At 42.7% G+C, this 60,948-nt stretch overlaps 2 protein-coding genes across 8 annotated transcripts in view; one reads left to right on the top strand and one right to left on the bottom strand.

Annotated features, from left to right (window-relative positions):
- Window positions 1–4,009: 4,009 nt before the first annotated feature.
- Window positions 4,010–23,360, bottom strand: LOC121553226 (annexin A11-like). 2 transcript variants are annotated; one of them, XM_041866248.2, is made up of 15 exons: window positions 23,163–23,360; window positions 19,764–20,089; window positions 17,068–17,156; window positions 16,183–16,527; window positions 15,824–15,911; window positions 11,584–11,678; window positions 8,685–8,798; window positions 8,383–8,473; window positions 8,172–8,251; window positions 8,007–8,063; window positions 7,712–7,805; window positions 7,417–7,512; window positions 5,147–5,205; window positions 4,788–4,910; window positions 4,010–4,665 (listed from the first exon to the last, which is right to left on the bottom strand). In XM_041866248.2, exons 2-15 carry the CDS (start codon window positions 20,077–20,079, stop codon window positions 4,606–4,608), a joined length of 1,707 nt encoding a protein of 568 aa, XP_041722182.2. In that variant the 5' UTR covers window positions 20,080–20,089; window positions 23,163–23,360; the 3' UTR covers window positions 4,010–4,605. The 2 variants fall into 2 exon arrangements, with proteins under 2 accessions (XP_041722182.2, XP_045067493.1); XM_045211558.1 differs by having other exon boundaries at window positions 16,183–16,404.
- Window positions 23,361–57,836: 34,476 nt separating this feature from the next.
- The window catches only part of LOC121553272 (WASH complex subunit 2C), a 22,449-nt gene continuing 19,337 nt past the window's right edge, over window positions 57,837–60,948 (top strand). For 5 of the 6 annotated variants that reach the window (XM_041866296.2, XM_041866294.2, XM_041866299.2 and 2 more), the window contains exons 1-9: window positions 57,837–57,958; window positions 58,298–58,387; window positions 58,734–58,898; window positions 59,390–59,461; window positions 59,546–59,740; window positions 60,064–60,157; window positions 60,338–60,399; window positions 60,548–60,601; window positions 60,917–60,948. The exon at window positions 60,917–60,948 is cut by the window's right edge and continues 55 nt beyond it. In XM_041866296.2, coding sequence (XP_041722230.2) covers window positions 58,301–58,387; window positions 58,734–58,898; window positions 59,390–59,461; window positions 59,546–59,740; window positions 60,064–60,157; window positions 60,338–60,399; window positions 60,548–60,601; window positions 60,917–60,948 — 761 coding nt within the window. In that variant the 5' untranslated portion in view covers window positions 57,837–57,958; window positions 58,298–58,300. The remainder of the gene's footprint in view (window positions 57,959–58,297; window positions 58,388–58,733; window positions 58,899–59,389; window positions 59,462–59,545; window positions 59,741–60,063; window positions 60,158–60,337; window positions 60,400–60,547; window positions 60,602–60,916) is intronic. The other variant, XM_041866295.2, reaches the window with a different exon arrangement.

The following is a 60,948-nucleotide window of genomic DNA, read 5'->3' as shown; positions in this document are numbered from 1 at the left end:
TGTCCTCCAGCCTTTTGTGTCCGCCGGCTGATCCACCTCCACCTGTTCGCCTCATTGACGACCATCCGGCCTACACCGTCAGTAGGCTCCTGGACTCTCGGAGGCGGGGTAGGGGTCTCCAATACCTAGTCGATTGGGAAGGTTATGGACCAGAGGAGAGGTCTTGGGTCCCTAAGCGTTTTGTGTTGGATCCTCAGCTGATCACGGACTTCCATCACGACAACCCTGACAGGCCTGGTGGGTCGCCAGGTGGCGACCATTGAGGGGGGTACTGTTATGTGGGCAGCTTGTCTCTCCCTTTTCTGTTTCCCTTCCTCCTTGTTTTGTCCCCTCTTTTTCTGTTGTATCTGTGTGTGTTTGTCCCCTTTATGTGGGTGTGTCTGGAGTGGATCAGGGGCGTGCTCAGGATCTGCCTCTCCTGTGCAGCTGCGGGTTGTTTCCAGTGATTCCTGCCTACGCAGCTGCATCCTATTCTCTCATCAACCTGCACTACTTATTCCTGGGCATGGCTCTCCACCGGCGCCAGATCGTTGTTCTTACCAGAGCGGTAACTTGGCTCACCAGTAAAGTTATTTTGTCTTTGTCTTCAGCCTGGCTCTCCACTCTCCTTAACCTGTCGTTTGTTTTGTCTTTAGTTTCGGACATATCTCCCAACCTGCCTGCCTTCCTGCCTGTCGGTCTGCCTGCCTGCCTGCCTGCCTGCCTGCCTGCCTCAGCCTCTCCTTCCTCCGGAGCCGACTAGCCCACTCTGTTCCTTTACTTCAGTTGTTTTTGGACTAAGACAATTTTAACTTTGATTAAATATTTTTGTTTCTTCCACTCCCTTTGTCGTGTTGTTTCTCTGAGTGCTGGGTTGAACCATAGCCTAACATCTGTATTGCTACATTTACATTTACGTCATTTAGCAGACGCTCTTATACAGAGCGACTTACAAATTGGTTACTTGACAATAGCTCACAGAGTAGAAAGATGGTTTATTTATTTACAGGGAGGGAGAGGTTCTCCCTACTGGCCCTCATGCTTCAATACAATTTAAATGTATGAATCACTAAGGCAGCGTTTAGACCAGCAGATCATTTCACATCAGATCATTTCACATCAGATCATTTCACATCAGATCATTTCAGATCATTTCACATCAGATCATTTCACATCAGATATTTTTCTGAGCTGATCTGATTGGTAGTGAAAAAAATATCAGAATTGAGCTGCCTGTCTAAAGGAACTATGGAGGCAATTAAATCTAGAAACAACCCCTAGTCCCTACCTACACTTGTGGAAATTTGAGAGGATTTGCTGCATTATGATAATAATTCCACCTTGTTCTCCAATTGGTTATGTGGGATTTTCACAATATTGCTTATACCTCCAAATCTTTCAGAACTACACAACTCACTCAACACAGTGCTTTAGAATTCAACCTATCATAAGGCAATCAGAGAACACTTCTTCTTCTTCTTTGTGTGGCTTTCCGGCAGACTAGACGCTATGTCGGGTTTTGCTGCCTTTCACAGTTTGGAAAGTGCATAGCGCATTTGTTCACAAAATAAAGGGAAATGGGAAATAGGACAAAAAGGAAATTGCACCGCCATCTAAATACACTGAGTGTACAAAACATTAAGGACATCTTTCTTAATATTGAGTTGCACGACCCACTTTTGCCCTCAGAACAGGCTCAATTCATCGGGGCATGGACTCTACAAGGTGTCGAAAGCATTCCACAGGGATGCTGGCCCATGTTGACTCCAATGCTTCCCACAGTTGTGTCAAGTTTGCTGGATGTCCTTTGGGTGGTGGACCATTCTTGATACACACGTGAAACTGTTGAGCGTGAAAAACCCAGCAGTGTTGCAGTTCTTGACACACTCAAACCGGTGTGTCTGGCACCTACTATCATACCCCGTTTAAAGGCACGTCAATATTTTGACTTGCCCATTCACCCTCTGAATGGCACACATACACAATCCATGTCTCAATTGTCTCAAGGCTTAAAAATCCTTCTTTAACCTGTCTCCTTCCCTTCATCTACACTGATTGAAGTGGATTTAACAAGTGACATCAATAAGGGATTATAGATTTCACCTGGAGTCACCTGGTCAGTCTATCATGGGAATGTTTTGTAAACTCAGTGTATATGCAGATGGTGTAATTACAATGTAGTTACACATTTTGCCTTTTTATCAACAGCCAATACAACCATGGTCTCTCAGTGAACACAATCTGTGAACTGTCCTGAGCTACAAGACATTACTGCCTTCTAGGGGCCAGAATGAAAATAACACGTATGGCAGTTGAGCTATTGCGGGATATTGTATCTCATTAACATTAATCTAATCATATATGCACCAAATTAATATTGATTAACTATATTGACTATTGGCCTCATGATTGTCTGAACTCCAGTCCTAGTGTCTTCTGTATTGGAGCAGGGTTTATAGACCAGTAATAAATAAAAAATAAATAAGAAAAGGGTCAAAGGGAAACTTCAAATTTGTTTTACTTAATATTTATCATCTCCAGCACCACCCCAACATATATGAAAACAGCACGTGTTTCCGAGGACAACATCTGGTGTGTATCATATGATTTTAATCAACTATGACCTTTGGTTATTTTTGCCTACTCATAGTTGGATAATAAAATCACGTGACCCACACCAGATGATGTCATCTTAAACACTTATCTTCCTCTATCTTTTTTACTGCAAAACATAGAAACACACCTTTTTCACATATGTTGTTGTTGGGGTGCTGCTGGAGATCATGAATATGAAGTTGAGAAATTTCGAAATTTTCCTTTAAAGCCTGGATCCACAGTTGCTTTTCACAACAGAAGCCGCCCCCCTGCTTGTGTTGTGAGAGTTTGAATGAAAACATGGGGGTGTGGCCCAGCCACAGCCGCTGGCCTTGGGGAAAGGTGTGTATTTCTGCTAAATCCCACCCACTCAAACGACCTTCCTTGTGCCTTTACACTGAATGTACAAAACATTAAGAACATCTTTCTAACATTGAGTTATTATTATTATAGGTGTCGAAAGCGTTCCACAGGGATGCTGGCCCATGTTGACTCCAATGCTTCCTACAGTTGTGTCAAGTCGGCTGGATGTCCTTTGGGTGGGGGACCATTCTTGATATACACGGGAAACTGTTGAGCGTGAAAAACCCAGCAGTGTTTCAATTCTTGAAACAAACTGGTGCACCTGGCACCTACTACCATACCCTGTTCAAAGACACTTCAATCTTTTGTCTTGCCCATTCACCCTCTGAAAGGCACACATACACAATCCATGTCTCAATTGTCTCAAGACTTAAAAATCCTTCTTTAACCTGTCTCCTCCCCTTCATCTACACTGATTGAAGTGAATTTAACAAGTGACATCAATAAGGGATACTAGCTTTCACCTGGATTCACCTGGTCAGTCTGTCATGGAAAAAGCAGGTGTTCTTAATGTTTTGTATACTCAGTGTATAATCAAGTTAGCATGCTAGCTACTTGCTAGCATTGGTTGAAAATGTCAGGGGGATGGGGTCATGACAGTCACAGAAACAGGAAATAGTACTCTTTCTTGCCTCAAGACTAAAACACAGTATCATGCAACACAACATTAGCATGGATGGAATCAGTAGGGGAAACAGACGTTTTTCTCAACATTTATTTTCAGATGTAGTAATCATCAGAGCACCGTTACTTTAATGTGATGCAATGAGGTTTACGTTTGGAGTTACATTGACAAATATTCTCAAAGAGAAAGCCATTTCACTGTACTTGTGCACCATTCAAAACTTGAAACTTGCGCTTGTAGCAAACAGCAGAAACACATGAGTGAGTGTAAAGGAAACAAGAAAGTAAACAACAATGATAGTGTACCACACCATATAAACACTTATATTCACTGCTCTAATTACGTTGGTAACCAGTTTATAATAGCAATAAGGCACCTCGGGGGTTTATGATATATGGCCAATATACCACGGCTAAGGGCTGTATCCAGGCGCTCCGCGTTGTGTCGTGCATAAGAACAGCCCTTAGCCGTGGTATATTGGCCATATTTCACACCCCCTCTGACCTTATTGCTTAAATATAATCTGACCACTTTGGTATTTTAGCTGCTAATTATTCTTATCAGAGTAATACATTTAACATTGCTCAGCTAAACCAATTAGTACTGAATTATCTTGTACAATTAGATACGCATAATATTGGCACAGGCTTGTTAAAATAAAATATAACCTTTAAAAAAATATATATTGATTTAAAATCAAAATCTAATCAATGCTGCACATTGTACCTTTAAGGGCATTTTCAGCTCGACTAAGTTATAATATCAATTATAGGAAAACGTATGGAAAAATATATACTTTCTTGCTCATAAAAATATAGAAAAGGAACAGCTTTTAGGATATGAGGTTCTCATATCATAACATGTGACAACAGTTGCACTGAAAAAATGGATGGCATGGCATGCAGAATTGCTGATTGTGGTGCATGCATAGACAGAGATAGGCAGAATGGCATATATTATTATAATTATTATATTATAGGCCAGTCAGTAAATGGGTATATTTGTGAGTGTTGGAGATCCTGTAGAGAGCTGACATGGTCCGTCTAGTCACTCCCTCCACACAGCTTTAACAGCAGTTTCTTATAGTCCCCTGAGGTGTCTCCCTGTCATAGACAACAACAACAACACAAACACATCAACAAACTAGTCCAGAACATCATACTGGAATACCTAACCTGCTCTGTAGCAGTAGCATTATTGGGTGGTGATGAGGAGAGATACTTACAGAGATGTCTGTGTAGAGCGACTTGCCGTAGTTCTTGGCGTATTCCTGACGGATATCCAGCATGTCCACCTCAGAACGCGTCACCATGATCCGAATCAGTGTTTTGTCCTTGGTCCCGGCCCCCTGAAAACACGAACACACACAGGTCAGGCTGGACCGAAGCACTTTTTTGAAGAGTACAGTTATCAGAAGCAATTACTGTAATAACTATGTAATTTCATTGGGACTGGGAAAGTAAAAATGTAATGAACTTAAACAGAGTGCACGTTTCAGTCATGGACAGTTCTGTTGGACTGTGCTCTATGTACAGTATGTTGTAATCAGCCCAGACAGACAGATCGTAACGGGGCGTGTTTTACCTTCATGGACTTGTAGAGTCTCTCCGCGAAGTAGGCAGGTGTGTTCTTAATACACTTGACTGGAACACGGAGAGAGCAGAGGGTTAGAACGCCCAGCGTGTACTATTCACCCTCCTGAACCTTAGACTAGTAATAGCTATATGGAGGGAGGGACTGATAACACCAGTCAGTTAGTGCTAGCATGCCAACTCCTTGTCAGTCATTGTCATGGCTAACGTTTGGGTTGACGATGAAAGCAATGGAGTTGGCAAGAGCACAAACAGATCCGAGACAAGGTGACTGATATCGTGAGGGGAGGGAAACTCTCAAACACAAGCAAAACTGTTTAAAACGATAGGAAGGGATTAAACTGAAAATATTGTATATAAAGTCCTATCTGAAACCTGAACATGAGAGTTGAAGAAAACAGAGAATATATGACTATAGTTTGAGGGGTGAAATACATTTTCAAAACATCACATCAACATGACTTCTGTATGGACAAACATCATGCGTAATGGAAGAAGCAAACAACACACCACACCACATCATCACAAGTGTGTATGGGTGAGATATTCTCTTGATACACAGTCAGATAACAATGTCATCCAGTCAAATGAAACTAAAAGCATGTTACTGTACCATTAACCTGAGCAATGATAGCCAAGTGGGGGAAAACACAACAACAATTACAAATTCAGGCAGCAACAGTGTGGCAACACATATTGTTAAAGGATCTTCTATAACATTTTTCAACAATAACAATGAGTAAGTTATGGGTGTTAACCAATGATGTATATAATCCCTGGATTGCTGATGCTATGTATTGACCATTGAGAGGCTTTGAAGCCACTGGTCGGCCATATTGACACTCCCCAGTAGGAGCAGTCCTCCATAGGAATTAATGGAATTATACAGTATTTCAGTTATATGTAAGTATTTCATATATTTAAGTATTTCATTCTTGTAGTGGGGACAGTAATGTTAATAATCTGTAGAAAATATACTTTAAGAAAACTGTTTTTATATATTATTATGTTTAACTCACATAATATAATTTTTAAGTATGTATTAAGGCAGGGGTAGGCAACTAGATTCAGCCGCAGGACGATTTTTGTCAGAGCGGATGGTCGGGGGGCCAGAACATAATTATTAGAATTTGTACACTACAAATTTACCACAACTAAGCCCAAAAATACATAATTTTCATATACAATAATTTCATACCTTGATTACATTGAGACACAATCACGTCTCTTATGTTTGGGAACAGATTTCAATTTTTTGCTGAATTCCTGGTGATTTTACAGTCTTTGAACCAAAAACAATTTTTGGAGGCCCAAAAAAATCATTTTCCTGTATGAGTGAAACGCACAAATATAATATCCCCAAGACATGCTAACCTCTCACCATTACAATAACAGGGGAGGTTAGCATTTTATATTATACCCCTAAGACATGCTAACCTCTCACCATTACAATAACAGGGGAGGTTAGCATTTTATATTATACCCCTAAGACATGCTAACCTCTCACCATTACAATAACAGGGGAGGTTAGCATTTTATATCATACCCCTAAGACATGCTAACCTCTCACCATTACAATAACAGGGGAGGTTAGCATTTGTGATATTTATGCCTCTAACTTTCTCACTCATCATTATTCACAATTACTTCAGGATTATCTGTAATCATGGTAGCATCCACATTCATCTAGAAGTGTTGAGAAACATATTATATTCTTATTTACAATAAAAGTGTCTCCAAAATGACACAATACATTATTTACCATTCATTTCTATTGGGCACAAAATAATCTGAAACACAACCAAAACAAACAGCAAATGCATCTAACAAGTTTGTAGAGTCACAAACTTGATGTAATCCTTGCGTGCTAGGAATATGGGACCAAATACTCAATTTTGGACTACTTTAATATGCATAAGTGAATTTGTCCCAATACTTTTGATCCCCTGAAAATGCCTTCAAATGAAAGCTGACAGTTTGTACTTTAACTTCATAGTCATTGTATCATTTCAAATCCAAAGTCCTGGAGTAGAGCCAAAACTATGATTTTGAATGGGAATCAATTTTTGGTCCCCCAAAAAGTCCTCACAAGTATAGTAAGACATAGCTGTGTATGTGTGTGTGTGAGTGGGTGGTGTGCGTTGTTATGGGTGTTACATAGTGTTAGTTTGTGCTTGTGTAGAAACGTGTAGGTGTGACACCGGATAGACCTGTATAGGTGTGGCAGTGCACGAGTGTGTTAACCAAAAGGTTTCCTCTTACCCACGGCCACCATTCCACTCTCCAGGTCTCCAGACATTTCTCTGTCGATGCTCTTCTCTAGGTCTCTGCCACACATCTGCTGGTACTCATGGAACACTACACACACACACACACACACACACACACACACACACACACACGGATAAGGTAGCGGCAAAAGATCTAGCTACGAGTCAAGGTGAGTGGAGAGCACCATAGGACTGATATTTCATATACATTAAATTGATATTTCAAATACATTTAATTGATATTTCACTTCTGTCGTCACAGTACCGTTCCTCTTCCCTGTAGTTACCTGCTCTGAGGTGGGCTTTGCTCCTGGAACACAGGATGGCGTTGAACTTGGACTCATCTGTTCCCACCTTGCTCTCCCCAGCAGCATACAGGGCCTGGACAGAGGGCACACAATACACACAGGCGTCTTTCATTGAGTAGGTAGAGATTTCTAGTATGCCGTGTAGGGTCCTGAGTTTTTCCTGCTCAAATCACGTGGTCATGAAAAACTCCTGGCCCGAAGTATGCTGAAGACATACTACAATATGTAGATTAGACGTCACAAGGTTCGTTATAGATAAGAAATGGCAATTTACCTGGGCATCTTGTTTGGCTACAGAGATGTCCACCGTCTCTCTTTCATCTCGATTACCCTGAGAGCACAAACAAAACACATAATGAATATGTACTGTATGTATTCCTATGTGTATATATATTTAGAATGTATACATTATTCTATATCTATGGGCCACAGGCTGTACCTGGGCCAGAGAGATGAGGAGTCTACGGAAATGTCCTGAGGTGTCCCCACTGATGGCATCTTCCAGAGACTTCTTATTCTCTGAAATAACACACACAGTCCACTTACACAACCAAGTCCAACCGAGGCATGGTGTGTTTCTAAAAGGAAATATACAAATCCCTCAGCATTGTTCACATTACATCCCTGAACAGTGTTTGTATGTAACTCACCTGTCTTGTAGATCTGGTTGATCTCTTTGATCTCTGCGTTGGAGCGAGAGGACAGGATCTCTATCAGACAGGCCTCGTCTGTCCCTGCGCCCTGTCAGAACATACAGCAGAGAATGGTTGGGAGGTTATGACATGGATATTATTATATACCAAGTATGATTTGTCTTTCTCTGTTCCTTAAGCTAGTTTAGCTAGATGATAGTGAAAAAAAACACACAAAACAAAACATTACTCTTGTTTTCATGCACACACACGTTAAGAAGAGGGAATATGTCAGTGATTATAAAAACCCATTCACAAACCTTAATGGCTTCTTTGAGTTCGTATGCATCAAGCTGGGCTGGAGTCTTCAACATGGCCAGCACCAGCTTCTCAAAGTTCCCTGAAAGCTCTGACTTCAGATCCTTAACCAGATCCTGGGAAGGTAAGTGGGTACAAGCTTGGTATAATTCAATGCTATCCAAGCAGTCCTTGAGTTGGGCCGGTGCTCAGCAATACAGCGAACAAGCACCTTGAATTATCTGACTTGAATACAGACACCGTCATTTTCTGTAGTGCTTGAGGACTGGCACCTCTTTTAGAATATTGGCTCTAAAATATGAGTAGTAGTAAGTCTATATAGTATAGTGCAGGGCTCTCCAACCCTGTTCCTAGAGAGCTACCGTCCTGTAGGTTTTCACTCCAACCCTGTTCCTAAAGAGCTACCGTCCTGTAGGTTTTCACTCCAACCCTGTTCCTAGAGAGCTACCGTCCTGTAGGTTTTCACTCCAACCCTGTTCCTAGAGAGCTACCGTCCTGTAGGTTCACACTCCAACCCTGTTCCTAGAGAGCTACCGTTCTGTAGGTTTTTACTCCAACCCTGTTCCTAGAGAGCTACCGTCCTGTAGGTTCACTCCAACCCTGTTCCTAGAGAGCTACCGTCCTGTAGGTTTTCACTCCAACCCTGTTCCTAGAGAGCTACCGTCCTGTAGGTTTTCACTCCAACCCTGTTCTTAGAGAGCTACCGTCCTGTAGGTTTTAACTCCAACCCTTATCTAGCACACCTGATTCTAATAATTAGCTGGTTGATAAGCTGGCTAGTTACAACTGGGGTGGGAGCGAAAACCTCCAGGAAGGTGGCTCTCCAGGAACAGGGTTAGAGAGGCCAAATGAGTAGCGGTACTTATTTCAGTCCACTTCAAGCACTGATGCCACGTGTGTTCAACTGCTGTGCCACGTGTGTTCAACTGCTGTGCCACGTGTGTTCAACTGCTGTGCCACGTGTGTTCAACTGCTGTGCCACGTGTGTTCTGGGTATGGCTGTAACTAATAAAGCCTGAGTGAATCAGATCCCCCAGGGATGTCGTTTATTGGCAGAACCAATAGCTGCTGTTTAGATATCACTGGCACACACTAGAGAATACACTCTGTCTCTCACTTCAGGGCAACATATTCAGACCATTTTATGATGCTGTAACACTTATTTTCATTGCTCCCTAAAAACTCAAATTAGATAAATAAGGTATCATGTTTTTAAATGATAAGACAAATGTACAGTTGAAGTCGGAAGTTTACATACACCTTAGCCAAATACATTTCAACTCAGTTTCTCACAATTCCTGACATTCCTGACATTAAACATTCCCTGTCTTACGTCAGTTAGGATCACCACTTTATTGTAAGAATGTGAAATGTCAGAATAATAGTAGAGAGAATAATTTATTTCAGCATTTATTTATTTTATCACATTCCCAGTGGGTCAGAAGTTTACATACACTCAATTAGTATTTGGTAGCGTTGCCTTTAAATTGTGTAACTTGGGTCAAACATTTCAGGTAGCCTTCCACAAGCTTCCCACAATAAGTTGGGTGAATTTTGGCCCATTCCTCCTGACAGAGCTGGTGTAACGGAGTCAGGTTTGTAGGCCTCCTTGCTCGCACACGCTTTTTCAGTTCTGCCCACAAATATAGGATTGAGGTCAGGGCTTTGTGATGGCCACTCCAATATCTTGACTTTGTTGTCCTTAAGCCATTTTGCCACAACTTTGGAAGTATGCTTGGGGTCATTGTCCATTTGGAAGACCCATTTGCGACCAAGCTTTAACTTCCTGACTGATGTCTTGAGATGTTGCTTCTATATATCCACATCAGTTTCCTTCCTCATGATGCCATCTATTTTGTGAAGTGCACCAGTCCTTCCTGCAGCAAAGCACCTCCACAGCATGATTCTGCCACCCCCGTGTTTCACGGTTGGGATGGTGTTCTTTGGCTTGCAACTACCGCCTTTTTCCTCCAAACAGTTCTAATTTTGTTTCATCAGACCAGAGGACATTTCTCCAAAAAGTACGATCTTTGTCCACATGTGCAGTTGTAAACTGTAGTCTGGCTTTTTTGGAGCAGTGGCTTCTTCCTTGCTGAGTGGCCTTTCAGGTTATGTCGATATAGGACTCGTTTTACCAGCATCTTCACAAGGTCCTTTGCTGTGGTTCTGGGATTGATTTGCACTTTTCGCACCAAAGTACGTTCATCTCTAGGAGACAGAACGCGTCTCCTTCCTGAGCGGTATGACGGCTGCGTGGTCCCATGGTGTTTATACTTGTGTACTATTGTTTGTACAGATGAGCGTGGTACCTTCAGGCATTTGGAAATTGCTCCCAAGGATGAACCAGACTTGTGGAGGTCTACAATTTTTTTTCTGAGGTCTTGGCTGATTTCTTTAGATTTTCCCATGATGTCAAGCAAAGAGGCACTGAGTTTGAAGGTAGGCCTTGAAATACATCCACAGGTACACCTCCAATTGACGCAAATTATGTCAATTAGCCTATCAGAAGCTTCTAAAGCCATGACATCATTTTCTGGAATTTTCCAAGCTATTTAAAGGCACAGTCAACTTAGTGTACGTAAACTTCTGACCCACTGGAATTGTGATACAGTGAATTATAAGTGAAATAATCTGTCTCTAAACAATTGTTGGAAAAATTACTTGTGTCATGGACAAAGTAGATGTCCTAACCGATTTGCCAAAACTATAGTTTGTTAACAAAACATTTGTGGGAGTGGTTGAAAAACAAGTTTTAATGACTCCAACCTAAGTGTATGTAAACCTCCGACTTCAACTGTATGGTCATAATCACTGTATTGTCTTTCTATAATAAAAAATAAGCTATAAGAAAATGTATATTGTACTAACGTAGTATAATGTAATTATGATTGTATTAGCTACCTTTCCGTAGGAGGTTTTGAAGGCCATGAGCATGGGAACACGCTGTCTGTTGGAGCGACTTCCTAGCAGGTCTATGATGGCCTGTTCATCAGTACCTGTAGGACAAGTCCACTGTCAGAACACATTATTCAAAACAGCCCATCCATTTCCCTTGGATTTATAACATCATTGTTTTAGTAGTATAGCTGAGCAAACATCACCAGGTTTTTATACATAATTAAGTAATTCAAAGATCGAGGATCAATGATAGAAGGCAACATAACTGCTAGTGTTGATTATACCTATGCAAACCATTCAGATGTCCAGTGTGTATTGTATAAGTGACTGGCAAGGGCTTGTTTCAGAACAGGGTCTATTCTCTCATGACAGCTGGCCATTACGCATGCAATATTTGTTTCTGGTTCCAATATTAGATTGGGTCTAACTCACTCACTAGACCCCTATATAAGGGGCTAGGGGTTGTTTCTGAACGGGGTCTAACTGGCCGTGTCCGAATACCCATACTTGCATCCTAAATAGTAGGCCGTTTGAGTATGCAAAAAAAAATTTTTATAGTATGTATTTAGAAAATTTTGTATACTTTAAATGCCCAGATGTCATACTCATTTTGGCTTTGACAACAGCTGATAATCAGATATGGATGTGCTACCGAAATCAACCAATAATGCAAAACAACACAATTGCGCATTCTCAGTATGCGAAAATACACTGCTCAAAAAAATAAAGGGAACACTAAAATAACACATCCTAGATCTGAATGAATGAAATAATATTATTAAATACTTTTTTCTTTACATAGTTGAATGTGCTGACAACAAAATCACACTAAGATTATCAATGGAAATCAAATTTATCAACCCATGGAGGTCTGGATTTGGAGTCACCCTCATAATTTAAGTGGAAAACCACACTACAGGCTGATCCAACTTTGATGTAATGTCCTTAAAACAAGTCAAAATGAGGCTCAGTAGTGTGTGGCCTCCACGTGCCTGTATGACCTCCCTACAACGCCTGGGCATGCTCTTGATGAGGTGGCGGATGGTCTCCTGAGGGATCTCCTCCCAGACCTGGACTAAAGCATCCGCCAACTCCTGGACAGTCTGTGGCGCAACGTGGCGTTGGTGGATGGAGCGAGACATGATGTCCCAGATGTGCTCAATTGGATTCAGGTCTGGGGAACGGGCGGGCCAGTCCATAGCATCAATGCCTTCCTCTTGCAGGAACTGCTGACACACTCCAGCCACATGAGGTCTAGCATTGTCTTGCATTAGGAGGAACCCAGGGCCAACCGCACCAGCATATGGTCTCACAAGGGGTCTGAGGATCTCATCTCGGTACCTAATGGCAGTCATGCTACCTCTGGCGAGCACATGGAGGGCTGTGCGGCCCCCCAAAGAAATGCCACCCCACACCATGACTGACCCACCGCCAAACCGATCATGCTGGAGGATGTTGCAGGCAGCAGAACGTTCTCCACGGCGTCTCCAGACTTTGTCACATGTGCTCAGTGTGAACCTGCTTTCATCTGTGAAGAGCACAGGGCGCCAGTGGCGAATTTGCCAATCTTGGTGTTCTCTGGCAAATGCCAAACGTCCTGCACGGTGTTGGGCTGTAAGCACAACCCCCACCTGTGGACGTCGGGCCCTCATACCACCCTCATGGAGTCTGTTTCTGACCGTTTGAGCAGACACATGCACATTTGTGGCCTGCTGGAGGTCATTTTGCAGGGCTCTGGCAGTGCTCCTCCTGCTCCTCCTTGCACAAAGGTGGAGGTAGCAGTCCTGCTGCTGGGTTGTTGCCCTCCTACGGCCTCCTCCACGTCTCCAGATGTACTGGCCTGTCTCCTGGTAGCGCCTCCAAGCTCTGGACACTAAGCTGACAGACACAGCAAACCTTCTTGCCACAGCTCGCATTGATGTGCCATCCTGGATGAGCTGCACTACCTGAGCCACTTGTGTGGGTTGTAGACTCCGTCTCATGCTACCACTAGAGTGAAAGCACCGCCACCATTCAAAAGTGACCAAAACATCAGCCAGGAAGCATAGGAACTGAGAAGTGGTCTGTGGTCACCACCTGCAAAACCAGTCCTTTATTGGGGGTGTCTTGCTAATTGCCTATAATTTCCACCTGTTGTCTATTCCATTTGCACAACAGCATGTGAAATGTATTGTCAATCAGTGTTGCTTCCTAAGTGGACAGTTTGATTTCACAGAAGTGTGATTGACTTGGAGTTACATTGTGTTGTTTAAGTGTTCCCTTTATTTTTTTGAGCAGTGTATAACATTTTAAAGTAAGTGAATTTTCGAAAATTGAGTATGGTTTAAATGCCAGGATGTTATACTCATTTCGGAGCTTCATCTAGTAGAATTTGATGCACACTATTCCACAATGCATTGGAAGAGGTGGGCTGCGAGTGATAGGCCCTAGTTCTCTTCAAGTAGCAAAACAACTAAACTAGGCTACTTAAAACCCGTTCCTGCAGTGGAATGAACAAATTGACCTTGTGGCCTCATGGGTGGAATGTTCAAAATATTTTTCATAAATTAATAATTAATAAACATTATTTTAAAAAACCTGCCAGAAATCCGGTGTTTCTATGTCAAACGGTTTTGTTATATTTCAGTCTTCTGTGATGTATATAAAGTGTAATATTGGGATGCAAACTCAAAATTGAATACATTTCAACTCTATATCAGACATGGTATAGCTGTTCGTTTTTTTTTTTAAAGCCAATAACCATGTGCGTGAGGTGTATACTTTTGTTTCAAAGTAGACTTGTTTAAGACTATCAAGAAACACTGAGTGACGCTGATTTAGACCACTGCAGTAAAAGGATAATTGGGAAGATGCCAAATAGCAAAACTTCTGAGGTGGTGTTCAAATGTAGGCTAAGTAGTTTTTGTTCTCCATAAAATGATCACGAGTATTGCATCGTAGGCTTCATCTTTGAAAACAGAAAAAAACAGAATTTTTTTTAAAAAGTGGATTTCTGTTTTCTCATTGGAAAGTGTTTCTTGTTCTCTTGGTTTTCGTCTGAGCTTTTAAACTAAATACTAAAACCATCTTTTGATTTTTTAATGTGTCGGCACCGGGGACTCGGGATGCGGCTGCGTTATTGATGTCATGTTAATCAGGCCTTCGGATTTGAACATATTCATTGTTTTAGTTTTGTAGGCTAGGCTACCTATTTAAAGCTGCAATATGTAACTTTTAGGGTGACCCAACCAAATTCACATGGAAATGTGAGTTATAGATCTGCCTTTTGCATTGAAAGCAAGTCTAAGAAGCAGTAAATCTGTTTTATGTGTGATATTTCTATGCTTCCCGTTCTTACTTTTCGTTTATGTCTTTTACTTTCAGTTTTGTACACCAGCTTCAAACAGCTGAACATACAATATTTTTGGTTATGGAAAATATATTTCACAGCGGTTTGGATGGTTCAATGATTCTCTACACTCTGAGTGCTTGTTTTGTCACAAACTGAAATTAGGCAAAATTATTAGAATTTTAGCAACCAGGAAATGGGGGGTGATTTCTGCATATTGCACCTTTAATTATTCAATTTATGGATCAAGCCTTAGCAGTCATTCTGATCTCCTTCCAAATGATCAGTGCTTTAGTTTATTATGTTGCTGTCCAGCGGTTCTGAATTTGCGATGCACCCGACTGTCCACGTTTTTCTGTGCAATAGCCTATAGATTTGAACATTTGAAAAGTTTTGCTGTGTACTAGGCTATTTTATGTCATTTATATGTTACAGCACTTTGGTTTCACTAATAGATAACTTTTTCCTGTTTCTCCAGTTTTGGCTTTTGTGTCCAGCACCTTCACAAATCAGCTCTGGGTATATTCTACCTATTAACTAATAAATATGTTGAAATGGAACCAAATGATCTGTTTCTGGTTCAGTCCTTTTTAAATAGCATAGATGGGCTATATGGGCTACGGTATAGGGTGAACGTGATAGTCTGCCTCTAACCAGCCTGAGTAGACCTACAACTCCATTCCTATTCTGTTCAGAGTTTAGAGAAATTAATTGAATGGGAATTGAGCTATTATCAGTACATAGTATGCAGTTTAAGTATGTAGTACACTAAAATGGGTATTCGGACACAGCCTCTCACTCACTCGACCCCTATATAAGGGTATGGGGCTGTTTCTGAACAGGGTTTAACTCACTCACTATACCCCTAGACTGTATAAGGGCTGTTTCTGGACTGGACCTATGTAACCAACTCACCAAAGCCCTTCATGGCTTTCCTCAGAACCTCCACATCTCTCAGTGGGTCCGCTCCCGGATAATCCTTGATGCTTCCCCGGAATCCTCTCTGGAAGAACAGGGAAGAAGAGGGCATTTTCCAGATCGCTTTACCCTTTCAGTGTCATTTGCCAGTAAAACTCCTGTCAAATCTCTTATCATTATCTCAAGAAGAAACAGAAAACTATAGAAACACTATCAATATTAGTGCAGAACACTCAGGTTTCCAAGTTGAAACCCATGGATGAAGTATGGACACTTAACAGGACATATACCTGTCCTAAATGGTATTTTGAAGGACTATTGTCACAATAGGGTTAAATCTTCCCAGTGTCTCTTACATTGATGGCAGGTGCGACGGGTATGGCTCCTCCTCCGTATCCTGGCATGGACGGGTTGGGCGACGGGGCTTGAGGGTACCCTGGCATGGGCTGGTTAGGCGCTGGCCCTCCTCCGTATCCTGGCATGGAGGGGTTGGGTGAGGGTGCCTGTGGGTAGCCAGGCATGGGCTGGCCTGGGTAGCCCATGCCTGGGCCTTGAGTCTGGGGCATCTGCCCTCCTGGCTGTGGGTACAGGCATTGGGGCTGTTGGTTAGGGGGCTGGGTGGCATGTTGGGGGTACCCACCAGGGGTGAACATGGCGGGGTTGGGGTTAAAGCCCCCCATGGCTGCTGAGATCTGGTTGGCCTGTGATTGGAGGAGGAGAAATGAGCATCCAATAAAATGTGCACAGACAGGACGCTGATTGGTTTCAACTAATATGCATGCTAAGCTGTTTTGTAGATGATCAATAATGTATTATAGATAATACAGCATCTGCTGTTGTGTTTTGATTACAGAGAAAATAAAAGATAATGCAACATAAAGAAATTATACAAAACATGGAGTTTTGAAGGATTACAACAGTGAAATAAGAGGTTGCAGAAAATTATTACATTTTTGAAGCACTATCTTAGCTAATTACGAGCCACATTCTTTTCGTCATGCAAGAGATTTTGAAGAAAGGTTTACAAGAAAGCTGCAACACAGATCGAAGATTAAAAGATGATAATTTTTTATAAAAGTCTTACCAGTCAATAATTGGGATGTGATTTCCAATATTGGCCATGCAATTCATGCTAACTGAAATATTTAACGCAATCATCTGAAGGGGATGAAGTACAAGCATGTTGAGAATATTCTCTGTGTAATTCGGGGGGGATGGGTGTATTTTCATGCCAGACTTACCATGGCTGGAAGATTGCCTGCGTTGAATCCAGGGTTGGACAGATTATCAACACCTATGGTGGGGAAACCAGCACCACCTCCCCAACTACCTGCAACAGATGACATAGATGGGTGTATACAGTGAGGGAAACAGGTATTTGATCCCCTACTGATTTTGTACGTTTGCCCACTGACAAAGACATTACATTTACATTTTAGTCATTTAGCAGACGCTCTTATCCAGAGCGACTTACAGTGCATACATTTTTTTTTTTTCATACCCCCTGTGGGAAACGAACCCACAACCCTGGCGTTGCAAACACCATGCTCTATCAACTGAGCTACATCCCTGCCGGCCTTTCCCTCCCCTACCCTGGACGACGCTGGGCAAATTGCGCGCCGCCCCATGGGTCTCCCAGTCGCGGCCGGCTACGACAGAGCCTGGATTCGAACCAGGATCTCTAGTGGCACAGCTAGCACTGTGGGGAGACTGATCAGTAGGGTAGGTTTATTTGAACAGTGAGAGACAGAATAACAACAAAAAAATGCAGAAAAACGCGTGTCAAAAATGTTATAAATTGATTTGCATTTTAATGAGGGAAATAAGTATTTGACCCCTCTGCAAAACATGACTTAGTACTTGGTGGCAATACCCTTGTTGGCAATCACAGAGGTCAGACGTTTCTTGTAGTTGGCCACCAGGTTTGCACACTTCTCAGGAGGGATTTTGTCCCACTCCTCTTCGCAGATCTTCTCCAAGTCATTAAGGTTTTGAGGCTGACGTTTGGCAACTCGAACCTTCAGCTCCCTCCACAGATTTTCTATGGGATTAAGGTCTGGAGACTGGCTAGGCCACTCCAGGAACTTAATGTGCTTCTTCTTGAGCCACTCCTTTGTTGCCTTGGCCGTGTGTTTTGGGTCATTGTCATGCTGGAATACCCATCCACGACCCATTTTCAATGCCCTGGCTGAGGGAAGGAGGTTCTCACCCAAGATTTGACGGTACATGGCCCTGTCCATCGTCCCTTTAATGCGGTGAAGTTGTTCTGTCCCCTTAGCAGAAAAACACCCCCAAAGCATAATGTTTCCACCTCCATGTTTGATGGTGGGGATGGTGTTCTTGGGGTCATAGGCTGCATTCCTCCTCCTCCAAACACGGCGAGTTGAGTTGATGCCAAAGAGCTCGATTTTGGTCTCATCTGACCACAACACTTTCACCCAGTTCTCCTCTGAATCATTCAGATGTTCATTGGCAAACTTCAGATAGGCCTGTATATGTGCTTTCTTGAGCAGGGGGACCTTGCGGGCGCTGCAGGATTTCAGTCCTTCACGGCGTAGTGTGTTACCAATTGTTTTCTTGGTGACTATGGTCCCAGCTGCCTTGAGATGATTGACAAGATCCTCCCGTGTAGTTCTGGGCCGATTCCTCACCGTTCTCATGATCATTGCAACTCCACGAGGTGAGATCTTGCATGGAGCCCCAGGCCAAGGGAGATTGACAGTTATTTTGTGTTTCTTCCATTTGCGAATAATCGCACCAACTGTTGTCACCTTCTCACCAAGCTGCTTAGCGATGGTCTTGTAACACATTCCAGCCTTGTGTAGGTCTACAATATTGTCCCTGACATCCTTGGAGAGCTCTTTGGTCTTGGCCATGGTGGAGAGTTTGGAATCTGATTGATTGATTGCTTCTGTGGACAGGTGTCTTTTATACAGGTAACAAGCTGAGATTAGGAGCACTCCCTTTACGAGTGTGCTCCTAATCTCAGCTCGTTACCTGTATAAAAGCCACCTGGGAGCCAGAAATCTTTCTGATTGAGAGGGGGTCAAATACTTATTTCCCTCATTAAAATGCAAATCAATTTATAACATTTTTGACATGCTATTTTCTGGATTGTTGTTTTGTTATTCTGTCTCTCACTGTTCAAATAAACCGACCATTAAAATTATAGACTGATCATTTCTTTGTCAGTGGGCAAACATACAAAATCAGCAGGGGATCAAATACTTTTTTCCTTCACTGTATGTCACTAAACTGTTTATGGCAAATCACTGACAAACTGATATAGGATTATTATAATAATAATAGTATGTATGTAGTATGTACTGCTTTGATGTTGTGGCTGTTCTGCTTTTAATCAATCAATCAATCAATCAATGTTGTTACCAAAAAAAAAGTGCTGTTTTCAAAACAACATAGAAAGTGCTAAGATTTCATAGAGAGGTTTCAATAAATGTCTGGTGATTGTGCCAGGCTAGAGAGGTAAATACATTGACTTTGGAATGAGACACCAGGACTGGCAATGAACGGTTCACACTTGCCAATATATCTGACTAACCTCGGCTTCTAGTCAGCAGACATGGAATGATTCTCAGGGCACACAGAATTGGAGGACTGTGTCAGACACTAGTTGGTCTGTGAGTGTTGTCTCTCAGCACAGCAGAGGCTGTTTAGAGAACACACATGCCGCACAACATTAAATCTAAACCTCATGATGATCTCTGGCCCTGAGACAAAGGAAGACAGAAGGACTCAGTCTCTGAGCCTGTCAGTCAGTAGCCTGTCCTCTTTTCTTGACCATGTCTTTATGTTTCTGTCCTCAATCTGTCTGTCTGTCTGTCTGTCTGTGCCTCCCTTAGATTACATTACATTTCATATACCTTGTACCTATAAAAAAATTTTAAGCCAACCATGATCTGTTGAGCTGAGGCCTTACCTGCTGGGGGCATGGCTGGGTACCCTCCAGCTCCAGGCTGTGGAGGATAGCCACCAGCCTGAGGGGGGTAACCTCCAGCCTGAGAGGGGTAACCCCCTGCTTGAGGGGGATAGCCGCCTGCCTGGGGTGGGTAACCTCCGGCCTGGGGTGGGTAACCTCCGGCCTGGGGTGGGTAACCTCCGGCCTGGGGTGGGTAACCTCCGGCCTGGGGTGGGTAACCTCCGGCCTGGGGTGGGTAACCTCCTGCCTGGGGTGGGTAACCTCCGGCCTGGGGTGGGTAACCTCCGGCCTGGGGTGGGTATCCTGGATAGCTCATGGTTTATGGTCTGAAATAATGAAAAATATCAAAATATAAGGCCTGTTTAATGTGTAAATGCATTTTTGTCTGTTCCTGGTTAGGTCATGATGACAGGAACATCTCCTGGCCTTACAGACACACAATATGGCAGTTGGACACACAATCAGTGCCACGCATCTGTTTGTTGTAAAACAAAGTTTTATGACTCAAATTGTGGCGTGAACACATAGGTTGGTGTTGTGGTGTCCATAGCAACTACAGAGCTAGAAACACGCCCATATACACAGTGGGCCCCTCCACCCTCAATGGAGCTACGCTGAAGAGGAGAAACAAGGCTGAATTCCTCATGATGACCCAAGATTTCAGGAATCTGGGTTCCCTAAGCTGATGGCTTAATTGTTAACATGGGCAATTCATGGGTTGGGTCATACTGTGTGAAATGGAACTACTATGTTCATGAAATTGAGTATTTTCCTGAAATCTAGCGCAAAGAAATGCCATCTGGAAGAAGACATACATACAGTGTGTCTCTCGAATAGTTATTGAGAAATAATTAAATTAAAATGGGAGAATACCTATTCATATAATTTTAAACAAATAAGAGCCAGTGTTGATGTTATTTAAAGCATTGATGTTAGCGCATTTAAAGCCTTATTTTACACTGAAATACTACATTTCAATGAATCTCCTTTGCTTCTGTTACTTTTGGTGTTGGCAGTAGAACTGCTTGTTATTTGACAATGATTATGCTGCTGTGTGTGAAAACCCCATATGCCATTTTCATAATATGCCAACTTGCTCCATCCATGGTTCCATGGAGGCATTCCCTTCTCATAATTTGCATTTTAATGACAGTGGAAAGAATGACAGACTGCTGCTGTATTTGAATAGGAACACAGTTCTACATCAGGGGCCTGTTCAGAATGATGTAAGGTTAGGCTATAGAATGTTCAGATAGATATGTATGGTGTAGAACAGATATGATTATCTCTAAGATAGAATAGGGACCATGTCAGCAATATTCACTGTGTTCACTGTTAGAAGATACAGTATAATATTTATGGATGTAAGGACTACTTCAGTGTTATCACACCATCACCTCCTATTTAATGTACTGTGCATACGTATTAGACTACAGCCTAAAGGCTTCCTCATACATAGATTCGGTTTACTCATTGCAGAACTCGGCTAGGCGAAGTGAACATCTGTCTTCGCATACTCCCTTAAAATACCTTAGCTTGAAAAACGAGAAAAAAAACTGCAATATTACTGATTGTCCCTCTTGAGACGCTGTAGCCAGTCGGCCTGAAGACGAGGTCTTAGTTGCGCAATTTTACATCTAAGACGTTTGGTGCAGTATTTCTTAAGTGATAAACGGTGCATGAAAACTAGTCGTCTGTCGTTAAAGGACAAACACTTAATTGAAGAATCCCTACCAGTCACCGACGAAGGGTCTATAGCAAAGATGTGTATAACTATAGCTAACTGGTTGAACGCGGCACGTGTATATTTATAACTACATCAAGTTAGCAAGTCGAAAATGTCCGAGTGTCCTAGTTCCAACAATACTTGAACGCAACATTAGACAAGCCTCAAGAATAAAATGTGTCTGCTCGAACTTCACAAAATTTCGAAATAATATATTGAACTGTTTCGACTGGGAAGCATACGGGAAAGCCAATGTCCAAACAGCAATCAACCACGCTGTCGGAAAGTAAGAAGTATGAATGATTCTCATCTAACCCATGTACAAAATACTAATTTTAACACAATGTATTTCCCCTTCTATCAGTGGCCTGAGGCCTACATATTTCAACGAAACAATAGTGTCATACTGGAGTGAAATTGTGACTAACGACATCTCATCAACGCAAAAACCACAGCATTTCACCAAGACCCATGCTCGGCCTACTCACCAAAGCCCATATATTTGTAAGTCGCTCTGGATAAGAGCTAGATTACGTAAATGTAAATATAGGCTATTGCTGTATAGTAATCAAACCTCAAATCAGTGACAAATAAAGGCTAACAGAAGAACTAGGCTACCAACTGACACAATCGCTTTGATAGATTACAATGACATGTGGCACCTTTTCTATTGATAAAATGTGAGGAACGTTACACATTTGTACAAACTGTGTATAAATATAAGTAGCCATATGGGCTCCTTGTGTACACCAACACCCATGTTTGCTGGGGGGATGGGAGTGTTCAATACAATACAAATGATGGTTGTTGGCTGTTGAGGCCTTGAACTGGTACAAAAATAGATGGTTTGAAAATAACTTCCGAGTGACTCCAATGTGTATAGGCAGGCCTATCCAGAACTTCAGACAACTCTTTTGCTGTATGTAGTAGACCCCAAAGAGAAATAAGTCGTATTTCCATCCACATGATTGGCCTATTGCACAATATTTGAGGAAATAAATAATTGTAGGCAATTAAACATTCTAGGCTACTTTACAGATGTAAAATACAAACTCCTTTTTCTAAATGGCATTTTCAATATTTAATAAATAAGAGAATAGGCCGCCGCTTATAATAACGTTTTCGGAATAGCCTACACTGACTACGTCTACACCAAATGACAGCAAAGCAACTGTCAAGATATACAGAAGGAAGATATTGTGCATTTCATCAGTCAACACCGAAACAATGCAAAAATAAAAATATCAGTACACTTTTGGCCGACTATTAGGCGCCAGCTAAACGTTCAATTCGGTATTTCCTAGTTGTAACAGTCAATTCGGTATTTCCTTGTTGTAAAGGTTTTCTGCACTAGTCCTTCTTATCGGAAGAAGAAAAGCCAATTTACCGAAGCTCTGGAAGACCGCCTGTCGCGTTCAGGCAAATTACTCAAACATAATTTCAAATAGGTCTATAACCGTAGGCCTAGCATACTTTATCATGTTCTCTGAGACATTTTGTAATTGCGTAACATATGCTTCGAGGAAGAAGGCTCGCTAGTAAATTAAATATTTCTGAGGAAAGCGACGTGTCTACAAGAAACTGAATTGCGCACGATCGCTACTGGAAATGATTGATCTACATAGCTAGTCACATTCGATTTAACCGAAAAGTGCATTTCGTTTGCTACTTACTTTTGGTTCGCTAGACGCCTCGTCCTGGCGGCGCTGGGCTCTTTTCCAAGCTGTAGACCCTGTATGTATTTAAGGAAGGTGGGTGGGACTCATACTTTCCATTGAGAAACACCCATGAACACAAACAATACAGTAATTGACACACACCACACGGTTGTAACACTCGAGCACTATTGAACGGACAAACGTATGACAGTGACATGTTGGGTGACTCATCGAGTTAGGGAAAACGTGACAGATGATGACAGAATTCGCCTAGTCATAGAGTATGGTGCAATGGATTGAGAATAGCCTATGGTTCTCTATGCCGGCACAATTATACACTCTTAGGCCTACGGTTTTTTCTATTCAACTGGCAACTGTTCATTTGTCTTGAACAATTGCTGTTCATTTTTGTTTACAGGGGGTATCACACTAGCCTATAATGCCCCGCCTATCTTTCATCACAGCAGTCAACAGCTTTGTGAACTGTTTTGTTTACTCTGGAATAGTCATATTTCATTTACAGTGGAATGAGGTTATTCTCAGCTTGTTATTTAGAATAGACCAGGTCAGCTTTTCTTTCATAAATATAAAGATATGTTTATTACAAAAGTATTACAAAGGTTATTAATAAGGCAAAATGTGAAAAGAGACCAGGCCTATACCAGAGATGGAAGAGGAAGCGAGACACCCCACTCGCTGTTTTTTTCTGGTTCAATTGAAGTCAATGAACTAAGCAGACCAGACCCAGCTGCTATCGCATTGGTGTCTAAGGGAGAGCCACCTCGTTAAGCAGAAAGGAAATTACTTTTTTTTCTCCCAATGGTAAACGGCCTGAGTGAACTGTCTTCATTTATCCACCATCTTTGCCGATGTCTTATAACCATTACCTTATTCCCCTGTGATGCCACAAGAGGGAGTGTGAAGATGTGCTGCTGTTTGTTAGGAGGTTCAGGGTTAGTGTCTGTAGACAAGTCAGGGTTAGTCTGTAGACTAGGTCAGGGTTAGTCTGTAGACTAGGTCAGCGTTAGTCTGTAGACTAGGTCAGGGTTAGTCTGTAGATTAGGTCAGGGTTAGTCTGTAGACTAGGTCAGGGTTAGTCTGTAGACTAGGTCAGCGTTAGTCTGTAGACTAGGTCAGCGTTAGTCTGTAGACTAGGTCAGGGTTAGTCTGTAGACTAGGTCAGCGTTAGTCTGTAGACTAGGTCAGCGTTAGTCTGTAGACTAGGTCAGGGTTAGTCTGTAGACTAGGTCAGGGTTAGTCTGTAGACTAGGTCAGCGTTAGTCTCTCTCTCTCTGGATGAACATTCTGCCCATTATCTGCTTTCTTTCCAATCAAATCTAAATATAAGACTGTCTTTAATTGTCTTCCTACTGCTGTTGATGTAAACATGCCTCTCTCAGTGGCAGACAGCGACCAACAAATGATGGACTAGATTTACCAAAGACTGCTGAGCTGCTGCCCTCTGCTGGAACATAGTAATGATTACACAAAGATGGATGAATGAATGCGGATAATAAACTAAGCAGACCAGACCAAGGTGCATTAGTGCCTATGGGAGAGCCACCCCTTAAGCAGACCGGAAAGTGACCATTGTTTTCAATGGTAAATGGCCTGAGTGGTACATCTGTGTTTATCCACCATCTTTGGTCTAGTCTCGAAAATCACAGCTAGGGCAACATGTATGTCGGAACCATAGATATATATATATATAAAAATGTATGCACTCACTACTGTAAGTCGCTCTGGATACATTACAAAAATGTAAATGTAAGATGTTGTATCTGTGCCATTATGGTGTCTGTGACAGCATGGGCAGCGCCATTGTGGCTATCTTCATTTTAAAGTAGTACATTTTCTTCTTCTTTGTATGTTTGAAAAAAGTTTAAAGCTAATATTGATGATTCACAGCCACCTAGAGTGCTGAAGTCTTGAACCAAATCTTGTGTCATTCATTTATTTATTGTGGCCACTAGATGGCGGTGATAGAGCTTAAAGCCATTTACAAACTAGGCCAACCAATTTGAAGAAGAATACAATGCTCTGATCATTGGCTGATCACGTCCCAACCCATAGGAATCCCCACCCAGTTGACTACTTTAAAATGGTGGAAGCCCTCAATGGCAATGTCCATGCAAAAACAGGTTATTTCCAAGTAATGATCTCTATACATCTTTATGGAGAAGCCACATCCCTGATTGGCAGATGGCTGGCAACCCTGATTAGAAGCAGGATGCAACGTTTTGGAAATTTCAGATAGAAATGGGCTATGTAGAACAAACATGCCTCTCTGACATGTAGAATAAGGAATTAAATGGGCTCTATTCATAGCATTTCAATTAGCAACTTAGTTCTCTACAAATGTTGTTATTGAATTATTGGATTTTTTTCTACACAGTGAAGAGGGCTGTTATGTATGCTATCCTGATGAAGTAACAAATATATATATATATATCTATAGTGCGGACCATCACACTGTTTTACTTACTGCTGTGGGGGTTCCAGACTGGTGAAACCATAATGATCACAAATGTTTTTATCATACTTACTTCCATTTATTATATAATAATATTCATGTTGTTGGGTTAAAGTTGTTGGGTGGCAGGTAGCCTACATTTTTACATTTACATTTTCGTCATTTAGCAGACGCTCTTATCCAGAGCGACTTACAAATTGGGTTAGAGCGTTGGGCCAGTAACCAAAAGGTCGCTGATTGTGCCCTTGAGCCAGGCACTTAACCGTAATTTGCTCCAGGGGCACCGTAGTACTATGGCTGTCCCTGTAAAACAACACATCTTTACTGCACCTATCCGGTGTATGTGACAATAAAACATATGTATACAGTACCAGTCAAAAGTTTGGACACACCTACTCATTCAAGGGAGATTTACTGTGTTCAGTGAGTCTTCAACCACAATGCTAATCAATACAATACTGATGCATTCAATGCTAATCAATACTGTAAATAGGCCTACTCTGAATCAGATCACTCAACAACATTCATTAATCGTTATCCTCAACTACCTCAACTAGCCGGTGCCCCCGCACATTGACTCTGCACCGGTACCCCCCTGTATATAGCCTCCCTACTGTTATTTTATTTTACTTCTGCTCTTTTTTTCTCAACATTTTTTTGTTGTTGTTGTTTTATTTTACTTTTTTATAAAAAAAATAAATGCATTGTTGGTTAAGGGCTGTAAGTAAGCATTTCATGGTAATGCCTACACCTGTTGTATTCGGAGCATGTGGCAAATACAATTTGATTTGATTTGATCTCTAGCAACCCAATGTTCAAAGTTGTGTTTACTTTATAAGAGGGAGGGCCTGCCCCCCTCAGTTGCAGATAGCAATACGCCTACATTTTATGAGTTTAACCCAAGGCTCTTAGCCACTAGAATTGATTTACAAATACAAATTGGTTTTATTTAATGCATTTTCATTATTTGTAGACAAACTTACGCAAAGTGATTTATTTTGATTTAGTCCCAGATCTCCACAGGCACAGACCAAACCAAAACCAGGTTCAGGCCCACGATTAGGCCTACCACAACCCAGTATGTTTTTTTATTAGACGTTTTCCAACATCAAGATATGAACTCTTTCTGCCTCAATATAAACCACACAGAGACGATAGAAAGATAAATAACTATGGTAACTACTGTATCCAGGGAACAAACCCTGGTCATAGACGCAGCTCAAACCACAGATGTCCTCCAACCTAAAGTGTTAAAGTTAGCTCAGGAAGCTGTTGTACCACAAGGCAGGTTTCTGGTAAACTAACTAATTCCAAGAAATGTAGAGAATTGAGAGGGCAGGTGCTGCAGAGATGGAGTGATGACTGCCTTCTACTTAGAGATGAAAGCTGGTCATAGACGCAGCTCAAAACCACAGATGTCCTCCAACCTAAAGTGTTAAAGTTAGCTGAGGAAGCTGCTGTACCACAAGGCAGGTTTCTGTTAAACTAACTCATTCCATGACATCATGTTAAACACTGAGCTATACATAGAATGAAATAAAACTATCTGAAAATATACCTAGATGGGATCACATCAGATACATACTTTATTTTTTATTATCAGTTCAATTCAATGTCTGTAAATTCTGGTCATTCGGTTCAGTTCGTTTTGATGTCACTTTAATCATTCTCATCAAATCAAATTTTATTTGTCACAAACACATGTTATTGCGGGTGTAGCGAACTGCAAGTGAGTATACAGTATTGACTGCCACACCCTTCTGCCACATCCCAGCAGACACCCTACGTTTTTGGTCTCTCCGTCTCCCAACGCCGCCACCTGGGGAGGAATTTTTTTAATAGTTTACACAAAGAAAGATTTCGTAACGACTCTCTAGGTCTATCATGTGGGGAAGGGGGCTCATTGGGAAAGTATGGGGGGGAGTTGCCCCTTGTTCAGTTACCTCTGATTGGCCACTAGTTTTGGGGGTTGAGGGCGGTCAGAGCGAGTCAGATTGAATGGACCACGATAACCATTCCTCTGAGTTCTACCAAGTTATTAGAGTGAGCCAGATGCCCCTCTGTTAGCCTACCATCTTGTCGTTCTTCTAGTTAGTTAGCTAGCTAAGGAGTGGACCCACTAATGCTACATTAACTATACACTAACTTTACACAACTGCATTTTATATTTGTAGAGTTTCTAATAGTTTTTCCAGCTAAGGAGTGTTCAAGAGTTAAGGGGTTTCCAAAAGGAGCCGTCTAGATGTAGGCTAACCTTAGGCTGTGCCCCAAATGGTCCATAAGGCTCTGGTCTAAAGTAGTGCACTATATATGGAATAGGGTGGCATTTTGGACACAACCTTAGAGAGACCTGAATCCAATCTCTGTCACTTTGCATTTGCTTGACAACAGGAACTCAACATTTCCATAAAGATCCCTAAAAATGTTTAACCATCTGACCTGTCTGGTTGTAACTGAAAGAGCAGCAGATGTCCGCAGCCTGTTTATCCTCAGAAGTGCTGCTTTTCCTGGCCTGTAAAACAAAGGTAAGACACTGGGCAAACATTGGTTGAATCAACATTCAACATTTTTTCCACATCATAACAAAACAATTCAATGTGATGATGTTGAATCAAAATGGAAAACTGATTGCATTTGCAAAAAGTAATCAACGTAAGGGAATTTTGTATTTTTTTAACCCGACTTTTAACCTAAATCCAATGACATGGTGATTTTTTTAGTTAATTTCACGTTGAATCCATTTTAGTTGACAACTCAACCAAATGTAAATCAAAACTTGATGTTCAAATTACGTCTGTGCCCATCTACTGACATTTTAATCACATATTAGAAATGGCTTACAATAAATAATCTAGCATTGATAATCGATAATAGTGTGTGGAACTACAAACCTCAATGAAACATAACTTCGATATCCTTGATTTTTCGTTCTTTTGAGCAGGTGGATTTTTTCTAGACGGCTCAGACTTTTGATTGCGTTTCCATGGGGACAAGAGGTAGGGCTGGTGAGAAGGGATAATGGGTGTTGCTCAGAGTTCTTCACAAAGTGTCAGAAACACCAGAGGAGTTCTCTCAGACTCAGGGACGGTGTGTTCAATAGGGCGATATGGGCGACGCACTGCCAAACGGGAAAAGGAAGGGATTTTTTTTCTAATCAATTATATCACGGCAACAGTAGTTATCAGTGTTGTAATCTAGACGCCTGATCTGCCACAGTGCCACTAAATGTCCAATCAGGGACAGGGTAAAGTCGTGCTTCAAATGGCCCTCCCCCCTTTTGGGGCGATTTCAGTCAGGTTGAAAATCGCCCAGAAGTCTGTCATAGACTCCCATGTAAAATCTATTTTTTTCAAATATCCGAGCTTTCAATACAATCTCTATGGGTGTCTGAGGGCTTGCACTTACGCGCTTTCGTCATACGTGACGTAACCATGAACGTAACTAAGAAAATAGCGGGTAGCAGACCTGCAGTGTGGCGTTATCTTATGTTTTTAATTTGTACACTTAGTGGCGTTATTTTATGTTTTTAATTTGTACACTTAGTTTACAAACATTCTGCCAACCATGGATTTCCAGTGGTGGGTTTTGGACTGATCTTGTTGATCGTGTATATACCCGCTACGAACGGACTAAATAATGAAAACGCTGCTGGCAGCGGAATCCAATACAGCAGGGAGTTTTTTACTACAATGCAACTCAAATACGAACGCGATGGATATCCCAATGGCCCATCTAATACCTGATTGTCTGCGAGTGGATTACAAACCCAAATGCAAACGTGGAAAACGCGGGGGAATCAGACAACGACTTTTAAAAAATTAAGAACAAACTTCCCTTACCCACCCACCTTGCTGATTAATGCCCAGTCACAGAGGGGGAAAGCGGATGAGTTGTCAGCGAATCTGCGCTTCCAACACGAATATCGGGAGGCCTGTTTGCTGGCATTTACTGAGACTTGGCTGGATGACAGAGTCCCGGACAGAGAAGTGGAGCCGGCCGGCTTCACCCTGGTCAGAGCGGACCGCGATCTGACAGTCACAGGGAAAATCGATCCTGGTAAGAGAGCGACTCTGTACCCCCGACATTGAACTGCTTTCTGTGTCACTGCGACCTTACTATCTGCCCCGTGAGTTCCCCCAATTGTTTGTTACCATTGTGTACTGTTGATAATCACAAGTTTACTGGAGAACTGAGACCAAGTAGAGACTTTGGACAGGGTGGATATGGTATAATAAAGGCAGTTTATTCAGAGGTAAAGATATCTGGAATCGCGTGCACGGACTCGTTCGTCAAACTCTTAGGGAGCTATCTGAAGAGAGCCCCGAAAACATTGTGTGCAGACATTTTATACAATAAATGATGTAGGTTGAATCTAGTAGTTCTGATCTTCTGATTGGTCCTGATGAGTTGGGCGAGGTCCCCTCCACTGTTGCATTGGCTCTGAGTCGGGTTCTCTGTCTTCAAATGTTCAGCCTAAAGAGAGGGGATTTGTGTGTGTGTGTGTGTGTGTGTGTGTTTAACAGTGATGATGTGTGTGTGTGTGTGTGTTATCAGTGATGATGTGTGTGTGTGTGTGTGTGTGTGTGTGTGTGTGTCCTCAGAGCAAGAACTCGTGAGTTGGAAGAACTGAGAGACCTATGGCGTGGGTGTTGTCCTTGGCCACCTGCTGACAAGGCTGACAAGATAGGACTCTTTTGTCCATTGTTATAGGATAGGAACAGCATTGATTGAAAACAAACGCCCAACACAAAATGGGTCATGCACAAGATTTTAGTCAGACCAAGCTATAACATTATATATTTACTACGACAGTACATTCAACCAAAAGCTAATATAACAAAGGCATCAGAGATTATTTATAATCTGTCACAGAAACTGGAATCCATCTCCCCAGATCAGTCAATAAATGCTTCTGGTATTGACTTATATGCTGCCCCTGTCTTCATGTTGTTGCTGGACATATCTTTTTTATAATGTGTGTAGGTCACCTAAATCATCAGAAAAATTGCCCCCCCTGAGAATTTTTTCAGGAGCCGCCACTGCTCAGACTCAGAGAGACTTGCAGACTGACTCCAATGATCCAGCAGCTTTTGGGTTAGCATCTCTGAAACATTCATACACATCTCCTGGTCTGCCAGAAGGACGTCAGCTCTTTGCTTCTGATTTGAAGGAACTATGTGGACAAAGTGGAGGTAGATATGCTGCCAGTGACTCTGTCTTGTCTGGATTTGTCCGGTTGTCTCAGTTTGATTTTGATATCGATGCATCTTTGAGATCTTCTTGAAATATGTTTTGGACTCGCAGGTGGTCTGCCAGAGCTTCACGTGTAGAAAGCAGCTCTGTGTTCCCACAGATCTTGTCTAAGAATACTGTAAGAGTCTCATTCAAGAGATCCTCAGGGGTGAAGTTTGTCTGCTAGGACTGCACTTTGTTCAGCTGTAGTTTGGGTTTCACACAGGCAAATGCATCTACAGTTGAAGTCTGAAGTTTACATACACTTAGGTTGGAGTCATTAAAACTAGTTTTTCAACCACTCCACACATTTCTTGTTAACAAACTATAGTTTTGGCAAGTCGGTTAGGACATCTACTTTGTGCATGACACAAGTAATTTTTCCAACAATTGTTTACAGACAGATTATTTCACATATAATTCACTGTATCACAATTCCAGTGGGTCAGAAGTTTACATACACTAAGTTGACTGTGCCTTTAAACAGCTTGGAAAATTCCAGAAAATGATGTCATGGCTTTAGAAGCTTCTGATAGGCTAATTGACATCATTTGAGTCCATTGGAGGTGTACATGTGGATGTATTTCAAGGCCTACCTTCAAACTCAGTGCCTCTTTGCTTGACATCATGGGAAAATCAAAAGTAATCAGCCAAGTTTATACGCAAGTATAAACACCATGGAACCACGCAGCTGTCATACCGCTCAGGAAGGAGACGCGTTCTGTCTCCTAGAGATGAACGTACTTTGGTGCGAAAAGTGCAAATCAATCCCAGAACAACAGCAAAGGACCTTGTGAAGATGCTGGAGGAAACGGGTACAAAAGTATCTATAGCCACAGTAAAACGAGTCCTATATCGACATAACCTGAAAGGCCGCTCAGCAAGGAAGAAGCCACTGCTCCAAAACCGCCATAAAAAAGACAGACTACGGTTTGCAACTGCACATGGGGACAAAGATCGTACTTTTTGGAGAAATGTCCTCTGGTCTGAAGAAACAAAAATAGAACTGTTTGGCCATAATGACCATCGTTATGTTTGGAGTTAAAAGAGGAAGGCTTGCAAGCCGAAGAACACCATCCCAATCGTGAAGCACGGGGGTGGCAGCATCATGCTGTGGGGGTGCTTTGCTGCAGGAGGGACTGGTGCACTTCACAAAATAGATGGCATCATGAGGAAGGAAAATTATGTGGATATATTGAAGCAACATCTAAAGACATCAGTCAGGAAGTTAAAGCTTGGTCGCAAATGGGTCTTCCAAATGGACAATGACCCCAAGCATACTTCCAAAGTTGTGGCAAAATGGCTTAAGGACAACAAAGTCAAGATATTGGAGTGGCCATCACAAAGCCCTGACCTCAATCCTATAGAACATTTGTGGGCAGAACTGAAAAAGTGTGTGCGAGCAAGGAGGCCAACAATCCTGACTCAGTTACACCAGCTCTGTCAGGAGGAATGGGCCAGAATTCACCCAACTTATTGTGGGAAGCTTGTGGAAGGCTACCGGAAACGTTTGACCCAAGTTAAACAATTTAAAGGCAATGCTACGAAATACTAATTGAGTGTATGTGAACTTCTGACCCACTGGGAATGTGATGAAAGCAATAAAAGCTAAAATAAATCATTCTCTCTACTATTATTCTGACATTTCACATTCTTAAAATAAAGTGGTGATCCTAACTGACCTAAGACAGGGAATTTTTACTAGGATTAAATGTCAGGAATTGTGAAAAACTGAGTTGAAATGTATTTGGCTAAGGTGTATGTAAACTTCAGACTTCAACTGTACCTTGCAAAGATCAGTTCTCAACCTATTCTGGGGATTGCTCTCAGCACATTCTGGTCCAGTCTCAAAACAGCAGGGGACTATATGTTTCAACATCACAAACACTGCTGGTGCTCTGTATACCTTTTGTTGTATACAAGTATGGCTTGACGGTGTAGAGGTGTTGTGTGTCTGAGAGACTAAGCTTGAGGAAGAGCTTGAGGCTGAGGACTGTTGAGAACAAACCACAAGTTGATTAATCTCTCTTGTGACCGCTGTAGTAATGGCAGTGGTCAGCTTCATGTTCCCGTTGCTTAGGGCTCTTCTCAGTGTAAAGTAGGAACCTGTTTGCCCTACCATCGCTATGAAGTGACTTCACAATCCTAGGCCTTCATCTGGAGTAGTGCAGTAGCAGGTCCTTCATGGTCTCCATGGTATCTATGGTTATTTTCAACAGCTGGTTGCTAGCCAGGTCCTGCAGTACAGATGTCACTATCCCGAAAGCCATGTCACTCAGGGTCGCCCTAGCTGATCTTTCAGAGGTTCACGACTCCAGGGTCCAATGTCCATCAGAAGGTTGGCGACCAGGTCGACCACCACTTCTCTGGCAGGAAGCAATGGAGACAAGGGCTGACTTTCGTCCTCGGTCATGGCTGTCTCTATGTCACTGAAAACCCTGCGGGCAGTTCTGCTGTCTTCGAATGAGAGGGGTTGGTTCCGAGAGCATAGCTCTTTAGATCATGTCTCCTCATCTGAGTCAGAATCATAGCTGTGACCAGGTGTTCTTGAAACGTCCCATGAAACGTGTCTAGAACATTAATATTTGATATTCTGAGAACATGGTAACCATGTTCTGGGTATGTTCTGTTTGACATTAAGGGAATGTTTTCCTAACTGTAACGCCAAAATATATTCTCTGCTTCTCTGACACATGGCTTTTGGACAAGATACCCCCATGGGTATCCAACTCGATCGATTCTCCATTCATCGAGCAGACAGGACAGTGGACTCAGGGAAATCAAGAGGGGGAGGGGTTTGTCTCTTCATCAACAACAAATGGTGTGCTGACTCGAGTGCAGTGGAAGTCTCGACCCATTGTTCACCCGTCTTGGAATACCTGATGGTCAACTGCCAACCTTTCTACCTCCCGAGGAAGTTTTCAGCTATTATTGTGGCTGTTGTATACATTCCACCTCAGGACAAGAAAAATAACAAGCTGGCACTTAACGAACTGTACAAGGCTTTAAACAAGCAGAAAAACTTGCACCTGGAGGCTGCTTTTCTTGTTGCTGTGTCATTAAGACACGTGAAGCCCAACCCATCAACACGTCTCCTTCGCCATTAGGGGTGATAAAGTCCTACACCCACAATCAAGCAAACGGGGCCCTCTCTCGTCCCCCATTCGGGCAAATCAGATCATGACTTCGTACTCCTGCTTCCTGTTTACAACCAGAAGCTCAAACAGGAAGTACCCGTGACTCGCTCCGTTGAGAAATGTAATCAGAATCAGAAATTATGCTACAGGACTGCTTTGCTAGCACTAATTGGAATATGTTCAGAGACTCTGCTGATAACATTGACGAGCTAACCACCTCCGTCGCTGGCTTCATTACGAAATGCATCGGCGAAGTTGGCCCCACAGTGAAGGTTTGCTGCTTCCCCAATCAAAAGCCCTGGATTAACACTGAGGTTGGCGCTAAGCTAAAGGACAGGGCTACCGCACACAGAGCTATCGCAGACAACCCTGGTGCTACGGCTGAGGACAGGAACAAGTACAAGAAGTCCCACTACAACCTCCACAGTCATCAAATGGATATAGGAATACGGTGGAATCCTAATACACAGGCTCCAACGTCCGCTGCATGTGGCAGGGGCTACAGTCCATTACTGATTAGCCGTGATCTGCCCAACAATGCCTCTAGCAGACGAACTCAATGCATTTAATGCACGCTTAGACAACAACAACACAGTGCCGTGCGTGAGCAGTGGTGAAAAAAGTACCCAATTGTCATACTTGAGTAAAAGTAAAGATACTGTACCTTAATAGAAAATTACTCAAGTAAAAGTGAAAGTCACCCAGTAAAATCCTACTTGAGTAATAGTCTAAAAGTATTTGGTTTGAAATATACTTAAGTATCAAAAGTAAATGTAATTGTTAAAATATACTTCAGTATCAAAAGTAAAAGTATAAACAATTTCAAATTCCTTATATTAAGCAAACCAGACTTCACCATTTTCATGTTTTTTTAATTTACGGATAGCCAGGTGCTATCTCCAACACTCAGACATAATTTACAAACAAAACATTTGTGTTTAGTGAGTCCCCCAGATCAGACGCAGTAGGGATGACCAGGGATGTTCTCTTGATAAGTGTGTGAATTGGACCATTTTACTGTCCTGCTAATCATTCAAAATGTAACAAGCATTTTTGGGTGTCATGGAAAAGGTATGTAGTAAAAAGTACAATATTTTCTTTTGGAATGTAGTGAAGTAAAAGTTGTCAAAAATTTAAATAGTAAAGTAAAGTACAGATACCAAAAAAACGACTATTTTTACTTAAGTACTTTACACCGACTGGGACAAGGACTGGGACAAGGAGAGATTGAAAATGACCGTGAATATGCCTGCCAGCTGTTCTACGCATGGTCTGAGAACGCGCGCCCTGGAATACTGTGCGGCCCCACCGACCCAGAGGACTGGGTGATCTCGCTCTCTGAGGCCGACGTGAGTAAGGTTTTTAATCACAAGGCCGCGGGCCGCACAGTATTCCAGGGCGCGCGTTCTCAGACCATGCGTAGAACAGCTGGCAGGCATATTCACGGTCATTTTCAATCTCTCCTTGTCCCAGTCTGTAATCCCCACGTCTTAAGCTGACCACCATCATTCCTGTTCCCGAGAACTCTTAAGGCTTCATGCCACAATGACTAACGCGCTGTAGCACTCACATCTGTAATTAGGAAGTGCTTTGAAAGGGTGGTTATGGCACACATCAACTCCATCATCCCAGACACCCTAGACCCACTCCAATTTGCATACCGCCCCAACAGATCCATAGATGACGCAATCTCAATTACACTCCACATTGCCCTACACACCTAGATAAGAGGAATACCAATGTGAGAATGCTGTTCATTGACTACAGCTCAGCGTTCAACACCATTGTCCCCTCCAAGCTCGTCACCAAGCTTAGGACACTGATCACTGGCAATGATGAGACAGCCTACAGGGAGGAGGTCAGTGACCTGACAGTGTGGTGCCAGAACAACAACCTCTCCCTCAACGTCAGTAAGACCAAGGAGCTGATTGTGGACTACAGGAAACGGGGGGGCAAGCATGCCCCCATCCACATCGACGGGGCGGCAGTGGAGCGAGTAGAGAGCTTCAAGTTCCTCTGTGTCCAAATCACTAAGTACTTAAAATGGTCCACACACGCGCACAGTCAGGAGGTTGAAAAGGTTTGGCATGTCCTCCAAAAGTTCTACAGCTGCACCATTGAGAGCATCTTGACTGGCTGCATCACCGCTTGGTATGGCAACAGCACCGCATTAGATTACATGGCGCTACAGAGGGTGGTGCGGACAGCCCAGTACATCACTGGGGCCGAGCTCCCTGCCATCCAGGACCTCTATGTCAGGCGGTGTGAAAGAAAGGCCTGGAAAATTTGGCCTTCCGGTGCATCAAGTCTGATGGCTCCTGAACAGCTTCTATCCCTAAGCTATAAGACTGCTAAATAGCTAACAAGTTGACCCTTGTATTTAATTTTTGCACTGTCTCTATGCACACTCACAGGAGTCTTCACACTCACGCACACTGACACTCCAACACACGGACGCATACACACACTTCATTTGCTCACACACACACATAACATGCACACACGTTTACAGCAGTGGCGGCTCCTGAAAAAATTCTCAGGGGGGGGCAATTTTTCTGATGATTTAGGTGACCTACACACATTTTTTAAAAGATATGTCCAGCAACAACATGAAGACAGGGGCAGCATATAAGTCAATACCAGAAGCATTTATTGACTGATCTCAAAAGTGTTGGCTTACAAAAGCAAAATAAGTTATCACAGTAAAAATAATCAAGGGTGTTCTTTCACATTCCTCAACACTGCATAAACAATATGTATGGCTTTGTAAAAATGAACAACCATATTCTGGCCAATTGTATAGATTTGTAAATATGAACAACCATATTCTGGCCAATTGTATAGATTTGTAAAAATGAACATGAACAGATTTTTTATTTTTTTGAATGGCAGTACCTTTCAAACATGTCTGCTTGCAGTAAGGTAGCACTCACAAGGTGGCCAGAGAAAGAGAACCTTTCTTTGGTGTGATCCAGGATGGTGTTGCAGACCTCTTCAGACAGCCTCTGCTTCTCCTCTTCTCTCAAAGCTGTTCTGGGTCTTTTGGCTCCTGTTGCTTCTTGCAGCTGCTGTTGAGAAGAGTCCCTGAAGGCAAACAGACCAATGTGTTTGTTGGCTTTGTACAGTATTGTTGTCTATGTGATGCACAGGTATATGCAATGTATCCATGTATAGTACAAATACTTCAGTTCCACTTAAAATGGGCAGGGATGCATAAAGTCTTTAGTGTTTAAGTTAGCCTTTGTGTCTCACATAGCCTGGATGTTCAGCACAGTATACAGTGGTGCTCATAAGCTTATGATCCCATGCTAAAGTTGACTAAAAAGAGGAATAAAAAAGAAAAGAAAATTGGTGTCCTTAAAGGTTGGATTTTCCAACTTTTTTAATTAAGTCATTAAGATCAATTTCCAAAAGATGATTTTTTTATTTTTTTATTCCTCTTTTTAGTCAGCTTTAGAATGTGTTCATACACTTATGAGCACCACTGTACAGTACACATAGTATATAAAATAAGATAGATTACACCACTGGCCATATATAATGAGAATAATGTAATTTCAAACACAAATGCAGTCTCCTTTCATGCATACATTTTCAAATAAAGCTCTGCTTTGAGAAAGATCGAATGATATTGTTTAATCTTTATCTTACCTTATGGCCTGCACACTGCTTGCGAAGCTGTCGAGGGCACGTTTGATAAAGACAGCATCGATGTCCTTCTTCTGTAGCTTCTGGTACGGTGGGCTGGTCAAATGAACCCAATGAACCCGTCCGGATGGCTTCAAAACATTCTATGAGGTCGTCTCGATTCTCGTAGACAGTGTTCACGACTCTGCTGTTGCTAACCTCATCGTTGTGGCGGCGGACAGCTAGCCTGTATCCCTCATCCAGTTGAGTGGCAATATTCACTCTCCCCAAAGCAGACAATCTCAAACAGCTATCAATGTGGGTCTTTGACAGCTCATTTTTCTTAATCTTTTCTGAAAGATGGTGCATGTCGGTTACACCAGTCGCTGTCCAAGCGGTGCTGTCTGCCGTGCCGCCTTCAGGGTGAAAGAGTAGTTTCTTAGTTACGTTCATGGTTACGTTACGTTACGTATGATGACAGCGTAAGTGCAAGCCCTCAGAAACCCATAGAGATTGTATTGAAAGCTCTGAAATTTGAAAAAAAAAATTTTTACATTAGAGGCTATGAGAGACTTCTGGGCGATTTTCAACCTGACTGAAATCGCCCCAAAACGGGCGGGGACATTTGAAGCACGACTTTAGCCTGATTGGACATTTAGTGGCTGGCAGATCAGACGTCTAGATTAGAACACTGAACTACTGTTGCCGTGATATAATTGATTAGAAAAAAAATCCCTTCTTTTCCCGTTTGGCAGTGCGTCGCCCATATCGCCCTATTGAACACACCGCCCCTGGTTTACAGTATACTGACTCTACACACACGCACACACACTCACATACAATCATCATATACGCTGCAGCTACTCTGTTTATATCCTAATGCCTAGTAACCCCTATACATACAATATCTCCCTCCATCACTCCAGTATACCTGCACATTGTAAATATGGTATTGGAGCTGACCCTGTATACAGCTTACTTATTACTTTGTCATGTTCTTCTTATTTCTTATTTTTATTTCTCGTGTGTTTTTGTTCTACCTTCTGTTATTTTTAGTACTACTTTGATATTGATTACTGCATTGTTGGGTTTAGAGCTTGCAAGAAAGGCATTTCACTGTACTTGTGCACGTGACATTAGAACTTGAAACTTTAAAACATGCCAAAAAAGTTATCAGAAGGTTTTTGCTAACATAGATGGAATGTTTCAAAAAAATTAACCAAGAAAAAAAGAAAAAAACGTTTGTCTCTCTGTGTTTCATACATTTCCTTCAATTCGCAAGAGAAATCATCAGAGCGAGTGAAACAGCGCCCTCTGTCTCTGTATGTGTAGGCCATCTATCTGATGCTGTCTGGTCAGAAAGAGTATGATATTGTTGCCGCCCATAGCATTGAATGCAAAGGAAGCCAGCTAGCATTTGGCCTCCCTTGATAATTTTTAAAATAAAATAATAGCCAATCAGCGTTGGGATAAACAGAGTGAGCTCAGCTGTGAATGGTCCTGGTGCACCAAAAAAAGTTTCAAGGGAAGCTAGTTTAGATTTGGCTTCGGCCCAATCAGATCAAAAGTCAAACGCCATTATTGACAGAAAACTTGAATAGTTGCATCTAGTTGTGTTGTTGTCCTCCGGTGGCTAGCTAGCTAGCTAAAATCGTCCCTTTCCTAAATTAGCCATCGATGGAGATAGGGATTTGGACTTCTAGTTTTACTTAATTCTTGTACTGGCCAATGATTATAACGGCAATTCTGATCCAACCATAAATTCATACATTGTTGTGCCCCTGGCATGAGAGGATGGAAGTTCAACATGTAGCTAGATGTAGTATGCTAATGTTAACTAGCTTGCATGGCGTATCGTTGCCCATGAAAGGAAGTTAGGCTAGGGAGCGTAGTGAGTCATAGACCATTTAGGCAACATGAAAGAGGAGGAGAGCATTGGTGTTTTCTATGTGCATGCACACACACACACACACACACGCACACACGCACATGCACACACACGCACATGCACACACGCACACGCACACACACACACACACATAAATCAGTGCCATGGACAGCCACCTCATATTTAGCTTAGGTTGATTGGACTAGATTGTTTTTGGTATCTTTTAGTTATCACTGTACTAGACTAAGCATAGGTGATTAGATTATGTTGAAATGTTGAAGTTGAAATGGTGCTGGAATAGTGGAGGCAGCCAATGAAATCCGCGTCTCGCTGTAAGCCCCGCCTTGCACAGGTGATAAGCGTGAGGTTCACATTCATTCCTTCAGTTTAATACCGCTCTTCACCGAGCCCAGGAACAGGCGGCGGGGGGCCAAACAGGTGTTGTACCTCGCTTCCCTCCTTCAGGGAACAGTAGTTATAGTCATAATGTTACGTTCACTTTCAGTCAGTCGACTTCGGTTCAACATACTAAGGGGAAATATAATCACGCCCAAGCCGACCCCAACGGATACTAAATGAAACAGCCCATGGCAGACCACCCAGACCTGACCCTGCCACGTGTGGCAGTCTGGGTATTGCGCACACGGCACACTGCCTAGTGACTTTCCCCTGTACCAGCTGTATGGACACTTGGAGCAGTGACATCCAAGCGATAAAACCTCACAAAAGTGATGCCCAACTCGCTGCAGCACAAATATCTCCTACCCTTTAACCCTTGCCTCTTGCTGCTACAGCGCCTTCAGGAAGTAATAATAATAATAATAATAATAATATGCAATTTAGCAGGAAGTATTCACACTCCTTGACTTTTTCCACATTTTCTTGTGTTACAGTCTGAATTTAAAATGGATTAAATTGAGATTTTGTGTCACTGGTCTACAGTGGCGGCTCCTGAAAAAATTCTCAGGGGGGGGCAATTTTTCTGATGATTTAGGTGACCTACACACATTTTTAAAAAGATATGTCCAGCAACAACATGAAGACAGGGGCAGCATATAAGTCAATACCAGAAGCATTTATTGACTGATCTCAAAAGTGTTGGCTTACAAAAGCAAAATAAGTTATCACAGTAAAAATAATCAAGGGTGTTCTTTCACATTCCTCAACACTGCATAAACAATATGTATGGCTTTGTAAAAATGAACAACCATATTCTGGCCAATTGTATAGATTTGTAAATATGAACAACCATATTCTGGCCAATTGTATAGATTTGTAAAAATGAACATGAACAGATTTTTTTATTTTTTTGAATGGCAGTACCTTTCAAACATGTCTGCTTGCAGTAAGGTAGCACTCACAAGGTGGCCAGAGAAAGAGAACCTTTCTTTGGTGTGATCCAGGATGGTGTTGCAGACCTCTTCAGACAGCCTCTGCTTCTCCTCTTCTCTCAAAGCTGTTCTGGGTCTTTTGGCTCCTGTTGCTTCTTGCAGCTGCTGTTGAGAGGAGTCCCTGAAGGCAAACAGACCAATGTGTTTGTTGGCTTTGTACAGTATTGTTGTCTATGTGATGCACAGGTATATGCAATGTATCCATGTATAGTACAAATACTTCAGTTCCACTTAAAATGGGCAGGGATGCATAAAGTCTTTAGTGTTTAAGTTAGCCTTTGTGTCTCACATAGCCTGGATGTTCAGCACAGTATACAGTGGTGCTCATAAGCTTATGATCCCATGCTAAAGTTGACTAAAAAGAGGAATAAAAAATAAAAGAAAATTGGTGTCCTTAAAGGTTGGATTTTCCAACTTTTTTTAATTAAGTCATTAAGATCAATTTCCAAAAGATGATTTTTTTAATTTTTTTATTCCTCTTTTTAGTCAGCTTTAGAATGTGTTCATACACTTATGAGCACCACTGTACAGTACACATAGTATATAAAATAAGATAGATTACACCACTGGCCATATATAATGAGAATAATGTAATTTCAAACACAAATGCAGTCTCCTTTCATGCATACATTTTCAAATAAAGCTCTGCTTTGAGAAAGATCGAATGATATTGTTTAATCTTTATCTTACCTTGTGGCCTGCACACTGCTTGCGAAGCTGTCGAGGGCACGTTTGATAAAGACAGCATCGATGTCCTTCTTCTGTAGCTTCTGGTACGGTGGGCTGGTCAAATGAACCCAATGAACCCGTCCGGATGGCTTCAAAACATTCTATGAGGTCGTCTCGATTCTCGTAGACAGTGTTCACGACTCTGCTGTTGCTAACCTCATCGTTGTGGCGGCGGACAGCTAGCCTGTATCCCTCATCCAGTTGAGTGGCAATATTCACTCTCCCCAAAGCAGACAATCTCAAACAGCTATCAATGTGGGTCTTTGACAGCTCATTTTTCTTAATCTTTTCTGAAAGATGGTGCATGTCGGTTACACCAGTCGCTGTCCAAGCGGTGCTGTCTGCCGTGCCGCCTTCAGGGTGAAAGAGTAGTTTCTTAGTTACGTTCATGGTTACGTTACGTTACGTATGACGAAAGCGCGTAAGTGCAAGCCCTCAGAAACCCATAGAGATTGTATTGAAAGCTCTGAAATTTGAAAAAAAAATATTTTACATTAGAGGCTATGAGAGACTTCTGGGCGATTTTCAACCTGACTGAAATCGCCCCAAAACGGGCGGGGACATTTGAAGCACGACTTTAGCCTGATTGGACATTTAGTGGCTGGCAGATCAGACGTCTAGATTAGAACACTGAACTACTGTTGCCGTGATATAATTGATTAGAAAAAAAATCCCTTCCTTTTCCCGTTTGGCAGTGCGTCGCCCATATCGCCCTATTGAACACACCGCCCCTGCTGGTCTATACACAAAACCCCATAATTGTGACGTATACACTGGGAGTCAGGAAGCAGGTGCAGAAGGTGAGTTTAATAATGAGAATCATGGAGAAGCGTACTGAACGTGAACAAAACCAATACTGCCTGATGACTGAGGCTACTGAGGGCTAAATAAAGGGAGAGTAATCAAGGTGATAATGAGGTCCAGGTGTAAGTAACGATGGGGAGCAGGTGTGCGTAATGATGATCTTCAGGACCGGTGGTTAGTAGACCGGTGACGTCGAGCGCCGGAGCGGGGGTAGGCGTGACAATAATGTAAAAGTGGAATTATGTTTTTAGAAATGTTTACTAATTAATAAAAAATGATACGCTGAAATCTCTTGAGTCAATAAGTTTTCAACCCCTTTGTTATGGCAAGCCTAAATAAGTTCAGGAGTAAAAATGTGCCTAACAAGTCACATAATAAGTTGCATGGACTCTGTGTGCAATAATAGTGTTTAACATGATTTGTGACTACCTCATCTCTGTACCCCACACATACAATTATCATGGATTTCACCATGAGTCCAATGGTGACTTTAAAACAGTTACAGAGTTTAATGGCTGTGATAGGAGAAAACTGAGGATGGATCAACAACATTGTAGTTACTCCACAATACTAACCTAAATTACAGAGTAAAAAGAAGGAAGCCTGTACAGAATAAATATATTCTAAAACATGCACCCTTTTTGCAATAAGGCACTAAAGTAAAATGCAAAATATTTGGCAAAGAAATTCACTTTATGTTGTGAATATAAAGTGTTATGTTTGTGGTAAATCCAACACAACACATCACTGAGTACTACTCTTCATATTTTCAAGCATGGTGGTGGCTGCATCATGTTATGGGTTTTTGATGATAAAAATAAATGGAATAGAGCTAAGCACAGGCAAAATCCTAGAGGAAAACCTGGTTCAGTCTGCTTTCCAACAGACACTGGGAGACAAATTCACCTTTCAGTAGGACAATAATCTAACACACAAGGCCAAATATACACTGGAGTTGCTTACCAAGACTGCATTTAATGAGTGGCCTAGTTACAGTTTTGACTTAAATCGGCTTGAAAATCTATGGCAAAACTTGAAAATGGCTGTCTAGCAATGATCAACAACCAACTTGACAGAGCTTGAAGAATTAAAAAAAGAATAATGTGCAAATATTGTACAATCCAGGTGTGCAAAGCTCTTAGAGACTGACCCCAAAAGACTAACAGCTGTAATCACTGCCAAAGGTGATTCTAACATGTATTGACTCAGGGGGTTGAATAATTATGTAGTCAAGATATGTTAATGTTTTATTTTTCATATTTATTTTTACAAATGTTAGAATTTTTCTTCCACTTCCACATTACAGAGTATTTTGCGTAGATCGTTGACAAAAAAAAAAGACAATTAAATCCATTTGAATCCCACGTTGTAACACAACAAAATGTGGAAAAAGTAAAGGGGTGTGAATACTTTCTGAGTACCACAGTATGAGTCATAATAGCCTCCACAATCCAGTGGGAGAGACGGTGCTTAAAGAGCGCCCTGCCCGAGCTGAATTAGCAAAACAACAAAAAGCTGGCCATAGCTCTGACTTTCGGGGCGAAGGCCGCATTTGGATCCGTTTAGCCGAGGCCAAAGCCATGAGCAGGGAGGTTCTTTAGGAGAGGATCTTCCCCCAGTTGGTTCTGAACACAACAAGCCGGCCCGACTAAAGCAGGGGGAAGCACCTGAGCGCCAGATACACAGTTAGGAGCTCCAGGTGTTTGATATGCAGTGCGCTCCGCGCCAGTGTCCATACCCCCGAATCAAGTTGCCTTAGTACAGCACACCCCACCCTCGGAGGGATGCATCTGTCGTGATCACCTTGCGGGATACAACTCAGCCCATATAGCAGAGGGTCCCACCACTGGGCCATGGCCCGTAGGCCTGACAGGGACACCCGTAGAGACCGGCTTAGGCTGTGAGATGCGTACAGGGGAGTGGCTAGCACTCAGCGCTTGAAGGGCCGCATCAACAATAGCCCCAGGGGAACGACTTCCATCACAGAAGCCATCAACACCAGTAGGTGTACAGATATAGGATACATTTGAGCCAGTTTGCTGCAGCTGGAAAATAATCCTGTAGCAACAGGAAATGTGAATTATTACAGTATGTGGATTATAATTAATGGCCATCTTTTGTAAGGGTTGATACATTTTTCTTTAGGGCAAATCAAGTCTGGCATTTTAAAGTGGAAATTACAAACTTTAGCAGTCTTTTTAAACCTTGAATACACTACAAGTTTTCATGTCTTGCTGTGCTGTGCAAAAATTCTCAGCAAGAAAAAAGTGATCAAACTAAGATCCTACATCTGTAGGCACTGGCGAAAAGGCACTGTGACCCAGCCGAAATTTGGCTAAGCAGAGCTGGAACTCTCCATGGCGATAGAAAAGCGCGATACACGAGTGAGTCTAGTTCGACACCCAGAAACAGAATGTGCTGAGATGGAGTCAGACATTATTTACCATTAATTTCTTTACGGCACAAAATAATCTCCATCACAACCAAAGTAAACAGCAAATGCATCCAACAAATTTATAGAGTCACAAGCATGATGTAGTCATTGCGTTCTATGAATATGGGACCAAATACTTCACTTTTTAATACTTGAATACACATATAAGTAAATTTGTCCCAATACTTTTGCGCCCCTAAAATGGGGGGACTATGTACAAAAACGGCGGTCATTTCTAAACGGTTCACCCGATATGGATGATAATACCCTCAAATTAAAGCTGTCAGTCTGCAGTTTAACTTCATAGTCATTGTTTTATTTCAAATCCAAACTTTTAAAGTATAGAGACAAAAGAAGAAAAATGCTTCACTGTCCCAATAATTATGGAGGGCACTGTATATCACTCCTTGGCCTATCCCTCTGTACTGGCACAGATCTACCTCTCAGGATCCCTCCCCCTTGCACAGGAGGTTGGTGGCACATTAATTGGGGAGGACGGGTTTGTGGTAATAGCTGGAGTGGAATCAGTGGAATGGTATCAAATACATCAAACACATGGTTTCCATGTGTTTGATACCATTCCATTTACTCCATTCCAGACATTATTATGAGCTGTCCTCCCCTCAGCAGCCTCCACTGCCCCCTTGACCCATCTTTCTCTACTTTCTTCAATGCCTCAGCATACGACACCCTCTGCACTACTCTAACCCTGGCAACCTCAACCTGCCTCTCTTGCACCAGACATTTCTGATCCCCAGCCCCATGGGCACCCCTACAATTAACACATACCACTTCTTTCCCCAATACTACACATTCCTTCTGCACACTTCTCACACCTAGGAACCTCCCTCCCACACACTGCTGCCACATGCCCATAAGCTTGACACCTGTAACAACATAATGGATTCGGCACAAAAGCTTGTATGGGATAACTGAAATATCCTAACATCACTTTGTCGGGCAAAGATTTAACATCAAAACTCAAAAGAGCAGACATTGCCTTTTGTGTTTCAACCCTCACGCCACCCTGTCTGCGTAGCACCAAACGACGAGCATCACAAACACCGGGAATCTTCCCCTTCAGCCGGTCCACTTTTACAGCTACCCCAGTAATCACTCCTTTCAATGGCGCTCTTTTCTTGAGAGAAAATCAAGTCACATCACTTGTCCCCATTCGTGTGGCGTGGAGCGCCTGCTCCCTCTGACCAGCAGAAACACTCCTACCGTCACAGACTCACTTTTATCCAGACCATCGGTGCAAGCTTCGGGCTCCGAGGAACTTTACCACACCTGCCACCTCCGATAATTCGCCCTCATTCACTTTCGTTTTGCCTCCAGACCTCAAGCCGGCGTACGGCTCACTCTGCTTACACTTTCCAACATTCTTCTTCGACAAACCATCTCCCTTTTTTTCGCCATCTTCAACCGATTAAAACTCATCCTCTACCTCCCTCACTCCCTTCGACCTCCTCCACCACTCATTTATCGCCCTCCAGGTTCCCTTGGAGAGTTCATCAACGAGCTTGACGCCTTGATAAGTTCCTTTCCTGAGGATGGCTCACCCCTCACAGTTCTGGGTGACTTTAACCTCCCTACGTCTGCCTTTGACTCATTTCTCTCTGCCTCCTTCTTTCCACTCCTTTCCTCTTTTGACCTCACCCTCTCACCGTCCCCCCCTACTCACAAGGCAGGCAATACGCTTGACCTTATCTTTACTAGATGCTGTTCTTTTACTAATCTCACTGCAACTCCCCTCAAAGTCTCCGACCACTACTTTGTATCCTTTTCTCTCTCGCTCTCCTCCAACACTACTCACTCTGCCCGTACTCCGATGGTAATGTGCCGTCGCAACCTTCGCTCTCTCTCTCCCGCTACTCTCTCCTCTTCCATCCTATCATCTCTTCCCTCTGCTAAATCCTTCTCCCTCTGATCTCCTGATTCTGCCTCCTCAACCCTCCTCTCCTTCCTTTCTGCGTCTTTTGACTCTCTACGTCCCCTATCCTCCCGGCCGGCTTGGTCCTCCCCTCCTGTTCCGTGGCTTGACGACTCATTGCGAGCTCACAGAAGAGGGCTCCGGGCAGCCGAGCGGAAATGGAGGAAAACTAGACTCCCTGCGGACCTGTCATCTTTTCACTCCCTCCTCTCTACATTCTCTTCCTCTGTTTCCACTGCTAAAGCCACTTTCTACCACTCTAAATTTCAAGCCTCTGTCTCTAACCCTAGGAAGCTCTTTGCCACCTTCTCCGCCCTGCTGAATCCTCCTCCTCCTCCCCCTCCCTCATCCCTCTCTGTGGATGACTTTGTCAACCATTTTGAAAAGAAGGTTGATGACATCCGATCCTAATTTATTAAGTCAAACGACACCGCTGGTCCTGCTCACACTGCCCTACCCTATGCTTTGACTTCTTTCTCCCCTCTCTCTCCAGATGAAATCTTGCGACTTGTGACGGCCGTCCGCCCAACAACCTGCCCGCTTGACCCTATCCCCTCCTCTCTTCTCCAGACTATTTCCGGAGACCTTCTCCCTTACCTCACCTCGCTCATCAACTCATCCTTGACCGCTGGCCATGTCCCTTCCATCTTCAAGAGAGCGAGAGTTGCACCCCTCCTCAAAAAACCTACACTCGATCCCTCCGATGTCAACAACTACAGACCAGTATCCCTTCTTTCTTTTCTCTCCAAAACTCTTGAGCGTGCCATCTCTAGCCAACTCTCCTGCTATCTCTCTCAGAATGACCTTCTTGATCCAAACCAGTCAGGTTTCAAGACTGGTCATTCAACTGAGACTGCTCTTCTCTGTGTCACGGAGGCTCTCCGCACTGCTAAAGCTAACTCTCTCTCTCCTCTGCTCTTATCCTTCTAGACCTATCCGCTGCCTTTGATACTGTGAACCATCAGATCCTCCTCTCCACCCTCTCCGAGTTGGGCATCTCCGGCGCTGCTCACTCTTGGATTGCGTCCTACCTGACAGGTCTCTCCTACCAGGTGGCGTGGTGAGAATCTGTCTCCGCACCACGCGCTCGCACCACTAGTGTCCCCCAGGGCTCAGTTCTAGGCCCTCTCCTATTCTCTCTATACACCATGTCACTTGGCTCTGTCATATCCTCACATGGTCTCTCCTATCATTGCTACGCAGACGACACACAATTAATTTTCTCCTTTCCACCTTCTGATAACCAGGTGGCGAATCGCATCTATGCATGTCTGGCTGACATATCAGTGTGGATGTCGGATCACCACCTCAAGCTGAACCTCGGCAAGACGGAGCTGCTCTTCCTCCCGGGGAAGGACTGCCCGCTCCATGATCTCGCCATCACGGTTGACAACTCCATTGTGTCCTCCTCCCAGAGTGCAAAGAACCTTGGCATGACCCTGGACAACACCCTGTCATTCTCCGCTAACATCAAAGCGGTGACCCGATCCTGCAGGTTCATGCTCTACAACATTCGCAGAGTACGACCCTACCTTACACAGAAAGCGGCACAGGTCCTAATCCAGGCACTTGTCATCTCCCGTCTGGATTACTGTAACTCGCTGTTGGCTGGGCTCCCTGCCTGTGCCATTAAACCCCTTGAACTTATCCAGAACGCTGCAGCCCGTCTGGTGTTCAACCTTCCCAAGTTCTCTCATGTCACCCCCCGCTCCTCCACACACTCCACTGGCTTCCAGTTGAGGCTCGCATCTACTACAAGACCATGGTGCTTGCCTACGGAGCTGTGAGGGGAACGGCACCTCCTTACCTTCAGGCTCTGATCAGACCCTACACCCAAACGAGGGCACTACGTTCATCCACCTCTGGCCTGCTAGCTCCCCTACCTCTAGGGAAGCACAGTTCTCACTCAGCCCAGTCAAAGCTATTCGCTGCTCTGGCACCCCAATGGTGGAACAAGCTCCCCCACGACCCCAGGACAGCGGAGTCACTGACCACCTTCCGGAGACACTTGATACCCTACCTCTTTAAGGAATACCTGGAATAGTATAAAGTAATCCTTCTTCCCCCCCCCCCCAAAAAACACACTGCTAACCCTATGCTTAACCCTAACCTTAACCACACTGCTAACCGTATGTCTGACCCTAACCTTAACCACACTGCTAACCCTATGCTTAACCCTAACCTTAACCACACTGCTAACCCTAATGCCTAACCCTAACCTTAACCACACTGCTAACCCTATGCTTAACCCTAACCCTAACCCTAACACTAACCCTATGCCTAACCCTAACCTTAACCACACTGCTAACCCTATGCCTATGCCTAACCCTAACCTTAACCACACTGCTAACCCTATGCCTAACCCTATGCCTAACCCTAACCTTAACCACACTGCTAACCCTATTCAGTGATTCGCTGCTCTGGCACCCCAATGGTGGAACAAGCTCCCCCACGAGTCACTGACCACCTTCCGGAGACACTTGATATCCTACCTCTTTAAGGAATACCTGGAATAGTATAAAGTAATCCTTCTTCCCCCACCCCCACAAAAAAAATAAAAAAAATAAAAAAGGTGGTTGTCCCACTGGCTATCATAAGTTGAATGCTGCAATTTGTAAGTCGCTCTGGATAAGAGCATCTGCTAAATGATGTAAATGTACATGTAATGAAATGATTACCTGTTTCTAAATATTTGGTCACATGATTAACTTAGTGTATGGTTTCCAATGACTGTATATAGTTCCTAGAAACAAGGGGTTGGTCATCACTAGCGACCACAGCCACAAAGTCATAAACACAGTCTATTTCTACAATTTATGTTCTTAAACTTAAAACTTAACCCTAACCCTAACCCTAACCCTAACCCTAACCCTAACTTAACCCTAAAAAACATGTTGCAAAAACCAATTGACCCGCCGGCCTCTACTAAACTGATAACTTCTCATCAGGCCCATTCCAGTTATGCGGCTGCGGTGACCAGCAAGTCACCAACTGGTAGGGTCTCAATGGGAGCCCAGGCCCACAGGGACTTTGGAATATGCAGGAATATCCCAGGGGGCAAGAGAGACACTTCGGTAAGGGACAATATGGTTAATAAACAGGCCTTCAGTAATCCTGTAGATAAACCGATAAACCATAGTCAGACTATCAACAGCAATACCACAGGGCTTGCTGGGGGTATGCAGAGAAGGGAGGTGCAGGTAGAAGTTCATGTTGGGTCTACTTCCCTTTGTAGAGTGGTTCCTTCGACGAGCTCACCTACTAACCAACTATCTCCCCCTCTTGTCCTGTCTCACCCCTCGGGAATTAGGTCCTGCAAAGAGTGGCGGGACTAGCTTCAGACTTACCCCAATAACCAGGAAGAGCACGGGGATACCGAATCCCCAAACTCAGCGACCAAGAAACAATTTGGCCGAGCCTAAAGTCCCAGCCTTGACCCTTCCAGGTAGAGAGCCCTCGAATTTACTCTTAACAGTAGAGGCGTTGGAGATTACGGTGAATAACGGCAATGGTCAAAAATTACCATTGAACAATGTGGCTGTTTTGATGGATGACATGGTTTTATCCAATTCTACGACAGGTTCACAGCAAGAGGACCATCAGGGTAAGGTAGCAATGGCAAATGGAAAAGACACGGGCCCTGGGACAGAACCAATACTGGAACCTGTAAAAAGGAGAAACTCTTTTATCCCACATGTCATTCTAGAACTGAAAGGAAAATAAATGATTGGAGTATTGAGATTAAAAAGCCCGTGGTCTTTATTGGGGATTCCAACCTTGCGCGCATTTCTAGTTTCACTGACACTAATACACAGATAGATAGTTTTCCGGGAGCAACCTTCAGACATATTGCAGGAGTGATAGGCAAGTTGGAGAAACAGCAAAACACACAGAAGGTTGTTCTATCAGTGGGTCTTGTTAACGGCTTGAACCAGCAGTATACCACTGCAGTCAAGCAGTTGCAACAGCTACTGAATAAAGCAGGTGAAGTTTTTCCTCATGCACAGGTTTATGTTCCTATCATACATTTTTCAGATGAGCTTCCATGGGAAAAGCAGGAGGTACTGAATCAATTGAACAAGTATATTCAGAAGAATTGTAGGGAACTATTGGATCTGAATAAACTTAGATTTCACACAGTGCAGGACGACCCAATACATTGGAGACCAGATACAGCTGTAAACATTTTTAATTACTGGCTAGACCAGTTAAACTATTAAGAGGGGAAGAGTGTATTGGTATTACTCCCCAGCACTCTAATGTACTTAACTTATCGACTACTTTTAGACTTACAGCGGCAGAACAGCAACTTCTGGAGAAGGGTCTTATGTTTATCCCGACACCCACCAAGATAGATTGCAGGGAGCTCAGGAGGGATCTGCATACCTATCATAGAAAATTAAAATTACTTGATCATTTTAATTATAATACTGATAACCAAAAAATACCATTTATTGGTCCATCACATTGGGAGCCTAAGTTAGAGGGAGTGTCTAATACGATGCAGACTTTAATTCAAAGAGACTCTACCTCTTTTAGTACATTTAGGTTTTATATGGCAGGGAAAGATAATCTTACAAAACAAGAACGTAAATCCTTAAAATCCTTAAGTAAGAATTCCAACATAGTTATAAAACCAGCGGATAAAGGATCAAAGATTGTTATTTTGGATAAAACACAGTATCTGATCGAGGCGAAAAGGCAATTGAGTAATTCTAAACATTATAGACCATTGACTCATTCATTGCAGCAGGAGACCCAGAGACAAATTAGGCAGATTTTAGGAGAACTTTATGAGAATAATTACATTACAGACAAACAAATGTTTTACCTATTTGGACCAGATATCCCACGTCCCAGACAATTTTATCTGTTGCCTAAAATCCACAAACCTCCTGAGACTTGGACCATTCCTTCTGAGGTTCCATGTGGTAGGCCGATTGTATCGGACTGTGGCTCGGAATCGTATAGAATAGCAGAGTATTTAGATTATTTTATAAATCCTCTGTCACGGAAACATCAAAGTTTCATTAAAGACACGTATGAATTTGTGACAAAATTGAAAGAAATTAGTGTGCCTCAAGAAACTGTGTTTTTTTCAATTGATATTGACTCATTGTATACCAACATTGACACCAAGTTGGGTCTTAGAGCGATCAAAAACATCTTCCATAAATATCCAGACCTAGATAGACCAGATGGGGCTTTACTACAACTATTGGAACTCAGTTTAACAAGAAATGACTTTGAATTTAATTCTAATTGGTTTCTTCAAATCCATGGTACAGCTATGGGGAAGAAGTTTGCCCCGTCCTATGCCAATATTTATATGGCAGAATGGGAACAATCAGCCTTCCCCAAATGTATAAAGCTTCCAATTTTGTATTTACGGTATCTAGATGATATATTTGGGTTATGGACACATTCACTTTCAGATTTTATGGAATTTGTGAAGATTCTGAATACACATCATCCGTCAATTACGATTAAACACAATGTTCAGCCGGAACGAATAGAATTTTTGGACACTGAGGTATTTTTTTGTAGAGGGGAATGATAACCTGAAGCGATTAGCAACAAAGGTTTATTTTAAACCTACGGACACCCATTCCCTCTTACATAAATCCAGTTTTCATCCAAAACACACCTACAGGGGGTTGATAAAGTCGCAGCTTATTAGATTTAATAGGATTTGTACACAGGAAAAACATGTCAAGGAGGCTATAGGAATTCTTTTTAAGGCTCTCAGACCCAGAGGATACTCAAAACGTTTCCTCCGCACTATAAGAGCAGAGGTGAACAATATGTCTGTAACGGAACCTATATGTGGGAGGACTAGTAATGATGGATGCATTATTCCATTTGTCACCACATATTCACAGTCTTCTATGAGGTTTAATTCCATAGTGAAGGATCATTTTGAGCAGACGAGGGAGGAGGTGGAGATTCTCCAACAGTTCAGAGTAATATCAGCATATCGGCGAAATAAAAATTTGAAAGATGTGCTGGTACACTCTGGTTTCAGGGAGAAGCTGGGGCGGAGTGGATCACATTTTAGACAAGTTAAATACATTCAGAATAAATGGTCGGGTCTAGGGGCTCCAGTATGGGAGGTATTTCAATTGAAGACCACCAACATTGTATATGGAATTGAATGTCTACAATGTGGAAAACTGTATATTGGAGAAACTAGGAACTCCTTGGAAGCCAGACTCAAACAACATCTCTATCATATAAGTAAGGAGTCGGTTAAAAGCACACTATACATCCACTTTAGATCTCATCCAGTAGCTCAGTTAAGAATAGCAGGGTTGGAATCTAACCAGGGGTGGTCACTAAAACACAGACAGATCAAGGAGCGGTGTTGGATAAAAAATTGGGTACTTGTAATCCTAAAGGCCTTAATGAAAAGTATTAGAGACCTAAACTTTTCTAACTCTGACCTGAACACTAACCTGAACCATCCCAACCCCAGTTTACTTTAACTATAACCCCAACCCTAATCCAAAACTTAACCTTAACCTTGATTATAACCTTAATCCTAACCTTAACCGGAGCAATTTCAATTCTAGCTCTAACTTTAAACCCAATCCTAAACCTAACCTTAACTCTGATCATAACCCTAACCCCAGTCTCAAACTTAACCACAAGCCTAATCCTTTGGTCTACCCTAACCCTAACCCTAACCCTAACCCTAACCCTAACCCAACCCTGACCTTAACCTCACCTTTAACTGGAGCAATTTCAACCCTAACTCTAACCTTAACCCTAACCCTAATCCTAAACCTAACCTTAACTTTGATCATAACTTTAACCCTAACTCCAGCCTAAAACCTAACCCCAAACCTAACCCCTTGGTTTACCCTAACTATAATCCTAATCTTAAACCTAACCTTAACCTGGATTGTAATCTTAATCCTAACCTGAACCCTGACCTTAACCTGAATCCTAACCTTAACCTCACTTTTAATTGGAGCAATCCTAACCCGAACTCTGATCTTAACCTGAACCCTAACCTTAACCTCACCTTTTACTGGAGCAATCCCAACCCTAGCTCTAACCTTAACCCCCATCCTAAACCTAACCTTAACCTTGATCATAACCTTAACCCTAACGCAAGCTTCAAACTTAACTTTAACCCTAAGTTTAACCTCTTGGTTTACCCTAACTATAACCCTAACCTTGATTGTAATTCTGATCCTTGCTCGAACCCTAACCTTAACCTTACCTGAAACTGGAGCAATCCCAACCCTAGCTTTAACCTTAACCCTAATCCTAAACCTAATCTTAACCTGGATAATAACCTTAGTTTTAATCCTAACCCCAATCACAATCCTAATCTTAACCCCACCTCAATCCCTGAACCTTGACCCCGATACCAACCTTAATTTGAACTCAAACCTCAAATCTAACCTTAACCCTAACCCCTTGGGACTTAAAAAGTGGATATCAGGAATCCCACAGGTCTGAAACAAAAGTATGAGAGCCTAATTTTAACCTTGACACTGACAATCTTAATCGGTACTTTAAATTATAACCCTGGCTTCATAAAGATGTATTCTGAGGAGCCTGGGAATTAGAAGGTATGTATTGTTTGGGTAGTGTCTGGGTGTTTATCCTCTTGGAGGAAAAGGTTACTCTTATCTGTTCTTTTTCAGGGATAAACCATAACATCTTTCTTTGGGGTATATCTCCCAATTTCCTGTAGGACTATGATGTATCAATAGGAGAAATAGAATTAGAGAACATGTGCCCGTGTATTTGGTCCTCTTGAAGGGCAATTTTCTCTTAAAACTAACCCTATGCCTAACCCTAACCTTAACCACACTGCTAACCCTATGCCTATGCCTAACCCTAACCTTAACCACACTGCTAACCCTATGCCTAACCCTATGCCTAACCCTAACCTTAACCACACTGCTAACCCTATTCAGTGATTCGCTGCTCTGGCACCCCAATGGTGGAACAAGCTCCCCCACGAGTCACTGACCACCTTCCGGAGACACTTGATATCCTACCTCTTTAAGGAATACCTGGAATAGTATAAAGTAATCCTTCTTCCCCCACCCCCACAAAAAAAATAAAAAAATTAAAAAAGGTGGTTGTCCCACTGGCTATCATAAGTTGAATGCTGCAATTTGTAAGTCGCTCTGGATAAGAGCATCTGCTAAATGATGTAAATGTACATGTAATGAAATGATTACCTGTTTCTAAATATTTGGTCACATGATTAACTTAGTGTATGGTTTCCAATGACTGTATATAGTTCCTAGAAACAAGGGGTTGGTCATCACTAGCGACCACAGCCACAAAGTCATAAACACAGTCTATTTCTACAATTTATGTTCTTAAACTTAAAACTTAACCCTAACCCTAACCCTAACCCTAACCCTAACTTAACCCTAACCTTAACCACACTGCAAACCCTATGCCTAACCCTAACCTTAACCACACTGCTAACCCTATGCCTAACCCTAACCTTAACCACACTGCTAACCCTATGCCTAACCCTAACCTTAACCACACTGCTAACCCTATGCCTAACCCTAACCTTAACCACACTGCTAACCCTATGCCTAACCCTAACCTTAACCACACTGCTAACCCTAATGCCTAACCCTAACCTTAACCACACTGCTAACCCTATGCCTAACCCTAACCTTAACCACACTGCTAACCCTATGCCTAACCCTAACCTTAACCACACTGTTAACCCTATGCCTAACCCTAACCTTAACCCTAACCTTAACCACACTGCTAACCCTATGCCTAACCCTAACCTTAACCACACTGCTAACCCTATGCCTAACCCTAACCTTAACCACACTGCTAACCCTATGCTTAACCCTAACCTTAACCACACTGATAACCCTATGCTTAACCCTAAGCTTAACCACACTGCTAACCCTATGCCTAACCCTAACCTTAACCACACTGCTAACCCTATGCCTAACCCTAACCTTAACCACACTGCTAACCCTATGCTTAACCCTAACCCTAACCCTAACCCTATGCCTAACCCTAACCTTAACCACACTGCTAACCCTATGCCTAACCCTAACCTTAACCACACTGCTAACCCTAACCTTAACCACACTGCTAACCCTATGCCTAACCATAACCTTAACCACACTGCTAACCCTATGCTTAACCCTAACCTTAACCACACTGCTAACCCTATGCCTAACCATAACCTTAACCACACTGCTAACCCTATGCTTAACCCTAACCTTAACCACACTGCTAACCCTATGCTTAACCCTAACCTTAACCACACTGCTAACCCTATGCTTAACCCTAACCTTAACCACACTGCTAACCCTATGCTTAACCCTAACCTTAACCACACTGCTAACCCTATGCTTAACCCTAACCTTAACCACACTGCTAACTCTATGCTTAACCCTAACCTTAACCACACTGCTAACCCTATGCTTAACCCTAACCTTAACCACACTGCTAACCCTATGTCTGACCCTAACCTTAACCACACTGCTAACCATATGCTTAACCCTAACCTTAACCACACTGCTAACCCTATGCTTAACCATAACCTTAACCACACTGCTAACCCTATGCTTAACCCTAACCTTAACCACACTGCTAACCCTAATGCCTAACCCTAACCTTAACCACACTGCTAACCCTATGCTTAACCCTAACCTTAACCACACTGCTAACCCTAATGCCTAACCCTAACCTTAACCACACTGCTAACCCTATGCTTAACCCTAACCTTAACCACACTGCTAACCCTATGCCTAACCCTAACCTTAACCACACTGATAACCCTATGCTTAACCCTAAGCTTAACCACACTGCTAACCCTAACCTTAACCACACTGCTAACCTTAATGCCTAACCCTAACCACACTGCTAACCCTAATGCCTAACCCTAATCTTAACCACACTGCTAACCCTAATGCTTAATCCTAACCTTAACCACACTGCTAACCCTATGCTTAACCCTAACCTTAACCACACTGCTAACCCTATGCTTAACCCTAACCTTAACCATACTGCTAACCCTATGCTTAACCCTAACCTTAACCACACTGCTAACCCTATGCTTAACCCTAACCTTAACCACACAGCTAACCCTATGCTTAACCCTAACCTTAACCACACTGCTAACCCTATGCTTAACCCTAACCTTAACCACACTGCTAACCCTAATGCCTAACCCTAACCTTAACCACACTGCTAACCCTAATGCTTAACCCTAACCTTAACCACACTGCTAACCCTAATGCTTAACCCTAACCTTAACCACACTGCTAACCCTATGTCTGACCCTAACCTTAACCACACTGCTAACCCTAATGCTTAACCCTAACCTTAACCACACTGCTAACCCTATGCCTAACCCTAACCTTAACCACACTGCTAACCCTAATGCCTAACCCTAACCTTAACCACACTGCTAACCCTATGCTTAACCCTAACCTTAACCACACTGCTAACCCTATGTCTGACCCTAACCTTAACCACACTGCTAACCCTATGTCTGACCCTAACCTTAACCACACTGCTAACCCTAATGCTTAACCCTAACCTTAACTTGTGAAACTCAAGGGGTACCTCAACTAATGGTTATCCTTGGGATGCCCGTACCCTAAACCCTAACCCCTACCCTTACCTGTAACCCTTACCTAACCTTAACCCTAATCTTAACCCTTTCCTTAAACGTTTGAAACGTCAACTTCAATGGGGTGACGTCAGAGTTAGGACGTCCCAAGGATACAGTTTAGACATTTTCTTGCCTTTGGCATCGGTTACCCCACTCTCCCCTAGCGGGAAAAAAATGAATAAACTGCAGTGTTTCTCAAAAGATTAGACTTGGCCTAGAACAAATAAATGAATAATTCTAGCTAAGGAAAACTGCATGCAATTCAATAAAATAACAATGCATTCAACATAAACATTACATACCATACAAACAAAGTACTGTATGTATTGATTAATATTGCCAATTTAATGTAGTAACGTTGCATTGAGTCAGGTGACTGCCATCAGCTGATTGCCTCCAGACAGACAGATTATGGCCGACCTGTCAGAAGCTCAATGAGGAAACGGCTGAGTTTAGCATAATCGATTCTCTTTTTACGCCTTCTGGGGCTCATATTTCACTATCGTGGACAACATTTGCCAACAGTTACTAAGGTGAGTTTAATAAGAATATCGCTGAAAGAGCGTGAGTACGCTCTCAATGCATCATTGCCTAGCTAGCCAGTCCCAGGCGGTGCTTAAACGTTCCTTCAACTAACTAACTATCTATCATTCCAAATGACTTTTTGCGAAAGCTTGTGACTTCCCAATGAAACATTGCACCAACAATGTTCGTAAGCTAGTTTGCTAGCTAACGTTAACTAATCTGTCTTGCTTACATTGCAATAAAGCAGCCAGTGGAGACAATTTATTTGACTCGCATTTGCCAATCCATGCCTGTGTTGATAGGTCGCTATCAAGTTGTATAATTTGGGCTGCTTATTGACATATCAGGTAATGGATCGCCAAGTGTGGGAGAGACCCTGGACCTTGGAAGAGATGCGACAGACCAGCGCCAACTGGTCCCTGGCTGCAGACTCAGGAGTAGGCTAAGTGGAATTTGTTTATGGCCCTCATTTAGGCTTTGGTTATTATCTCTTGACTTATTCCGTTTCTGAATAACCGACTGTTTCTTCTGCATTTAACAATGTGTCATCTGCTGCCTTGGCAAGACAGCAACAAGGTGGCTGAAGCAGAAATAGACTGGCAGGCAGGCTCTCAGCCTCTGAATCTACATGTTATGGGTAGAGCAATCACATAGCATTGTAAACAGTAACACAACAGATTAACTACCTATATCTCTGTTGCAAAGACAATGTCCGCTACTGGACAAAAAGATACTGTTGAATAGATGAAAATTAAACAGCGGTTCGTATCCCCTCCTCCACAGCTCTTCCTGTTCCTGCAAGATTTCTCTCAGAGGATGCTGTCAAAGACTCATGAGATAGAGAAGCAGCTGGATGGACTGATCAGAGACAGCAAGGCCACAGACTGCTGCCTGCACACCGTCTTTAACGACTTCCTCATGCTCTCCAACACACAATTCATTGAAAACGTACGTTGTGGTGTGGACCGGAAATACCATGTCCGTGTTCATTAGAGCATTTTAACGGAAGAGAGCGGACTGAAACAGGGAAAGGACTACCTGTACTTGACTTTTCTAATAGATAACACATATTTATTTATTTTTTGCTTCAAATGTATGTTTTACTACAGTGTGCCCAAATGAACACGACCCATGTCTTGTTCCTCTGTTGAGCTAGGTGCCCCTCTTCTTTAGAGGATGGCTGTGCTGTGTTTGACATTATCCAGGTCTTTTGAAACTTCACAAGCTTTTAACAAAATTAAGAAAAGATGAATCGTGCTACATGGTACGGAACTATGAGGAACTGATTCCTCTTGTGTTTAATTATGTGGCTGCTCATGATTCCTCCTCTTTTTCTTGACTATCACAGGGTGCTGTGTTACATTGATAGATTCTAACTCATTCTTCTTGTATTGATTGTGTGATATGTTATTGATCTTTGTGTTTGTTGACCTCATCAGAGAGTGTATGATGATGAGGAGGTGGAGGAGCCCGGGCCAAAGCCTGAGGTCTTGGAGAGACCGCCTGAGCAGGTAAATCATCGACCTACTTCTTCCTTGATGTGTTACGATGTTATGTATAGCCCTGTGACATCGTGATTTCCTCCCCGGGGATAGGTAAATTCAATTTCCCCGCGGGAGAAGACTCGTGAGCAGAAGGAAGCCGAGCTGATTCCAAAGGTCCAGGAAGCAGTGAACTACGGTCTGAGGGTGCTGGACTCTGCCTTTGAGCAGCTAGATATCAAGGCAGGAAACTCTGACTCAGAGGACGAGGAGGCCACAGACAGAGTGGAGCCCATACTGGAACCCAAGGTGAGGGTGGAATCATCTGGAAACATACAGGATTAGAGAGAAAATTCAAGTTGCTTACTTCCAGATATCGCGTTAGGACTAATACCTGCCCAGTACAGTCAAGGGAGGATGGCCAATTTTTCTACGCCACTATTCTTCTGATCTCTCTTTGGGGTCTAGGCCGTGTTAAGCACTTTGTGAAAACTGTTGATGTACACTTTTTTATTTTTAGACTAACATTTGATTTGAATGATTCTGCCCGTATTGACCAATGATGTTATCTCTTGCCGCTTCTTCCCCACTCTTTCTTTCTCCAACCCACCTCTCTCTCTCTCTCTCTGTAGGACCTGTATGTGGACAGGCCTTTACCGTATCTGATTGGCTCTCAGCTCTTTATGGCGCAAGACGACATAGGACTGGGAGACCTCTCCAGTGAAGGTAGGTCACCTCACCTCTACGTTCTTCATGTACTATTTCTACTGAAGGAGGGTGTGTGTGTTCTTTGCATGTGTTTATGTAGTTAGTGTTCAACACTCTTCCAAGCATAGTGTTTCTAGTCTAACATTAGTCATGTTTCTCAGAGAGAAAGTGAAACTGATGTAATTTTTTACTTCACAGAAATGTCAATCGACAGCGATCGAGACAGCGTCATCGAGAGCGGAGATGGCAAAGATGTGGGCGTAAGTCTTTTTCATCTTTTCATCCAGAAAGAGTCAGATCTTTTTTTTAACAGAGTGAAGTTGGCATTATTGTACATCCTCAAAATAAGTTGAAAATACTGACAATTTGATTTAGATAACTTTATTATCCCTGTGGTGTTTGTGACAGCAGTCAGATGACGACTTTGACCAGGAGGTGGAGGGGCCAGGCAGCATTAAGAAGGTGAAGGTCAATTTCACTGTGACTGTCAGGGTCAACGTTCAAACCCAGAGTTAGTGGATATCTCTGTGATAACAATAAAAAAACATACAGGATTGTATCTCTGTGTGCACAATTCTGACAATGGATGATTAGGGTATTTGCCAATTTAATTAATGATGTAACACAACAGAAAAGTGTGTGATTGATTGAATCCTACCTACACTCTGGACACTGGCATGCTGTTGTTCATGGCGACGATGGTAATGATAACACCTTAGTGAGGATTGTGATGTTATTTGCAACCTCATGGATGACATTGAATGATTTCCCCTGCAGAAGTCGTCTATGTTGAGTGTTGAGGAGGACGA

This window comes from Coregonus clupeaformis, chromosome 37 (genome assembly GCF_020615455.1).
Source record: "Coregonus clupeaformis isolate EN_2021a chromosome 37, ASM2061545v1, whole genome shotgun sequence".
Taxonomy (NCBI): domain Eukaryota; kingdom Metazoa; phylum Chordata; class Actinopteri; order Salmoniformes; family Salmonidae; genus Coregonus; species Coregonus clupeaformis.
Note: the sequence above shows the minus strand (reverse complement) of the source record. Positions and strands in the feature narration are given on the sequence as shown.

What these genes read in the sequence shown, in the direction of transcription:
- LOC121553226 (XM_041866248.2), bottom strand. Translation starts at nt 20,079, where the DNA reads ATGAGCTATCCAGGATACCCACCCCAGGCCGGAGGTTACCCACCCCAG. An exon ending in CAGGCAATCTTCCAGCCATG is followed by an intron (nt 16,528 to 17,067) that starts GTAAGTCTGGCA and finishes CTCCAATCACAG; the next exon opens with GCCAACCAGATCTCAGCAGC. An exon ending in AACTCAAAGAAGCCATTAAG is followed by an intron (nt 8,474 to 8,684) that starts GTTTGTGAATGG and finishes ATGTTCTGACAG; the next exon opens with GGCGCAGGGACAGACGAGGC.